The sequence below is a fragment of the Macrotis lagotis genome, chromosome 7 (assembly GCF_037893015.1).
Source record: "Macrotis lagotis isolate mMagLag1 chromosome 7, bilby.v1.9.chrom.fasta, whole genome shotgun sequence".
Classification (NCBI taxonomy): domain Eukaryota; kingdom Metazoa; phylum Chordata; class Mammalia; order Peramelemorphia; family Peramelidae; genus Macrotis; species Macrotis lagotis.
In genome coordinates, this window is record NC_133664.1 from 96,781,477 (window position 1) to 96,853,565 (window position 72,089).

General features: G+C 38.5%; 2 protein-coding genes and 1 pseudogene across 3 annotated transcripts; 2 read left to right on the plus strand and 1 right to left on the minus strand.

Moving 5' to 3' along the window:
• Positions 1 to 5,303: 5,303 nt before the first annotated feature.
• LOC141493743 (phosphoglycerate mutase 1-like) lies at positions 5,304 to 6,716 on the minus strand (annotated as a pseudogene).
• A 3,343-nt stretch (positions 6,717 to 10,059) lies between these two features.
• Positions 10,060 to 40,089, plus strand: LOC141492788 (uncharacterized). Of its 2 annotated transcripts, none has more exons than XM_074193455.1 (4): positions 10,060 to 10,167; positions 18,626 to 18,752; positions 28,458 to 28,712; positions 29,755 to 40,089. In XM_074193455.1, exons 1-4 carry the CDS (start codon positions 10,081 to 10,083, stop codon positions 31,935 to 31,937), a joined length of 2,652 nt encoding a protein of 883 aa, XP_074049556.1. In that variant the 5' UTR covers positions 10,060 to 10,080; the 3' UTR covers positions 31,938 to 40,089. The 2 variants fall into 2 exon arrangements, with proteins under 2 accessions (XP_074049556.1, XP_074049557.1); XM_074193456.1 differs by lacking the exon at positions 10,060 to 10,167 and adding an exon at positions 16,454 to 16,563.
• Positions 40,090 to 43,260: 3,171 nt separating this feature from the next.
• Positions 43,261 to 54,158, plus strand: LOC141492789 (uncharacterized). The gene is made up of 4 exons (XM_074193457.1): positions 43,261 to 43,487; positions 46,883 to 47,009; positions 47,755 to 47,913; positions 49,840 to 54,158. The coding sequence occupies exons 1-4, from the start codon at positions 43,464 to 43,466 to the stop codon at positions 52,101 to 52,103; spliced, it is 2,574 nt and encodes an 857-aa protein (XP_074049558.1). The 5' UTR covers positions 43,261 to 43,463; the 3' UTR covers positions 52,104 to 54,158.
• Positions 54,159 to 72,089: the final 17,931 nt, after the last annotated feature.

A 72,089-nucleotide genomic window follows, 5' to 3' on the forward strand; every position in this document is an offset into this window, starting at 1 on the left:
CCACAGCAGGTCACTGTTCTCTTCAAATCTATCACATCGTTGATGAATGGTTCTTTTTACCCTGTCCAATCCAGGATATGAAGTCTGATTTTGGAGTAGCAAGATCTGCAGAGAGGGTAAAAGAGGCAATTTAGAGTCTTTGAATACTCATTGTGCAAATATATCCACAGTTATTTTATTTTCCTTGAGTAGAACAGATACATACAGAAAAATGGATAGCCCTAGAATAGCTGAACTTGATCACAATCAGGGATATGAAACACTGCCCAAAGAGATGAAAATATAACTAATTCTAGCTAAAATGTATTATGTAATTAATACATCTACATTATCATCTACTTGAAACGGTTGAATCTTTCGGCCAAGACTTAAGGGGCAGCTCTTTGATTGGTGTATGAAGTGGTAAAATGCAAATAGAAGATGGGGGTACTGGCTGTGCCCAATTTTGGACATAAGGAATCTTATGAACATTTTTATGCTCCACATTCTCTCATTTAACTGAGTAACCTCTTCCTGCACATTCAATTCAACTTATTTTCACAAAGGTCATCAATTACCACTTTTAGGTAAAAGCCATTAGCCCTTTCCTCCTCCTCTTTTAGGCTTTCTATGTCTTTGGACACATCAAATCTTTCCTCACTCTATTTTTAGAAAATTTCCATTTTTTCTAGTCTTTTTTTTCCTAACAATTACCCTACAAACTCAATGTGTGTCAATCAACTGATTCTGTTGACTGATTTTGCTAGCTAGATTGTTAGCATCTTGAAAAACAGACTGTCTTATTAATCCTTGCAGCACCCTTACCATCTGATTAAGTTACCACACAGCTGTTTATTGAATACTATATGGAACCAGAGTGTATTTAGGGGTTTTTTTTAAAGATTTTATTTGAGTTTTACAATTTTTCCCCCACCTTACTTCCCTCTCCATCCCCCCCACAGATAGCAATTTGTTGGTCTTTTCTTTGTTTCCATGTTGTACATTGATCCAAACTGAGTGTGATGAGAGAGAAATCATATCTTTAAGGAAGAAACAAAAAGTATAAGAGATAACAAGATAAGACAATAAAATATCTGGTTTTGTTTCTAAATTAAAAGGAATAGGCCTTGAACTTTGTTCAAACTCCACCGTTCTTTATCTGGATACAGATGGTATTGCAGAGAGCCCAAAATTGTGTCTGATTGTTGCATTAATGGAATGAGCAAGTCCATCAAGGTTGATCATCACCCCCATGTTGCTGTTAGGGTATACAGTGTTTTTCTGGTTCTATTCATCTCGCTCAGCATCAGTTCATGCAAATCCCTCCAGGCTTCCCTGAAATCCCATCCCTCCTGGTTTCTAATAGAACAATAGTGTTTCATGACATACATATACCACAGTTTGTTAAGCCATTCCCCAATTGAAGGACATTTACTTGATTTCCAATTATTTGCCACCACAAACAGGGCTACTATGAATATTTTTGTACAAATTATGTTTTTACTCTTTTTCATCATCTCTTCAGGGTATAGACCCAGTAGTGGTATTGTTAGACCAAAGGGTATGCACATTTTTGTTACCCTTTGAGCATAATTCCAAATTGCTCTCCAGAAAGGTTGGATGAGTTCACAGCTCCACCAACAGTGTAATATTGTCCCAGATTTTCCACAACCCTTCCAACAATGATCATTAGCCTTTCTGGTCATATTGGCCAGTCTGAGAGGTGTGAGGTGGTACCTCAGAGAAGCTTTAATTCGCATTTCTCTAATAATTAATGATTTAGAGCAATTTTTCATATGGCTATGGACTGATTTGATCTCCTCATCTGTAAACTGCCTTTGCATATTGACCATTTGTCAACTGGAGAATGACTTTTAAAAAAAAATATGACTCAGTTCTCTGTATATTTTAGAAATGAGTCCTTTGTCAGAATCATTAGTTGTAAAGATTGTTTCCCAATTTACTACATTTCTTTTGATATTGGTTACAGTGGTTTTATCTGTGCAAAAGCTTTTTAATTTAATGTAATTGAAATCATCTAATTTGTTTTTGGTGATGTTCTCCATCTCTTCCTTAGTCATAAACTGTTCCCCCTTCCATAGATCTGACAGGTAAACTAGTCCTTGATCTTCTAATTTGCTTATAGTATTGTTTTTCATGTCTGTAGCCATTCGGATCTTATCTTGGTAAAGGTTGTAAGGTGTTGGTCTAATCTAAGTTTCTTCCATACTAACTTCCCATTTTCACAGCAGTTTTTATCAAAGAGAGAGTTTTTATCCCAATAGCTGGACTCTTTGGGTTTATCAAACAGCAGATTACTATAATCGTTTTCTGCTATTGCACCTAGTCTATTCCACTGGTTCACCACTCTATTTCTTAGTCAATACCAAACAGTTTTGATGACTGATGCTTTATAATATAATTTTAGATCAGGAAAAGCTAAGCCCCCTTCTTTTGCAATTTTTTTCATTAAATCCCTGGAAATTCTTGACTTTTTATTTCTCCATATGAATTTACTTACAACTTTTTCTAACTCATTAAAGTAATTGTTTGGAATTTTGATTACTAGAGCACTAAACAGGTAGTTTAGCTTTGGTAGAATTGTCATTTTTATTACATTAACTCTACCTATCCATGAGCAGTTGATATTTACTCAGTTATTTAAATCTGATATAATTTGTGTGAGAAGTGTTTTATAATTGTTTTCAAAAAGTTTCTGAGTCTGTCTTGGCAAATAGACTCCCAGGTATTTTATATTGTCTGAGGTTACTTTGAATGGGATTTCTCTTTCTACCTCTTCCTGCTGTATCTTGTTAGACATATATAGAAAAGTTGAGGATTTATGAGGGTTTATTTTATATCCTGTAACTGCTAAAATTGCTAATTATTTCCAGTAGCTTTTTGGATGATTTCTTGGGATTCTCTAGGTAGACCATCATATCATCTGCCAAGAGTGAGAGTTTTGTCTCTTCCTTCCCAATTCTAATTCCTTCAATTTCTTTTCCTCTAATTGCTAAAGCTAACATTTCTAATATGATATTGAATAGTAGTGGTGATAATGGGCATCCTTGTTTTACCCTGATCTCATTGGGAATGCCTCTAGCCTCTCCCCATTGAATATAATGCTTGTTGATGGTTTCAGATAGATACTACTAATTATTCTAAGGAACAGTCCATTTATTCCTACACTCTCTAGTGTTTTTAATAGGAATGGGTGCTGTTGTCAAAAGCTTTTTCAGCATCTATTGATATAATCATGATTTCTGATAGGTTTGTTATTGAGATAATTAATTATACTAACAGTTTTTCTAATATTGAAGCAACCCTGCATTCCTGGGATAAATCCTACTTGATCATAATGTATTATCCCAGTGATAACTTGTTGTAATTGTTTTGCTAAGATTTTATTTAATATTTTTGCATCTATATTCATCAGGGAGATAGGTCTATAATTTTCTTTCTCTGTTTTAACTCTTTCTGGTTTAGGTATCAACACCATATTGGTTTCATAGAAAGAGTCAGGCAGAGTTCCATCTTTCCCTATTTTTCCAAAGAGTTTATATAGAATTGGAACCAATTTTCCTTAAAATGTTTGGTAGAATTCACTTGTGAATCCATCAGGCCTGGAGATTTTTTTCTTAGGGAGTTCAATGATGGCTTGTTGAATTTCTTTTTCTGAGATAGGGTTGTTTGGGTATTTAATTTCCTCTTCATTTAACCTGGGCAACTTATATATTTGTAAATATTCATCCATTTCACTTAGATTATCAAATTTATTGGCATAGAGTTGGGCAAAATAATTTCAAATTATTACTTTAATTTCCTCTTCATTGATGGTGAGTTTACCTTTTTCATTTATAATACTAACAATTTGGTTTTCTTGTTTTTTTGTTAATCATATTGACCAAAGGTTTATCACTTTTTTTGTTTTTTTATAAAACCAACTTTTGGCTTTATTTATTAATTCAATATTTTTTGCTTTAGATTTTATTAATTTCAGAGTGTATTTTGTTGAGAAATATCCAACAAGTGAACTCATCTTACCCAAGGATGTTAAGGTCTCATAATTCATCCCCCTCTCATGTTTGTAGATTTCCTTCTGCCACTCTTCCATGTTTCTCCACACCTTCTCAGAGAATATATAGTCACATCATCAAAGGTCAAGAAGGTCTGAAGCTGAAAACATTGAAAACACACTTAATACTTTATTGCTGACCCCAACATCTTCTTATATAATCTAGTTACATTTTTTAAAAACTATCAAAGCCACTTTCAAATGGCTACAAAAGTATTCCTTTATGGCTATATTTTCAGCATTTTGAAGTAGTTTAATAGCAGCATTCCAGCAGAACATCTATAAATATATTTTCCAAAATATCTGGGACTCATTTCCCAACTATAACCAAAATACTCTTGGCAAATTCTTCAAACAAGTCAAATTAACCTCTCAACTGTGCTATGGAATTCTGAAGCTTTGGTTTGCTATTTTTATTCACTGGTCTTGGGAGAATTATCAGATAAAATTATTTCATGAAAGCCATCAAAAGTTCCTCTGCTAGGTGGCTAAATATCACTTTTAACAAAGTTCAAGGTATTTTTATGTATATCTGAAAGTAAACTGGTAATGATATGAAATGGGTTTAAGTTCAGGCTCTACTATTCACTTCATATTCCTCACCTATACAATGGAAATACATCCATATTTGAATGGTACTAGACTCCTGAATGATCATAAGCAATCCTACAGAGAGGATTTACCCAGCATCATGTTAGGGGTCCTTCTCAGATCTTTCAACATTCTCTAAGTACCAAGAAAGATCTTGGGCTATTACTCTATGATTCACTGCTCTTGTTATATGAATGACTCATCTACTTTTCCATTCATATTTGCTGGATTATTTTTATATCATTTTTATATGAAAACAGGTTTTGATCATATTGTTGCAAACTGCTGGAGAGTATCTCTCATTTAATTCACCCACTACCTATTTGCTGTGTCTTCTGTGAATCCTAATGTATCACAAAAATATGAGGTGCTTAATAATATTATCACTATTTATAAGACAAACTGAATGTCCTACCTGCAAAAATACTGATAACTAGTATTAGCTTATCTTAATGACAAAGTCTCCCTGATTCTTTTTTTTTCATTGCACATCACTTATTATAGTGAACAACAAAAAGGGGGAGGGGAGGAGGTTAGTACAGTTAATGTTAAAGCTGATGAAGACCCAGGTGGTTGGACATGAGGTAGAAGGCAGTGGGAAACTGAGACATATTTCAACATAATCTAGGAGCATTTCACTTCCACAGAACAGAGCAGGGGTTATAAAATACACAGTGTAATGTATTTCTTTACCTCTTAGAAATCAAGGAACTCTCCTGTGATGCTTCTTGAGATGTCTGATGACGACCAAGTGGGACAGTTTAATTTCAAAAGCCACTAATAACCAGTCTGAAAAGGGCCTTTTGTGAAAGCAAATGCATCAAGTAAACATTAAGACATGATCTCAACCTCCCAGGTTAATTTTTCTTGAATTAGGGAGGGCAAACAAGACTTTAATGACTTGTTAAATGACCACCTGAGTTATGGGCAGCTTCCTACAACATCCCCTGAGAGGGCTGCTCTACTGGCACAACTGGCTCATAGGAATAACTGGAACAATTGCTTCTTTGACCCACAACAGTCATTTCTTACTAGGTCTCCATCTCTAACCAGGTCCTTAATGGGCCAAACAACCCAGGAGGCATTTTGACTAAAGTGGTTGAAGGGGGATCAACAAGAGAGAAAGGAATTGGTCTGAAATAGGAAAGAAGAAAATGAGAAAAGGAACTATCGGTCCCCCACCTGCAGCTATGTGTTATGATCCCTAAAGCAATGGTCAGTGTGTGGAACAGGCAGGGGAGAGACCGAGTGGTGGAGAAAGTGAGAAGGGAAGGACTTGGCTACTGCTGTACTGACAACCCACTTTCCCTTCTTGGCCTTGCCCTGGGCTGCCACAGCCTCCATGGCTTTGCGAATGATCTCTTCATCTCCAAGGAACTGCATTGGCTTGATAGGTTTCAGATTCTTGTCTAATACATGATGGGAATGGGAATGCCAGTGGGCAGATTCAGCTCCATGACTGCTTCTTCAGACAGACTCTAAAGATGCTTGACAATCCCTCGAAGACTAACGCTATAGGCTGCAACCAGAACTCATTTTTCTTCCTTGATCTGAGGGATGATTTCCTTGTTCCAGAAGGGTAGAGCCGGAGCAGTGGTGTCTTTCAAGCTCTCACAGGAGGGTAGCTGATCCTCAGTAAGATCTGCATAGCAACGGTCCTTGCTGATGTTGCTGTAGAAAGGGTGGTCAGTCTCCATTGGAGGTGGAGGGAAGTAGAAGGACGCCGCCAGATCTTCACCTGGGCCTCACCATGCTTAGCCGCTGTCTGCTTTGCTGCCACTCATTGAGGTGCCAAGTCCTCACAACAGGCAACCACATCTGGTCAATGGCATCTAGTATTGTCCAAAGGGTACGAATTGCTCTCTTCTGGACAGAGGTGAAGCAGATATCAAATTCATAACCAGCATCTCATAGCGCCTGGCCACTGTGCTTGGCCACCTCATGCCTGGCAGGGCTCAGGTCCACATCATACCAGCTGCTGAAGCATTTCTCCAGATTCCAAGGTGTTCTCTTCATGCCTGATCAGCACCAGCTTGTAAGTAGCCATGGCGGGGCAAAGGCTCAGGGCAGATGGCACAGAGGGAACCAGTGGACAAACCAGCGTGCCTTCCTGACTCTAAGACCAATACTCTATCCACTGCCACTTAGCTGTCCCAGGTGGCCTGCTCATCAGATTTGAAGATGCCCTAAAGCTGATATGGTTAACAAACATACTGGGATGAGTGTTAGTATTCAAAAAAGATTCTGACAGGCCAAACTATTAGGTTGAATCTAGAAAGATGAGATTCAAATGTAAAGTCTTTATATGTATGTATCATATTTATAAATTTTAGATGAGGAATGACTAGACAGCAATTTGTCTGAATAAAATCTGGGATGTTTTAGTGTATTACTAGCATTGTGATGTGGCAACCAAAAAGTTAATGCAATATGGTGCTGCAATAAAAGAGGCATTGTTTTCAGGAATAAGGTGATAATATTGTTGAATTTTGTTTTTGTCAGTACTCCACTATTGGAGTACTGTGTTCAGTTCTGGATACCACTTTAAAAAGGACATTAATGAGTTAGAGATGGTCCAGAAGGTCAACCAAGATGATGAAGGCTTGGGGGGGTGGCTAGGTGGCGCAGTGGATAGAGCACCGGCCCTGGAGTCAGGAGTTCCTGAGTTCAAATCGGACCTCAGACACATAATTGCCTAGCCATGTGGCCTTGGGCAAGCCACTTAACCCCATTGCCTTGCAAAAACTAAAAAAAAAAAAAAAATGATGAAGACTTGCCTTAATCTCTCATCGTATTGGGAAAGGTTGAAGGAACTAGAGATACTCTGAATCTAACAATGTGGGGAATGTCCCTGCTATGATATGTTCCTATGGCTGTCATGAAACCTTTTGTTCTATCTAGGTCCATGGTGCAATGTTTCATCCATGTTATTTCAGGGAAAAGGAAGAATCCTCAGTCAAAATTCTTTTTTTTTTAGGTGCCAATTTTAAATACTTTATTTTCCAGGACAAAGAATTGCATTTCCACTTTTTTACAGTACTGATAAAGTGCAATGTTGTTCACTTCTCCCTCTGCACATATTCAAGTATTCAGAATGCCCAGATTTATACAGTAGCTTAAATGTTACTTTTAAACTGGCTACTGCCTTAGCTAAAATTTGAGTCCTTCAATTTTTGGAAAGTTGTGTGGAAAATTCTTAATTGACCCCATTGACAATAGGAGACATCTAGAGAACTGGTTTCCTGTTAGACATCTAGAGAACTGGTTTCCTGATGAAAATTGACCAAAGAATATGTTATCCTCCCTCTTGATTGCAGGCTTAGTTCTGCAGCACCCCCATCTCCTTTCAAAGCATTCTCATAAGAATGAGAAATGTTTTCATATCTCCTGTAGAGGAAAATTTGATTGTCCATGGAAACAGAGCAAAAACACTTGTTACAAGGTATAAGAAGAAATAGAAAGGGAAATCTCAACAGGTTTAATGAAGTGAAATGGGATAGATCACTAAAGGGAAGTCTGAACAGACATTTATCACACAATAGGGAAAGAGACAGGTAAGCCATATAAAGCTGGCAAGAAACTTAAGCAACCTTCAACATAAATTTGAATAACAGAGAGATATAACTGGCTCCATGAAAACAGCTTCCAGGACTTAAACCTTTAAGTCCCTACACTTCCTTTTGTCTTTTAAAACCAGAATTATTGTTAAAATAAATGTCAGGGGGTGGCTAGGTGGTGTAGTGGATAGAGCACCGGCCCTGGATTTCAGGAATACCTGAGTGCAAATCCAACCTCAGACTCAGACACTTAATAATTACCTAGCTGTGTGGCCCTGGGCAAGCCACTTAACCCCAAGAAATCTTAAAAAAAAAACCCAACCCTAAAATAAATGTGAATCCATGCTCTGGGTACCACAGCTTAGGAAAATCACTGACAAACTGGAGAGCAACCAGTAGGATCTATTTCTTATGAGGATAGGTTGCTGGAAATGGCAATGTTACCCTGGGAAAAAACACAGAAGGACCACCAGAGAACAATCGGGTAGATTATACTGATTTGCCTAGAGAGGTTTCTGAGAAAACAGGTTCATTTCCATCCTTTAATGAAAAACATCCGGAGGATTTTAGTGACAGTATCTCCTCTCCTCAGCACAAATGAAAGCTTTTCCCCAAATCTAGAGAGACCGAGTCAGGTCCCCTCAAGACATGAAATGTGGGAAGAGGGATGAAGAAGCTGACAAGGTGGTCTTTTTGTGACTGTTTCCTAGCCCAAATTGGCTAGTTCAGGCTTCCCTTCAGTGATCTATCCCATTTCACTCCATCAAACCTGTTGAGATTTCCCTTTCTATGTTTTCTTATACGTTACAACAAGTGTTTTAGCTTTGTTTCCATGAACAATCAGATTTTCCTCTGCGGGAGACCATCCTAGCGCCAAAAGTCCTGACTTGGAAGTCAAGACCAAGAGGCCATGGCTGGTTTCCGTGTTAAAACCATTTAATGAGCTAAAAGTCACTTTTCTCTCTGGGTTTCAGGTTCATCATCTGTACTGGGGAAGCTCGAAATCCAAATAAGCTTCCGATTTTTCTTTAGACTGGACGAATGCCTGAAGCTTTGGCTGGGAGTAAGGAGGAGGTGAAAAGGCCCCCAAAGCGCCCCTTTCTCCCGGTCCCTCTTCCTCCTGTAAACGAGCCCCCACAGTCCAGTGGGCTCAGGGGCGCCTCCAGCTCCTGCGGCGGGGGGCAACTCCCACATCTCCGACTCTGGAGACTTAAAGAGCCCCCCGCCTCGGGGACGAAGGCCCAGGCCCCCATGGGTGTTGGAGCCCGACCACCGCCCCTCCGTAAGCGCAGGAGCAGGAACCTTGACCGTGACCTCCAGCTCCCGCAGGCACCAGCCCGGCCCCTACCGCTCCGGCTTCCAATCGGTGCAGCCGCAGACCCTCCCTCCGCCCGCCCCGCCCCGGGCCGCGTCGTCTGTTGCCAAGGTTACACGCGGGGAATCCTGGGAACCTTCCTTCCCCACCCCTGCAGCTCTGCCCTTCTCGCCCTGGCACCTCTCGCCCTGGCACCTCCTGCGGGCCTGCGGGGTAAAGGGGCCCCCGAGGTCCGGGGGGACCCCACGGGGGGGGATTAGACGGGTGTGGAGGGGATTTCCATATCCAGGGCCAAGAGACATCGAGGAAGAAAGACCCAGGGGCCAGGATGGGCCTGGCTTGTGAGAAGCTGGGGGATCCCCGCCAGAAATGGAGGGAAAGAGAAATGGCACGTGGGGAGAGGAGGTGGAGGCCCAACCGCGGCCGGTCTCCCCCGGGATGGCTGACAAACACAGTGTGGACTTCCCTGGGGACCGGGGGCAGGCGTGCCAAGCCGGGCGAGGGGGCAGGGGCGGAGAGATGGGAGGCTCGTGGAGAAGACTCGGAAGAAATGGAGTCGTGTGATGGGCCAGGCTGGATGCAGGGGCTGGCAGCCAGGATGGAAAGGGGCAGCTGCCGCCTGGGCCGAGGCGGCACCCAGCTGTTGCTTGGTGAGTGACTGCGGGGCATGGCTGGATATGTGGCTAGACGGCAATTTGTCCGAGTAAAATCTGGGATGTTCCAGTGTATTGTGAGCACTGTGATGTGGCAGTCAAAAAGTTAATGCAGTGTGGTGCTGCAGTAAAAAGAGGCATTGTTTTCAGGAATAAGGTGATAATATTGTTGAATTTTGCCTTTGTCAGACCACTTTTGGAGTACTGTGTTCAGTTCTGGATACTACTTTAAAAAGGACATTAATAAATTGGAGATGGGCCAGAAGGGTAAACGAGATGATGAAGGCTTGCCTTAATCTCTCATTATATTAGGAAAGGTTGAAGGAACTAGAGATGCTCTGAATCTAACCATTTGGGGAGTACCCCCAATTTTTGTGCTTAACCCCATTTGCCTTGCAAAAACCTAAAAGAAAAACAGACGTTGAAAACAAAACTTGCCTGCTAAAACATTTCAACTTTTAAATTAATTGCATTCACAGAAGAAATTATTCCCCAGAACACCCTCTTCCTTTTGCTAAGATCACATGCTCGACCTTGGTTTCTTTTTTGTTAGATTTCACATTTGGTTCAAGATCCTCACTGAAACATTCCTTGACCACAAAGAACTTAGATTCTGTATTCATGGTAGATGGCAATTTTATAATTTAAAATATTTCAAAACTTCTTTGTAGATCACACATTTAAAGGTGACAAGATAAATATCTTTTATGTTGAATATATTAATAAAAGCCTAACTTTGAATATCAACAAAAAAACTAGATGTGTTTCTTGTTTTTTTAGGGTGTTTTTTTTTTGCAAGGCAACAGGGTTAAGTGGCTTGCCCAAGTCCACACAGCTAAGTAATTATTAAGTGTCTGAGGCCGCTTTGAACTCAGGTACTCCTGACTCCAGGGCCAGTGCTCTATCCACTGCACCACCTAGCTGCCCCTAGATGTGTTTCTTAACTATACTTAATTTATACATATATAATAATTTTAAAAATGATTTTCTCTAAGACCTTTCAGGATTCTTCAAGAGAAGTATCCAGAGGCAAACTGCATTTTAGGATGAAGAATTGAATGTTATATCCTCAAATATTCCATTTTTTCCCCAATTGTACGGCTCTCTGTTTTTCACTTCCATTTTCACAGGGTTGTGTTTTCAAACTGACATCCATATTTGGGTTACAGTTTCATGGTTTAACTTCATCAATAATCTCTTGAATTGTTTTTTTTTAAGGGTCTTGAGTTCCTTCCTGATGGAGCTATCAACCTTTTGTTTCAATAAACTGAAAAACCACTCTGATATTTAGGAGGAGAGAGGGAATGAATGAACAGAAGTTCCTCTATCTATAGAGGAACTAGAAGTGACTGATTGGATATTATAAGAAGGGTATGGAGAATAGAACCCAATTAACTGTCACTAGCAGAGATGGATGAGACTAAGAGGTGGAAATTTTTTGGAGAAAAGATGATGAGTTTCAATACCAATGCTTCTTTGTCTATACTTTCTCAAGTTCATGAATCTCTGTTCTTTTCTAATCTGCTTTTCCCATTGGTGGCTTTTGTCTTAGATGTATATTCCATAATCCATTTTTGAAATGTCTTAAATTATACAAATACTAGCCATTAACTACTATTATAGGATATAAGATCCTTGAGAGCAAGAAATACTTCATTTTTCCCTTTTTTTATCCTCAGGGCTTTTTTAAAATGCCTGCTATGTGGCAGGCACTTTATAAATACTTGTTGAAAACATGCCAACTCTTCCATTGGAATGTAAGTCTCCTGACAATACAGTCAAGACAAGAAACATTTATTGAGCATTTACTCTAGGTCAGATACAATATTAAGCTCTGAGAATACAAATACAGGCAAGAGAGGACAGGAAAGTAATTATTTGAAAAGGCGGGAGGAAGGTACCTGCATTGGAACATAGTGGCAAATTTCAGAGAGCTAGAAGAAGAAATAGATGTTCTGAAGGAGGGTTCACAGGGACATGTGAATGTTCCAGGATAAGAATAGCCCAGGAGATGAAAGAAATGCCAGGGTGAGAAGACAGTTGAGGCATGGTGGCAAAAGTCCAGAGTCAGCAGAGCTAGCAGAAGATTGAAGTATGGCAGGCATGGCCCCATCCTCAAAGTTAAGGTTCTGAAGCTGGGTCAGGAAACTACCAATGGGAGAGTATTTTGAATCTGTATCCTTGGTACCTAAATAATGAAAACTCCGTGACTGCTCAATTGATTAACTCTTACCATGTGAATGCCTCACCCGCAGCACAATGTACTTTGAGGATGTCCCTTGCTGTAGTGCTGATTCAAACTCTGATTCTAAGCTTCACTTTCAACTCTTTGTGGTGCTCAGCACTTCCTCTTCATTGCAATGTTGATATCTGCAGGGAAGATGTGGAATTCGATGTGGATTTTGAGGGATGAATGAGATTTCAGCAGGTCTATATTAAGGGATAATGAGTGTGAGTTGAAGGTGAGAGACAGAAGAAAGGAATATGATGACACTTGGAAGATTTGGCTTGTCCTTTATATAGCTCCAGAGAGGATAGGAGACAAAGAACAGGGTGAATGGTAGGCATTATAGAAAGGTAGGTTATAAGTAGGCAGCAGTGAATGAGGCAAGCTGAGCTGCCAGTGTGCTGAGGAGGCTGGATTTTCTTTCTGTTCCCTTTCTCTCTAAAAGGATTTGCTTTCCTTTCGAATTCAGCTGGCCCAGAACAGCTGCATGCAGTTTGAAAATGAAAGCATCCTTTCCCACTCTTTCCTGCCAGTTGAATCATATGCCAGGCTTGTAACAGTTTTATGCTTCTCTTCCACATGGTTCTAGTCACTCCAGTCCTAAGACTACCTACCTCTGTCAAACATTTAGTTTAGATCAAGGAATACTCCCATTCCCTTGTATTTGCTCCGTTTATTTGTGAGCCTCAAGTATAGCTAAGCATTTCTGATGGTCAACAAATTTAAGCTAATGATCTCTTCATTGAATGCAATAAATGAATGCAAACTAGCTAGTTTACCCTGCCAACTGTAAGAGGGAAAAATACCTTTGCTAGGAAGTAAAAGTTGTCCTTGGTTCTTACTACTCTGGAGCAGATCATTGGTTTGGGGACTCCCATTATGGCACATATGAGCATATGCTTAGTCCAGATCTTCTGATAGGCTAGCATGGTTTAATCTATTGACATGCTGTCCCTTTCTCTGGTCTCCTTTTTCTTCTTACCCAGATATCATTAATCTTTTTCTTTTTCTTCCAAAAGGGTAAGTTTTGAAAGCAAGGAATCAAGTTTAGCTCTTCCCACAAATCTCTGTCTTAAAGTCAGTGAACATAGGTGAAAACCACTAAAAACCAGAAGTAATATTGTGAGTTAGTGATCTCCCACTCACTGGAAGCATTTCAACAGATTGTATAACTGCAAATGTTGCTGAAGCATTTCATGGGCAGCATGTTGGGTTGGAACAACCTCTAAGCTTCATTCCACCTCCAGTGTTCCATGATTCTGTGAGTCTCATTACCTTGTTTATTCACAAGAGACAAGAATGATGGGGGAGATACTGTCAGAACAAATCTGAGTGATGTGAAATGAGGAGGAGCAAGCTCTTGGCAAAAGGAATCTTTTTTTTTTAATAAGATGTGAAGCAAAGTCTTAGTTGATAGGGTGGCATTAGAGGAAATACAGGGAGGTACGAGGGGGCATGAAAAGGTTTGGAAAAGCCTCTCTGGTTAGTGGGAGTAAATTAATTAGAGAGATATAAAAGGCCTGGTTGAAGTTAAGTAACATAAATGTATAGTGGATTTGGCACAATTCTGTGGATTTCTCCAGTTTTATTCAGTAGAAAAGTATGAGTAAAGGCAACAGAAAATGGGAGGCTTGGCAGGACAAGATAAGCTTGATGAAAAGGGACTGAGATGAATTGGTTTACCAAGAGGTTTACCAAGAGAGGTGAAAGAAAGAGAGAGTAGAGGTGAAGGGGTGATGGCTTGGGAAAGAACTGTGTTGAGAGATCCCTTTTAATACAGAAGCTTTGTACTTCACATAATTAAATCTGATTTTACATTTTTCTAAGATTTTTTTCTTAGAAATAAAATAACTCAGGAATATGTATTTATTTTTTTATTTAGAAAATATAGTTATTATACCTTTACATTGTAGTAAGTATTCCTAATGACTGTAACTGGGGTGATGAACTAGATTCCCAGCCTTGTAACTAATTAGGAGACTTCTGAGTAGTAGGAAGCAGAGAGAGATTTAAAGGTTCATATCAAAATAAATTTAGAGCTAGAGGGGACCTTAAAAGTCATCTAGTGACTAGATTCTAGTCAATCACCTCATTTTATAGGTTAAAAAACAGACCCAGAGAGTTAAAATGACTTGCCCAAAATCACATAGGTAATAAGAGGCAGAGGTAGGATTCTACAGAAATTCTCTGACTACAAATTTAGTGTTCTTTTTTTGAATTCAAATTTCGGCATTCTTTTCGTTCCAAAGAAGTACATTTTCCACTTAGGTAAAATAGGCCTTATCAATGTAGCAGAAAAATAGAAAAGCCTGATTACAGATATATAAAAAGAAATGGAGCTGCAATTATTTCTATGTCTCAAAAAAAGCATTTTAATACTGTTTTCTTTCATCTTTATATCTATGACTCAGAACTGCAGATAAAAATTCTTAGTATTTTCAAGTACAATTAGTTCATAAAAAGAATATACAGGGGCATAGAATTGCACATGACTGAGATTACTGAACTGAATGTTCTAGGCAGCAGGACTAGAGTTAGGAATGTAAGTATGAATAATGAAGCAGTCCCTACGCTCTAGAAGTTTATGTTCTAATGAGGCAATCAACAAGCACTTATAAAATGCATACAGAATATAATATAAATACAAATTATTATTTTACTATTGCTATTTACTATTATTATTAGTGGGAGATATTATATAATACAAGGCACAAGCCCCTGATAAGGGAGAGATCAGGAACGGTTTTGTGCAGAAAATAATGCTGCAGCTACATCTTAGAGGAACAGAGGAATTCTGTGAGCTAAGCCTGTGGGGCAACCAGGGCAAAAGTTGCAGAGATGGGAGATGGAGTCATATTTAAAGAACCGAGAGAAGGCCAATTTGACCGGATCAAAGAAATGAAGAGAGGAAGTGATGTTCATTGAAGCCGGAAAGCTAAGTTGGGAGCAGGGCTTTAAAAGATAAACAGCAAAGTTTCTATTTTATCCCAGAGGGAATAAATAATGGATTTGGTTAAAGAGGAGAAGGTTAGATCTGTGTTGAAGGAACTTTTACTTTGGCAGCAATGGATAACTTAGGGTGGAATGATAAGACTTTGAGGGAGAGAGAGACCAGTCGGAAGGTGCGAGGTGATGAGTGCTTGGACTAAGGGAGCTAATGTGCGAGAGAAGGGAGAGAAGGGGACAGCTGAGAGAGGGTGAAGGCAAAACCTGACGAGCGATTCACTCTGTGGGGCAAGGGAGAGTGCGGAGTGCGGGCTTATGTTGAGATTACGAACCTGGGACAACGGAAGGGTGATGCTGTCTTTGACAGAAGTTGTTAAGTTGGGAATGAAGGAAGGGTTACGGGGGAAATAGAACGCATTCAGCTTAGTTGTGTGGAACTGAAGACGTGTTAGGGATGCCGCTGAAACCATCCAGTCGGCAGTCGGCTTGCCTGACCGCAGTGCTAAAGGGGAGACTGGCCGGGCCGGGCACAGGGACTCCGGGAAGCCCGCGGAGTAGGGGGCGGCCCAGGGATGGGGGAATGGGGCAGCAGAGGCCCGAGGAGCGGCCGGACAGGCGGCAGAAAGCCGGGGGAGCCGTCCTGAAGCCCGAGAAAAGTGGGATCGGCGGGGGAGGCTGAAGCCCGAGGACAGCGCCTGCCTTCTGGCAGCGGGGGCTGAGCGGGGCTGGAGAGTTGCGCGGGGAGAGGAGCGGGACGGCGCGTCTGTGGGCTGGTCCGGCCCGGCCGGGCCCGGCTGGGGGCGGGGGCGGGGCGGCCCCGAGGCCCAGGCTGACGAGCGATCCCCACAAGTGGCTGCCTCCAGCCGGGGGGTGCGGGGAAGGGGGCAGGAGTCCCAGGATGCACCGCGTGGGCCCGGCAACAGCTGGCGTGGGCAGGAGGAGACGAGCGGGGCCGGGGCCGGGGCCGGGGCCGGGGCCGGGGCCGGGGCCGGGGCCGGGGCCGGGGCCGGGGCGCGGGTGCGGAGGCTCAGGCGGAGCCGGAGCGCGGGACGCCCGACGCCCCCGGGACCTCGGCGCCCCGCGCCCGCCCCGCTGACTCGGGCCCGCTTGTCCGAGATTCGGCGCCTCGGGCCTCGGAGGGAGGAGGCTGGGGAGAGGCTGCGGCTCGGACCGGACTCGGGCCGCGGACACAGACCATGGCCCGGAGGAGGCGCGTTAAGGTGAGCCGCGCCGAACTCTCCCCCAAGCCCGGCCTCGCCAGGACGCGCGCAGGGAGGAGGGGACTGGGGTCTGGGGTGACCCCGCCTGCCCCGGCCCACGGGCAAGACCGGAGGTTCGGTGTGGATGAACGAGGGGAGTCCGCGGCCCTGGAGACTGGGAGGAAAGGGCGACTTGGGGGGACTGCCTCGTCCTAATTCGGGGTACACCTAGAAGATGCGAGCTGCGCAGGGGGAGTCTGCCCTGGTCCGAGCGTCCGTGTCAACAGATTGAAACAGCCCCATTTTAGCTCGGTTTTGGGGGGCAGCGCTCGCCCCAAAACCTCGCCCTCCGTCCAGTGGGTGGCAGGGCCAAGTGCCCCGCGAAAGGAAGAGCTGACGGCCCTTGTGTGCTCTCAAGTTTGCCAGGCTCTTTACATACATGCGGAGAAAATCCCGTCATGGGAGGCTGAGCCTGGAACTTCCCCTGCGAGCAGCGACTACTGGCCAGTTACCATATCACTATAGATCAGGAAAATGCAGCATCTTCACGTTAGGCAGAAAAACTGATTCTGTTTCTTCCAAACTGGTAAATTCTTTTCTTGGTGAAGATTTCTTATTCTTTATTCTTATTCTTTCATATTCATTTCCCTCTTCTTTGGGGACAGAGTAATGATGATAGATCAAATCTTTACAGGTAAGAAGCACTTTAGTGAAGTATAAGAAGATGACTTTAAAAAAAAGATGACTGTTTTGAAACCATATCTTTTTATTACAACATGTGAACATGTGGTGGTCCTGCCGAGATCACTGTACCTCTACTACTCTTATGCCAAGGTCTTATACGCTGAGGAGTCTGTGTTTCTGTCAATCCTCCTGGGACCTATTTTGGGCAGCATGACTCTGCTTTGCTGTCTGTAGCTGCCAACCTTTTCGTTGCACTTGGAAAAAGGGCTTTCTTGTAAGAAGAATCCTCTAGGTGTTCCCCTGGAATACTTATGTCAAATAATGGAAATAAACACTGAGAAGTATATAGAAAATGTACCTTGAAAAATATGATTTTTCTTTTTCTAAAGGAAAAGCCTTCATAGATGATTTTAAAATATGGCAGAAGTGAAGGAAGATGGTGCCGAGGATTATCCTGGGCCTGAGTCAGTCAATAAATAAACATTTTTTAAATGCCCATTAGTGGTGAGAATCTGTTGTAGTTCTTATGAGATAATGTCATTTTTCTATTTCTCTTTTACTAAGGCTCTAATTACTAATAGATCTATTTTTTAGTCACCCAATGGGTCTTTTTGTCTGTGGAGGGGGGGAGAGACACACACACACACGGGGAGGGGGGGAGAGAGAGAGAGAGAGAAGAGAGAGAGAGAGAGAGAGAGAGAGAGAGAGAGAGAGAGAGAGAGAGAGAGAGAATATGAATTATTATGGGGTTCTGGATTTTATTGTAATTAGGAAAAGATCCCCAGATGTCTTAGATGAATCTACTCAAGCAGCATCCTGAAATGTTGAAATAAAGATCACCTTTAAGATGCTTAAAATATACAATGAGAAGAAACTGCTTTGTAATATTTTTTTTTCTGATAGGGCTAATCTTGGTCTTTTAAAAATGTATCATGAGGGGCCGCTAGGTGGCGCAGTGGATAGAGCACCAGTCCTGGAGTCAGGAGTACCTGAATTCAAATCCGACCTCAAACACTTAATAATGACCTAGCTGTGTGGCCTTGGGCAAGCCACCTAACCCCATTGCCTTGCAAAAACCTAAAAACAAACAAAAACCCCAAAAATATATCATGAAAAAAAAAGAGGTAACTAAGTGGGGCAGTGGTTAGAGTGTTGAGCCTAGAGTTAAGAAGACCTGAGTTCCAATGTGACTTAGGTACTTCCTAGTCGAATGACACTAGACAGGTCACTGTTTGTTCACCTCTTTCCTTATCTGTAAAATGAGGATAATGAGAGTACCTACTTTTTTGGAATTAAATGATGAGAATTAAATGATGATAATTAAAGAGCATTTAGCATAATGTCTGACCACAGTTAAGTGCTATCTAAATGTTAGTTATGATTATGTTTCTGATTCCAGGTGTCTGTGACATTCGATGATGTGGCTGTGTATTTTTCAAAGACTGAATGGAAGAAGCTGGAATGGTCCCAGAAAGAACTTTATAAGCATGTGATGAGGACTAATTATGAAACTTTGATCTCTTTGGGTAAGAAAGTTTCTTTATACACTCTGAGGGTAACTCTCATGGAATCAACATAGATAGCTCACCAACTCTCAATAGATAGTGTGATTTTTTGGGGGTTTTTTTTCCGATAAGGCAGTGGGGTTAAGTGACTTGCCCAAGGTCACACAGGTAATTATTAGATATGTGAGGTCACATTTGAACTCAGGTCCTCCTGACTCCAGGGCCGGTGCTCTATCCACTGGGCCACCTAGTTGCCCCCTGATAGTGTGATTTTTTTTTTAAAACATATTTTTTCAATTTATAGATGAGCTTCTGTACCTTTATTTAAACTGTACCTTTACCTTTACTTTAATCTAGGATAAAGCATCTATTTTTAAAACCTTTTTTAAGGTACATTAAAATGTTTATATGTTTAAAGCAACCATTTTATGTCTACTTTGTCTTTGAAATCTAATTAGAGATTGTATTACTCATTTCACATCTTTGCAATTTTATATAAACAATTTTAATCTACACCAGATCTTAGACCTTTTTTAAAGCATTTAAATAAAAAGGTTAGATTTGGGGTTTTTTAAAGGATATATTTCTTTTATCCACTGCCAGTTGTGATGAGGGTAGATACACAGTGTCCTCAGAGAGCTGCAGTGAATGTACTGACAGAAACTCTCAGTCCCTTTCTTGTGTAGATGTTATCAGATGGCTGAAATGCTATTATAAGCATAATCTCTCCCCTTGTTCCTGTTTTTCTAAGTAAAGTCAATACTTATAGCTGGAAATCATGCTGAGGTGGGAGAAGGGCTTGGGGGTCCCTCAAGATATAGAGATAGCATCATGTTGGTGAAAGTAAACCTATGTATCTTAGGGAAGAGGGCAGAGCTTTCCCTGCTCCTGTGGTAAGGGAAGTGAAGGGAGGTTGCCTAGCAATGGGTTGGAGGCAGAGAAATATGGACAAAAAGACATAAGCAACAGTAGAATGGTCAGGAGAGATGATAAAAATAGTTAAAAGGGGGGCAGCTAGGTGGCGCAGTGGATAAAGCACCGGCCCTGGAGTCAGGAGTACCTGGGTTCAAATCTGGTCTCAGACACTTAATAATTACCTAGCTGTGTGGCCATGGGCAAGCCACTCAACCCCATTTGCCTTGCAAAAACCTAAAAAAAAAAATAGTTAAAAGGGGTTTGGGACTAATGATGAGAAAGAGTGGGGTGGAAGTGGGAAATGTGATATTCTTTTTTTTTTTAAATTGACCTGTTTCATTTTGGTACAATGATTCCTTCTTAATAAATAAATCCTATTCTCCCTGTACCTTTTCTTAAACAGAAGAGAACGAAGGAGGAAGGGAGAGAGAAAGGAAGAAAGGAAAGGAAAGAAGAGAAACAAGCTTCCCCCCCCCGTGTGTGTGTGTGTGTGTGTGTGTGTGTGTGTGTGTGTGTGTGCATTCCAGGATGCCACTTGAGTGTGTATGTACACACACACACACACACACACACACACAAATAAACCTTAGCTAATAGCATAATATACCTTTTTGGTGGATGGTGTTGAAAGGGACCTGATTAGAGAGATTGTTCAGTGCTTAGAATAGAAAGGATTCTATCTTGTTGACTTTAAAATTCATGCAAGTTCTGAAGCTATCAAAGAATGAATATGACATTGACCAGAATATGTTGGAGAAATGTGTGTTCTTGAGGACAAATGCTATTTCCTTTGTTTTTGTGACCCAGAAACTAGCCCCAAATCAGAGCTTAATAAATGTTTATTGCATAAAATTAATTTGCTTTTAAAATTAGAGTTGCAGGGCAGTTAGGTGGCGCAGTGGATATAGCACCAGCTCTGGAGTTATGAGGAGCTGAGTTCAAATTCAGCCTCAGACACTTAATAATTACGCAACTATGTGACCTTGGGCAATTCACTTAATCCTCTTGACATAAAAAAACCCCCAAAATACCAAAAACAAAATAGAGTTAGCATGAATATATTGGTACACATGATAACTTTGTTTTTGTCATTGGCCTCCTTGGAGATATATACCTAATAGTGAGATCATTGGATTAACTAGATTTGGGTTCTTGAGAGACTTTTCTCACATACTTCTATTGTTTCCTAGAATCATTGGTCAAATTTCTAGCAAAATTAGTGTTTCCATTTTCCTATAACTCCTCCAACAATGATCATTTCCATCTTTCACTATCCATGCCAATTTGACATATATAAGGTGAAACTCAAATGCTTAGTTTATATTTCAGTCATTCTTAACAATTTGAAGAATATATTGAAATAGTTGTACAGAGCACAAGGGCACTTCCTCCTAATTGAATTTATAAGATGAATCTAACAAATGGTTATCCCAGGTTATGACAGGTATCTACATCCTTAATACTGCAGTTCATAAATCCCCACCAAAGTGTTTACCTTTGATAGTCAGCTGGAAGACGCAATTAGCTCAAGACAAAAGTAAAAAAATTGTAACAAATATCTTCCCCATTTACTTGGACTAGAGAATATAGTAGATACTCATAAAGAACACAAATATAAAGGTATACGTGGAAGGAATTTCTATAATAATGATAGCATCTTTATAACTCTTTAAGGTTTGCAAAATGCTTTACAAATATTATCTGATTTTATTCTTTACAATAACTTGTGGAAGTAAAGTCTGTCTTTGTCCTCATTTGTACAGATGATGTAACTGAGGTAGAAGAGATTAAATGACTTGCTTAGGGACACATAGTGCTTTAAAATGGATTTGAGGGGTGCTAGGTGGCGCAGTGGATAAAGCACCGGCCCTGGAGTCAGGAGTACTTGGGTTCAAATCCGGTCTCAGACACTTAATTACCTAGCTGTGTGGCCTTGGGCAAGCCACTTAACCCCATTAATGGCCTTGCCAAAACCTAAAAAACAAAACAAAACAAAAATGGATTTGAATTCAGATCTTCCTGACTCCAGGGCTAGCATTTTATCTACTGGGCCACCTAGCTGCCTACATTTGATGTCACTTGATCTTCAAGTTAGCTATGTATAATTTATGCAAATTTTATAATGTGCTTCTTTGTTTCCATTTTTTTCTACCACAAAAAGAACTTCTGTGGACACATTGTTTTAGTAATCTACATAAGTAGACTTTTTTCTCTTTTTGAACTAATACCAAATACTTTTAATGTTTCCTGATTTATATTACAGACTGGGATCAGGTAAATTTAGGTATTTTTTTACTTTATTTTTCTTGAGAATCTAGATCTTTTGCTCTTTTACATGCAGTTTTTTATTACTGTGTCAAGTTTTATAAACTAATCCCTGGTAGTTTGTATAGCAAACAGTCTAAAATAATATCATATTACTAAGATAATATGATTTGTATTATATTGATATGGTCTAACTATGGTCCAATCTCTCTCTCATAATGAAGTCTTTGTTTCTGTCAAGTATTGAAATTTATAGGGGACTTTGTCTTATATCTCCTCCTAAATAGATTCATTATTGGGATCTCTGGGTATAGAGATGAAGCATTGCATAATTTTTTAACCTAATTCCAAATTGTTTTTGAGTCAATAATTGGGCCAATGTATTAATGTATCTTTCCTAGCCTCTCCAGAATTGACAGTATCCTTCTTTTAACATCTATATTACTTTGATTGGAATGAAATGTAATCTTGCATTTCTCTAATTATTGAGAATTTTTCCATGTGATTGTTGATAGTTTGCTATCAGTTTCTTCTTTAGAAAACTATTCCATGCAGTTTTACCACTTTTCTATTGGATAATAGTTTCAGGTCTTAAACCTTTCTATTATTTCTCTCTGCATATTAGATATTTATCACAGGTATGTTATAAAGTTTTTTTCCTGACTCAATATCTCTTTATACTTCATTGTGTTCATGTTAAAGCTTTTTAATTTATAAAACTGATGATTTTATTTTTTATGATCACTGTTAATGTTTCAAATTCTTCTATAGCAATCAGTCTGAAAGATACTTCCTTCCATTGTTCTTTGCTTTTTCATGTGACCTTTTACATCTAAGTGGATTACCTATTTGGAGTTTATTGTGATAAATAGTTAGATACTGGTATAAACCCTTTTCCTGCCTAATGATTTCCAATTTCTCCCTAAGTTTTTTCCTTTTTCTTTTTTTTTTTAATAGAGACTCCTACTTAATATCTTTTATTTTGGTGTATTAAATCCTATGCTATTGTGTTTGATACATTTGGATTGCAGTATCATAAAAAGAGAACTAGAATAAAACTTGCATATACTGTAGTCTTGTCTCACTTACAGAAAAGGAAACTAAGACCCAGTTTCCAATGACTTAGTAATAAGTGGCAGAATTATGATTTGTCCTCAGTTGTCTGATTTCAAGACCAACACTCTCCACTTCAACATATTCTTCTACTAATCTACAAGAATAGACTCTTTTCTTTTTTTAAACAATGCTAAATATTTTTAATGTTTGTTGCTTCATATTATAGATTGAAATCAGATAAATTTAGGTTTTCCCCCCTTATTTTTCTTGAGAATATAGACCTTTTGCTCTTTCACATTAATTTTTTTATTATTATGTTAATTTTTATAAATTAACCTCTGATATTTTTGTAGCAAGAAATATATATATTTACTTAGATAATACCAGAATTTGTATTATAATATGATTCAACTATAAGGAGTCTTATAATGATGTCTTTAGTTCTATCAAGTGTTTTATAGTTGCATTTAAGATTTGATGTGTCCTGGTAGATTAACTCCCAGATATTTTATAACTATTTTCAGATTGATTTCTCTATCATTGCTTCTTTTTTGTAAGTAAAAGCAGATGATTTTGTTTTGCTGGTCAGATCTCTCAAAGACAGATTTTCTTTTTTTAGGTTTTTGGCAAAGCAATAGGGTTAAGTGACTTGCCCAAGGCCACACAGCCAGGTAATTATTAAGTGTCTGAGGTTGGATTTGAGCTCAGGTACTCCTGACTCCAGGGCCAGTGCTCTGTCCACTGCGCCACCTAGCCACCACCTAGCTGCCCCCTTTCCAAGATAGATTTTACTAATATATAAACACTTTTTTTGGAGAAAGAGTTTGTGACTGAATTCCGTTAGCTATTTGGGAAAGCCTTCTGACTTCAAGAAATGTCCAACTCACATTCTATGGAAACTATGAAGTAAAAAGAATTAGAAATACAGTAGTTACTTAATAAATATTTATTGATAGCTTGAAATTCCTAAGCAATGAAAAAAATAAAAAGAACCTAGTTTGTTAGGATTTTATAATGATTTATCAGGGTTTTATCAAGGTTAATGTCATACTTTAGGAAAGATTTTTCTTCTCAGAAAAGATGGCTCCTTTCAGTTTAGGCTATATTAAATAAGAGGGACATTACTTATTTTGCTTTGATCCATGATAAATTAATTAAATTTTATTAATAATTAGATTTTAGTTATAAAAAGGACATTCTCTCTATTGATCTTGTATGAACTTCTTTGGAGCATTAAGTACACTTCCTATTTTCATTAAATTCTCAATTCAAGTAAGGAAAAGGAAACAAAGATTCCAGATCAAGGATATTGTCATATTTTTTATAATGCAATTGAAATCTTAGTTGTTTGTATTGGTTTCCATGTTATTAATCATCTCAATTAGTTTCTTCACTGATTCTTTTCTGTTTTCTAATTCAATCATTATATAGTCTGTATATAAACATTTATCTCTTTTTTCCCAGTATTTATTTTCCTTTTTTCTTGTCTTATTGCTGTAATTAATATTTCTAGAACCATGTCAGATAAGAGGGAAAAGAGGAGATCCCCTTCCCTATCCCTATAATTCTTGACAAATACTTCAATTGTTTCTTGTTGCAAGAAACTCTTGGTCTTAGATGCATAGTTTTGATCATTTTAAAGAGAGGCCCTTCCATGAAAATACATTTTAGGATAATTTTACATAGCTGCTTTATTTTATTGTAAGTTTCTTTTTCCTCATACGATACTGATACAGTTCTCTAAGACTATAAGTTTTAGAATTTTAATTGATCTATATTAGTAGAGTACATTTCTACAACAAGATCACTGATCTCGAGTGGGGAAGACTATACTAATTATTTTCTGATAGATTATATTGCTTTCCTGATATTTAAATACTCCAGAGTACAACCCCTTAAAATTTAAATAAGAAATATTTGACAAAATAAATAAAAATACAATAGAACATAGATAACTTTAATATTCAGTTTCCTAAGAAACAGCCAGAGGGATCTTTACAAATTGTTTAATGACCTCTAGTCTCTATTTTGAGTTTGACAGCATTTATATAGTCCATTTTTAACCTCTTTCTCTGCTGGATTGATCCCTGACTTGGGTATTTGCATTTATCTCTTTTTTTTTTAAGATTTTTTTTTCAAGGCAATGGGGTTAAGTGGCTTGCCCAAGGCCACACAGCTAGGTAATTATTAAGTGTCTGAGGTCGGATTTGAACCCAGGTACTCCTAACTCCAAGGCTGGTGCTCTATTCACTGCGCTACCTAGCTGCCCCAATGCATTTATCTCTTTAAAAAGATTTGGTAGATTTATTTCTCAGTTACTGAGAATAGTGTTTTTTTGGTTTGTTTTTAGTAGTATAGTTATTAACTGTTCTTAAACATTTGATAGAATATTTATTGTAAATCTCTGGTTTAGGATTCTTTGTTTTTATAATTGTTCCTGGATGACTTCTCAGATTTCTCTTTCTGAGGTTTGATTATTTAAGTTCTCTTTCTTGTTTTACTAATTTGGTTAAGTTATATTTTTGAGGATACTGGGGAACAAAATATTGGTGGAAGTGGTAGGTATGAAGTTACCCTCCCTCCCCTTCCTCTTCCCTTCTTATTTCCTCCCCCAACCTAGGAGGATCTTGGAGTCAGAAGGATGGGTGTTCGAAACCAGCCTCAGACACTTGATACTTACTAGCTGTGTGACCTTGGGCAAGTCACTTAACCCTGGTTGCCTCACATCTGGCTACTGGACCCAGATGACTCTGGAGGAGAAAATGAGGCTGGTGACACACCACCTAGCCGTGGCCCCCCCCCCCCCCCCCCGTCTAAATTTTTGAAAAGTTTCTTGTAGGGGCGGCTAGGTGGCACAGTGGGGCAGCTAGGTGGCACAGTGGATAGAGCACCGGCCTTGGAGTCAAGAGTACCTGGGTTCAAATTTGACCTCAGACATTTAATAATTACCTAGCCGTGTGGCCTTGGGCAAGCCACTTAACCCCACTGCCTTGAAAAAAAATCTTTAAAAAAAAGTTTCTTACATGTGGCAAATAGTTAGATTTTATTTCCTTTCATTTTCCAAGAAGTTTAACCCCTTTACACCTAATATTGTAATTTTTAAGTTTGTGCTCCTTTTTATTTAATTCTTTTGTATTGATTTTACAGCATCCCACTCCTGCTTTTTGTCTGAGATCAGTACTTGATCTCTGTGCTTGATTTTGTTTATTAATTTGATTCCAGTCTCCTTCCCAACAAGATTCTATTCTCTACCTCTTGTATATTCACTTGTCCCAGGTTCCTTCAGTTGAAAGTAATTGTGATTTTCTTTTTCTTTTTTTTTGGGGGGGGGGAATGAAGGAATCCAGTAGATAGAATGCTAGTCCTGGAGTCAGGAAGACCTGTATTCAAATCCATTTTAAAGCACTAGCTATGTGTCCTTAAGCAAGTCATTTAATTCCTTCTACCTTAGTTACATCATCTGTACAAATGAGGACAAACATAGCATTTCCTTTCACTGGTTGTTGTAAAGAATAAAATCAGATAATATTTGTAAAGCACTTTGCAAACCTTAAAGAGTTATAAAGATATTATCATTATTATAGAAATTCCTTCCATGTATACCTTTATATTTGTGTTCTTTATGAGTGTCTCCTATAATCCCTAGTCCAAGTAAATGGGGAAGATATTTGTTAAAATTTTTTTACTTACTTTCCAAAAGATTTTTTTCTTTCAGTCTAAATAAGATCAGAATCCTCCTGCCAGTTCTTTTACATTTTCTCTCCATTTCTACCCCAGTCACTTAGCATGAGTAGCATTCATTTGTTATGCCTTTTTCTGGCAACTTCTTATTTCACCCTTCATTATTTCTTTTTCCTTATAAGTTCTTGAATCTAGTGTACCATTTATACATTGCAATTAAGATTGAAATTATCTTAATAATCTAGTATTAGCTATACCATTCAACTAAAATCTAAATGACTTATACAAGTGGTTTATTGGAGGTAGGCTCCTGGTAGGGTACCACTGGTGTATGTGGCACACTTCATTAAGGGTGTAACCTCAGAAAATTTTTTTAAAAGGTTTAAAAGACAAACATTTATTGATTTCTCAATCACACAAGTCATTATTTTTATTAAGTAAACTAAAACTTAACTAAACTTAATGTTTTAAAATTGCTTTGATTTCCATTTTTTTGCTATCAGCTTGGATGGATGGGTTGCTTTTTTTCCCAATGTATTTTGTGTTTTTATTATCTTTTTTTTTTAGCAAGGCAATGGGGCTAAGTGACTTGCCCAAGGTCACACGGCTAGGTAATTATTAAATGTCTGAGGCCAGATTTGAACTCAGGTACTCCTGACTCCAGAGCCAGTGATCTCTCCACTGTACCACCTAGATGCCCCTTTGGATGGGTTTCTTTGCTAAAATATTAAATCAAACCCAAAAAACCTTCACTCCTGATTTTGTACATATTTATTCTTATCCATCCCAAATTTGTCCATTTTTTCTACATCTATTCCTATCCTTTGTAAGCAATAAGTATAAGTAAGTATAAATTAGTAAGCAATAGCATTTAGAGAACACTTTTACCATATTTCATTTTATCCTCTCATCAATACTTAGAGGTAGATACTGCTGAACCCAAAGAGCAATACAGAGACCAGAATTTGATAAGTTTGGAGATCTTTAATTTTCCAAGGACTGCCTGGGGATGAAGAGTACCCAAATCAGACAGTACCTGAGTGTTCAAGGGATAGGGTTTTTATAGTGTTTTGAGGGGGGTTACTGAGAGCAAGCAGGACACAGAAGCAAAGACAGCAGTTAGATTTATTTTCTTGTCATACTACTACAAATATATGTAAATATATGGTTAAGTATAGATAAGGGACTAGACAGAATGGGAAAGGGAAAGGGTCATGGTCTTTGTGTTGTCTTAACACATTTCCTGAGATGGAGGCAGTCACATATTCACAGGCTTCCCACAGGTTTGAGGGAGTGAAATTTACTATCTTATGGTTCCAGTTGCATCTGGGGAAGGGGAGGCAATCCTGAGAGGAAGCAGGAATTTGACAGATATAACAAGATAATTAAGCTAACAAGGATGCTTTGTGAATCTTAGACAAATTTATGTTATATCTGTGACCCCCAGAGTCAAGCATTTGGATCCTGTCAGATTATTTTCAGACCCAAAGGCACCTAGCCAAACAGAAAGGTATCAAGGACCCCTTCTATAGAGGGATTACACAAATATTGATATTGTACTTCAATACTAATATTATTCCTATCTTATAGACTTGGACATACAGAAGGTAAATGACTTAAGTTTATGAGACTGAATTTAAACTCAGATCTTCCTGACTTTCAGTCTAACACTCTGTCTTCTACTCCACCTTGACTGCCTTTAAGTTCACTTAAGTGTAATAAACTTAGAGAAATATTGTTTCTGTGAAATTGTCTCCCGTCTGAGTCCTTACAAAATGTGCTAAATGCCTCTTTGTTCTCTCTGTGTAGATTATACTATTCCCAAGCCAGACTTAATATCCTATATTGAACAAGGAAAGGAGCCAATCTTTAAGAATCTGGCAAATTTGGGGACAAGTGTGAGAACGATCCAATCTTGCAGTGATGAGCCTAACTCCAACAGCACTGAAGAAAAGCACTCTGGCAATGATGAGCCATGTAACTCTGACAGCATTGAGGAAGAACAATCTGGTAATGATGAGCTATGTAATTCCAACAATGCTGAGAAACAACAATCTGTCCCTGGTAAGTGGGAAGGAATTATGACCTTGTGGCAAAAGATTTAAAATGAAAAAGAAAGAAAGCAATTCAGCAAAATTAATCAAGATCTGAGAGTATCTTTAATCTATATTTTTTGCAATGAAGAGAAAGAGAAGGATTTTCTCTATATTTCATTGCCAAGCCTGGTCATTATAAATGTAATGTTCAATTTCAGGGTTGTTTGTTTTTGTATTTTTTTCTTTCCATATTCATTGTTGTGGTTTTGTATGTTGTTTTCTGATTCTACTTAAGTCCTCCCATGCTCCTCTATTTTCTTCATATTCTCCATTTCTCACAACAGCTTAATATTCCATAATATTCATATGCCACAATCTGTTTAGCTGCACCTCCAGTTAATAAGCATTATTTTGTTTTTAGTTCTTTATTATTCAGTTCAAGTCAATAAACATTCATTAAGTGCCTAACTATGGGTTGGGCACAGTGCTAAGCACTAAGACCACAAATAGGGAAAAAAAAGTATCTCCCCTTAAGGAGTTTACAATCTAATCAAGGAAGACCACACTCAAAAGGAAGCTTTAAAGTGACAGAGAGGGTAGGGGAAGGGGATGGATGGCCACCAGGAGTTGCCCACGACTGGGGTATCTTGTTCTGTCAAACAGTACACAAAAAATGTAGATCATAACAAGTGCTGCTTTGAATATTCTGGTGTATATGAAAACTTTCTTTTTTTCTCTCTGATCTCCATGGGGGATTTGCCTACCAACCTATTAATGTTTCCTTCCCCTGGCAGACCCTCTAACCATGACTTATTTCTATCTTTTTATTATCTTTGTCGATTTGGTGGTGGTTAAATGAAACTTCAGAGTAGATTTGCTTTTTATTTATTATTATTAGTGATTTGGAATAATCTTTCATTGGCTTTCAATTCTCTTAAGAAACTGTTCATATCCTTTGACAATTTATCCATTGGAGAATAGTTCATGGTTTTATTTCTTATGTATCTCCAGTGTTAGATCCATTATAGATTAGACATGAATAAGAATTGTACCTTTGTTCTTTCTTTCAGGAAAGCAGAGAGCTAGGCAGCTACAAGCAAAGAAATGCCATTTTCATGGTCCTCAAAACCAAAACTTAACTGAATCTTCATCACTTAAAGCAAGTGTTCTCTGTAGACCTGTCCACAGAAACACCTTGAAAGATCTCTTCTCCCCAAACAAAGAACCTTCAATTCCAGCAACTAATAGATCCACTGAGAGGATAGAAGAACACCTAGGGACTGTCAACTGCCGCAAAATCCCCTCTGGGCATAGATTCTATCCCTGCCATGTGTGTGGGAAAAGCTTCCAGTTCAAAGGTCACTTGGTAAAACACCAAAGGAACCACACAAACAACCAATGCCAGTGTCCAAAATGCAAGAAGAAGTTCAGCAGGCAATCTGACCATAGACAGAAAGGAAAGAACAAAAAAAAGAGAAGGAACAGAAAAAGAATCTATGAGTGCAGTGAATGTGGTAAGAGCTATGGCTTGAAGAAGAACCTGAATGCCCATCAGCGTAAGCACAATAAGGAGGATTTCCTTCAGGGATCTGAAAGGAATGAGAACTTCACTCGCAAGGTCAATCCAAGGAGGTCTTCACGCACACTCAGCCGGGCAAGAGTCTTCACTTGTAGGGAGTGTGGGAGCAGCTTCTGCCAGGAGTCCTACCTGCGAACCCATCTAAGCCTGCATAAGGAGGAAAAGCTGTTTATCTGTGGTGAGTGTAACAAGTGCTTTTCTTATCAGTACAAGTTCATTGAACACATCAGGGTCCACACTGGAGAGAAGCCCTTCCAGTGTACCAGCTGTGGAAAGAGCTTCCGCCTGAAGGTCAATTTGAAGATCCACAAGAGCCTGCATAATGGGGTCAATCCTTACCGCTGCAGTGAGTGTAAAAAGACCTTTGCTCACAAATCAAGCCTTGTTAAACATGTCAGAAGACTTCATAGACTAGATAGGCCTTTTAAGTGTCCCGAGTGTGACAAGACCTTCAAAAGGAAGACCACCATGAGACTCCATTATGGCCTCCACAAAGGGGAAAGACCATTCCCTTGCTCACAGTGTGACAAATGCTTCAGCCAACAAATTAAACTCATTGAACACATGAGAGTTCACACTGGGGAGAAACCTTACCCATGTCCTGAATGTGGTAAAAAATTTCGCCTGAGGAGAATTATGGTTGCCCACCAAAGCGAACACAGTGGGATGAAGTCCTTCATCTGTGGGGAATGTGGCAAGAGATTCCTTATGCAGTACATGCTCACAGAACACTTCAGGGTCCACAGTGGGGAGAAGCCTTTCCAGTGTGGTGAATGTGGCAAGAACTTTACCCGGAGAACCAACTTGAATGCCCACATGCGGATCCATACTGGACAAAAGCCATTCTCCTGTAGCCAGTGTGGCAAATGTTTCCCTCATCATTCTAAGCTCGCTCAGCACCTTCACGTGCACAACAAGGAAAAAACCTTCCAGTGTCCTGAATGTGACAAAAGCTTTCGCCAGAATAGAAGTCTGAAGGCCCACATGAGCCACCATAATGGGGAGAAGCCTTTCACTTGCAAAGAGTGTGGCAAAAGCTTTGCCTTGCAGCATGTCTTCAAAGAACACATCCGAGTTCACAGTGGGGAAAAGCCCTTCCAGTGTCCTGAATGTAACAAGTGCTTCTATCGGAAGGCTACCATGAAGGTCCATCAGAGCAGACATAAACAGCAGAAGTCATATCCGTGTCCCAAGTGTGAAAAATGTTTTTCCCAGCGTGGTGAACTCACTGAACATGCTAAATCTCACCAAAAAAAGGAGGCCTTCCAGTGTTCTGAGTGTGATAAGAGCTTCTCCCAGGAGAAATCTCTGAAGGTCCATGAGAACCTGCACAAAGCAGGAAATACACTCTCCTGTGATAAATGTGGTAAGAATTTTACCCGGAAGTGTGAGCTAAGTAGACACATCAACAATCACACTAGGAAGAAGTCCTTCCAGTGTCCTGATTGTAAAAAGAGCTTTGTCCATAAGTCATCCTTGAGGGCACACCACCATGTACATAAGAAGGAAAGACCATTCTTATGTTCTGATTGTGGCAAGAGCTTTGCTTATGTGGGTGCATTCAATACCCATACTGCAGCCCATGCTAAGGAGAGAACCAAGAGTTCTAGGCCTGAAAAGAGTTCCAGGTCAAAGGTAGTACCCAATAGTTCCAGTTCTTTGGACCATCATTAGAGTTAATTCTAGGTATAATTCGATAACTTGATGGGAAGCTATAGCAGGATGCAGTCCAGCCAGATGGGTGGATGGTTCAGAAGAAATAGAGGGTTGAGGGGTTCCAAGAATCTGAGAGACCTTCTAAAGCCTTACATTGAAGCCTTTTTTTTTTTGCCCCTTCCTAAGAATGTCCTTTCATTTGCATTTACAGTGCTCTTATTGACTGCTTTAGTGCCTTCTAAAGGTATAAACAAGTCTATACCTTTTGATCCTTCTTTCTTCCTCTCCTCCAGGGATTTCATATTCTTATACACAGAAAACATTTTTAAAAAGACCATGAATAAAGACATGTGAAGAAGTTTAAATTCTCCTTCTAGCTTAACTTAGTCTCAATTTCTCTTTCCCAGAATTCTTTGATAAAACTTAACAGGATCTTTCCTATAAAGTTAATAATTTCTAATAGAGTGCAGTTTTCTGGCAGATAGCTGTTTGAATAAAACAGTAAATCCAGTTTTTAGGATAATTATCCTCTTAAATCTTGATAATTTCCTATTAAATCTTTTATTTTGCCAGAAAATGACATTGTTGGTGACAACAATAGGCTTTATATTTAACCCCACTTTATTTCCTGAGATATTTATTACTTCTTAACAAGCTGTTAGGATAGCTAAATAAAATCCCAGATGAAAATAATTCAGTAAAACTTTGACTACTTTTTGTTTTTGTCGAAACTCAATACTAGGGTGGCTAGGTGGTGTAGTGGATAAAGCACCGGCCCTGGAGTCAGGAGTACCTGGGTTCAAATCCTGTCTGAGACACTTAATAATTACCTAGCTGTGTGGCCTTGGGCAAGCCACTTAACCCCGTTTGCCTTGCAAAAAAAAAAACCTCAGCACTAGGTTTTTTTGTATACCTTGTGGCGTAAACTACCTTGCAAGAGTTGTTTTTTGCTGTTTTTTATATGGTAAGTGAGCTTAAGTAACACACATAGTTATGTGTCTTATGGGGCTATATTACAGTCTGTAGAGAAATTTACTTAAGAAAGAACAAGTAAGGCTTTAGTTCACTTTTGAACATTCTCAAAAGACTTATAACTTTCTGTCACTTGCTGTGTTATTCTAGACTAGGAGAAATTTAGCATCTTCCTTCTGATTTTTAATCCCTAGATGATTTATCTATATGTTTGTGTGCATGTACAAACATATACCTATAGATATAGATATATTTAGATAGATTTATTTCCATATATATATAGTAAATGATGATTAATTCATCAACCCTTTTTAAACATTTGCTTCTGGGGTTTCTTTGAAACACAAAGTATGAGCTGGAAAAATTTTTCTTAATCTACCACTTTTTAATTATTTGCCTTTTTAAGCTCAAAATTACTAATAAAGCTAACTTCAGATTGATAACTAAAGATTACACATTACTCTTCCTCATAAACTTAAATTTGGCCTCTGCTTTTTTATTATTAAAAGGCTAAACATCTTTTTCGTCCCTATGACTATCTTAAAACAAAATAGCGCAGAACTATTTTAAGAATTTTAGCAGTGGTACAAAAATATAAATAACACATTATGAATTTCATTAGGAAGATCAGAAAAGTTGTATTTGGGCCAAACTAGAAATCACCTGCAAAGTTTTCAACAAATATTTATTGAATGCCTACTATATACAAGGACTACTGTTAGGTAATGTGAAAATTTTAAAAGAGCTTCTGCCATTGACCATTGTAAAATGAGAAGGGTCCCTTTAGATCAGTGATTCCCAAACATTTTAGTTTCAAGACTCTTTTATCCTCTAGGACCTCCCTTCACCCCAATAAGCTTTTGGTTATGTGACTAATATCTGTTGCTACATACTGGAATAGAAATTAAATTGCCATAGTATTATTATGAAAGTAGTTTTGACTTTAAGAATCTCCAAGGAGTAGCTAGGTGGCGCAGTGGATAGAGCACAGGCCCTGCAGTCAGGAGTACCTGGGTTCAAATCCAGCCTCAGACACTTAATAATTACCTAGCTGTGTGACCCTGGGCAAGCACTTAATCCCATTTGCCTTGCAAAAACCTAAAAAAAAAAGAATCTCCAACATCTAGAAGCACTGGAACACAATTTGAACCACTGCTTTATAGCTTTACATGATCTCTAAGTTCCCTTTCCAGCCCTAAATCTGTGATCCTATAATTATGCCTTGGAGAATTTTTTTTTAAAACCAAAGTGACAATTATAATTTCAGAAAATACAATAAAAATAAATTTAGTTAAGAGAAAAGAAACTGCTATATGCTTAAAAAACATTATAGATAATGAATGATATCGCTTCTGAGTATTTAAAGAAAAAGGTAAATGAATTATAAGTCTTCAATAGTAAGATAGTAATTTTTGGAGACCTTTCAGATTTAGGAAACAAATAAGGAATAAATTAAAGACATGAACGAATATTTTCTTTCAAAAACTAGACACAATAGCTATTTGGAGATTGAAAATGATAATCTTAAGGAATATACTTGTTTTTCAGCATTACACATCTCTGGCAAAATTAATTGTGATAGGGCAAAGGAACTCATAAATAAATGTAGGTAAAACCAAGTGGATGAAGAATTCCTATTGTTCAAACTAGTATATACAATTATAAGGAAAACCTATAAACCTTGTCCATCCAGCTGGAACAAATATCACACATGGACCATTGAAAAGGAAGCAAAGAACAAGTTGGATGGTTGTTGGGGAAATCACAAAGTTTTAATGACTCAAAACTTCTCACTGAAACAGATGCATTCCTCAAGTGATGATGTTTGGTTGAGAGTCATGAACATTTACAATCTCTAAAGAATTGAGTTGAGCATGACTTAAAGAGCAGTGAGAGAAACACAGTGGACGTGAGTAAGATGCAACATATTATGAACCAGGTTTTACACAAGGGAAGTGTAAAGTGTAACATGTCATCAAAGAAATATACGATCATATAAAAGATGAGCCAGAGACTATTTTGTATCCATAAAATGGGAAGAGAATACAAAGAAGGCCCCCCCAGCCTTGTGATCTACTATTGTTTAGCCCTCAAGTCAGGAAGACCTGAGTTCAAATTTGACCTCAGACACTTAATACTTACTTAGCTGTGTGACCTTGGGCAAGTCACTTAACCACATTACCTTGCAGAAAAAAAAATTTAAAAAGGGATTTACTACTGTACAATCAGATCAGGGTTTTATGAGTTTTTCATGCTTTGGTAGTGAAGCTATATATCGATGTTTGCCTTATATGTGCATGTTCCCTCTTGTTAATTTTGTTTGGAGGTAATTGTCTCTTTTTCCAATAATTTGGTATGATCTGAAGGACATCAAAGATCAATGGGTATTTGAATTATAGCTCTTTTACTTTCCATTTGTATGCCATATTTATGTTCATTCCTGTGCCTCATTTGTGTGCTATCATTTATAAGAGGGTTGAACCTCTAAGGTCCTTTTAGTCCTAAACTTTATGATTCTATAAGTTTGGAAAGGAAGAATTTCATTGAGGGAATTTTCTGAATATTTTGAATAAATTGGGAATAAAATATTTTTTTCATTTTGTTGTAATTAAACATAAAATCTCATATTAGAAAATTTTATCAGACTTTTCTCCCAATGAGTAGCCAATATTGTATTAGCTGAGAAGAATTATGTAGGCCACTATCAATTTATGTATCATTTTATGAGTTTGTGTGAAGAATTTTTTGCACATAAGAAATCAAAGGACAGCTGAATTTGTCTCAGTATTTTGTGTTTTTATTTTATTTCTTAAATAGGCATGATTTTGATATTAGTTTGATAGTTCAAAAAGTTTAATAGGCTACAAAATGGTCTTTAGTTTACTAATTAGAGCTATTTCATGTTTTCTTATCTGTTTTGCATTTTAATTTTATTTCTTCTATAGTAGATATGATTTTTATTTGATGTTAATTTGATAATCACAAATATTAATTAGATAGAAAATGGTTTTTGATTTACTAATTAGAGCTATTAAACCATTTTTTGTAATTCAAATTTATATCAGTGACATAATGGTAACATTGTCATTGATAAGAGAAGTTCCCCTGTGTAAGGATGGAAATTCAGGGAATGATTTGAGTATTTATATCACTGATGCAAGGAAAGAAATGATAACAGTAGCTCTATTTTGTTCTAAATTTAAAAAGAAATTGAAATGTCAATCCCATAACCCAGAAGAATAGGGTGTGGAAAGGGATTAGAATGCTGGGAGCCAAGAGACAAGAGGTAGTATGTTTGCTTCCCCTGCATTTGCTTGTTTACCAGTAGTTTGTTTTACCAAGTAAAGTTCTATTTAAAAATCAAAGGAGAGCTTCTAATTGTTTTATCCTCCATCACAAGTGATATTTTTAATGTAATTATTTTTGTTCATGAGCCTCAGAAAATCAAAGATCTCTCAACATTGAATTGTGATTTTATTTTTCTTTTTCCAGAAAAGCAATTGCTGCATTTGTCATGTGGCTGTGAAATCAGTTCTTGGTATAAGCTCTGTCTTTGATTTTTTTTCTTATACCTCCACATTCCTGCCTTTTCTCTTTCCTTCTATTTAGAACTGAGTTTTAATCTTTAGTCAAAAGTTTAAATTCAAGTTGATTCTAAAACCTGTGGACTTGTAAGGGGGGAAAGACACATCTTTATTTCAAAATAATTGGTTTCCTTTGAAGTCCTATGTATTTATTTTATGTAATTAAAAATATTATTCCAAGAAGGGATCCATAGGCTTCATCAGATTGCCAAAGGGATTCATGACAGGAAAAAATTTACAAGTCTGTGGTTTAGACCATTAAGTAGGGAGAAAATTGGATTTTTGTTGTTTTGGGGGCGATTTTTTTAATGTGATAGGCAATCATTTTTAGGTGGGAACATTTGACTTTCCTAATCACATGTGCCAGTCTAAGTGCAGTACTTGTTCAGAGTAAATTATTTTTTTAAACCTAGACTAATAATATGCAGATCTAGTTGGAACTATCCAATCTCTTAAAAGTTTTGAAAAATTAAGTAGATAATAGGACGATATACTATATCTTTGCAGGCAGGAAGATCTAAGACTAAATATATTTACTCAAAAGACTGGAAAAATAGGGAAAACTATGCTTGGGAATCTAGTTTCACAGCCGAAGATACAGTGTTTTCAGCCAAATTATACAAAGACGTGCCAAATTATGGAAGAAATGTGAAAAGTTTACAGAAAGTTTGTCATATGGAACTGAACTGAAAAGGAGCTTTGGGTCCCTTTGGCTTCCTTTGGCTTTATGGAGAGTGTGTACACATATGGAATGATTGCTCACCTAATTCAGAGATGTGTACAGATTTGCAAGAAAAACAGAAATGCATTGGGTAAAAGTAAGGAATGAATGGCAGGCCCTAACAACATATCCAGAACTTAGGAAATGTGATTTGAAGATAAAAAACTGTATGCAAAGTATTGATCAATAGTGCCTTACAGAGAAAGTAAGAAATTAAGTTGACTGGGAGAGAAAAATGCACTAACTTGAACTAACAGTGTCACCAGAGTTGCAAGCAATTTGTCATCAACTAGAAATTTAGAAAATTTAGAAAATTGAGCAGATGGAGGCAGTCAGGAAACAAAAAATAGAATCAGGAGAGATTAAATGAGGAATTGAGTCAGCACAGTATAGACTTGAAATGCAGTTGAAGAAGCTAGTAAGGTGGTCCTGAAAATGCCCTGGAACACCAAAAGAAAACCATATGCAATATAAGACTTAAGCAGATAAATATACAAAGCAATTGAACATTTCCAGGGTTCATTTAATTGATCAGGATCTCAATCAGTCAATCACTTAACAAGCATAAATGTCTTCGGGGAAGCTAGGTGGAGCAGTAGATAGAGTACCAGTGCTGGAGTCAGGAGGACCTGAGTTCAAATGTGGCCTCAGACACTTTAATAATTGCCTAACTGTGTGACCTTGGGCAAGACACTTAACCCCCTTGACTTGAAAAAACCAAAAATTTCTTCTATGTACCAGTCATTACTCTAGGTGTTAGGGATACCAAAAAGAAAAGTCTATTAAGGGAGACCTTCCGACACATACACATATGGATAGTTGTATAACCTAAATGTATGTATACACATGTATGTGTGTATATATGCACATATGTATATATACATATATAGAGAGAGATGTACACACAGAATTGATATCTACATGTATTAGGACTATGCCTATCATTTCATTGGCATAGGTAATTTCTAGATGAGGAAATTGCCTTTATTAATGCAGATCAACATCTTATCTACAGAGAATGCTACTGGTATTGTAAAGGTAGAAATGACAAGATTTGTTAACTGACTGGATAAACAATGTGAGAAGTCAGAAGTTGAAAATAACACCAAAGTTACAGATTTGAGAAATTAGAATAATGAGGCTCTAAAATAGAAATGGGGAAAACCAAAAGAAGTAAGTTTGGAAGGAAAAATGAGTTCTGTTTTGCACATCCTGAATTAGATTTGTCTTTTGAAATGTCGAATAGACGGTGAATTGATATTACTCATGATGGTCTCAGTTTTTGATACATCCACAGAAGAAAAGTAACTGAAGGTTTGTTCTCTGCTTGTTTAAAAATTGATACAAAGTTCACCTAGAGTGGGGAGAAAACAATAACCCAAACTAGTAGCTCTTAAGCAGCTTTGCATTTTGATCACTGAACTAAGATGTAATGTACTCAGCCCTATATAGACTGCATATAAAGACAGTGATGTTTGTATTACTATATACATATATATATATATTTCTACGGCAACATTTTGGCTTATTAAATGTTTAATATATATTTGTACTTATAGATACAGGTAGATCTATTTACATTTAAATATATAGAAAGTATAGTATACATATGTACTTTTGTATACCTATTGCCTTCCTGAACTTTTTAAGAAACCAGATAATGCCAGGCCTATCCATAGGTCCCTGTAGTTAGTATATGAGACAATCTATGTTCAATAAATAGCCATCTTCACATGTGTGTGGTGAATGATCTATTTCCTAGGCTAACCACAAGCCAGGCCAACACTCTCCATCAATTCTCACCCCTTCTCACATAGTGATATCCAAAGATCAGAGCCAGGAGAAAAAATTGCACTTACCTTATCACTTAAAATATTGGCAAACCCAGAATGGGAAACAAAAAGTCAAAGCTAGCACCCTAAAGAAGTGACCCCCTAGTACAAAATCATAAAGACAAGAGTTATTATGTATGTTATCTAACATGTTCTGTGCCTTGGGTCATGTTTCAACTTAATTAAGGACCAGTCACTGTGGATGTGTCTTTGATGTGTTGATGAATTAAAATAAAGACATGTAAATATAAGTATTGCTTTCATTTCTAAGTTGATGGGGGTATATGGTTTTTTTTTTATTGAAGTATACAATAGAAATTGGAAAGTCATTCCCAATAATTTTATGTCCACCTACCACAAAACTAAAGCCACTCTTGACAACTATGTTGAAGCAAACTTACCAAGGTTCAAGGATACCAAGATCCAGTGTAAGACATGGAACCTGGGAAGCAGCATAGATCTTTAGACAGCTTGTATGAACTGGCAAGAGTCGATTGTTAAATATTCAAGGTGAATATTTCCATCTTAGAAATTGGCAAATGCTACAAGTTGATTTATTGTTTATTGTCAATTGTCTAAAGTTAAGAAAGTGATGGGAAAACAATAATGCAGATTAAGCTTAAAAAGTATTCTGCTTACATAAATGGTTGTTGAATGTGTGTCAGCATGGAATGAAAAAGATAATAGAGCAAATCAACTTCAATGTGGTCAATATGACTATTGAGTCAGCCCCTTATGTAGACATAGGGGAAGGACCACAAAAGCAGATTCATTAAGGTGATAGAGCTTTTCCTATTTCATTGTTTTCCTTTCTTGAAGGGATCAACTCCATCTGGTTAACCTCAAGTCTGACTATATTAAAACTTTTGAATAATGATAGAAATTTTCTCCACCACTAAAAAAGAATTAAAAGAAACTCAGCACAACTGAACTATTAAGATTAGTTCTGTAATACTCAGACCAAGACCTAACTAGAAACAATCTTCCAAGAGAGCCCACACCACCTTTCCTCCTTGCCCCCCTGCCCCTCAAGTTCTTTTGGCCCTTGGAAAAAACACCTAAGCATTTCTTAATGTTTTCAGCAGCCACATAGCTTTAGATAGATAGAGCTTCCATTGTTGTAATCTTCCTATATATATATATATATATATATAGATATATATATAGATATAGATATAGATATATATGTGCTCATGATCATTCAAATTTTGCTGAAAGCAACTTAGCAAATAATAGCTGCCAGATCTTATAAAACTTAAGGGATGTAGTTCATTTAAGCCAAGATCACTTAGCTACTTAAATATACAGATACTTAAATACTGCCAAAGAACCTTAAAGGTAGCTGCATATCCCTTTTCTGCCTCCTTTCCTTTTTTGGGGGTATTAACTCTTAGTAAATTTTTCTCATTATTTTATTGTAAAATATTCTTGGTAGAGAAAATAAAAACTAAGAATTTTAAAAAGTCAAATAAAAAATTACCTGTTTTGTGACAGACATTTTTCTAAGCTATGGCTGGACTTCTCTTTTATACCTATCCCACCCTTTTGTATCAGAGTTGTTTGTTTCCCTACATGCCTGCCCATATAGCCTCCTTTTTACCCTCCCCATTATAAGATTGTGAACTCCTTGATACTAGAATTTCTCACACAGTCAACCTAAATGTAACATAATGCTTTACTTATGTATTAATGGTACTACATTTAAAAAAACATAAAAAACATTCTTAGATCACAAGCTGAACCCCCCCCCCCAAAAAAAAAAAAAACAAGCAAACAAACCAGTAGCCAGGCTGAATTTAGCCCTCAGGTTATAGTTTGCCAGACTCCTGTGTCATCTCATTAGTGTGGCTTCCTTCTAACAGTGAAGAAGCCACTTCCTCCATCCTGTGAGATTCTCAGCCATGTTATTCAGAAAGTTTTACATCAAAGGTCCACTCAAACTCCCTCTGGTTCTTTCAGTATCTGGGAGGTACCAGTATACTCCTGAGGGCATCTACCTGTCAACTTTTATATCACCTTGTTTTTATTTAACTATCAAAATAGCAAACTCAACTGATGTTTTCCCTTTTTTTCCCTGTTTTTTAAAATAATACTCCCAAATGTTCTGTCCTCATGTTCCACAGGTGAGCTTATATTCTAAATTAGTGAACATATGTTTTTAAAAATAAACTTTTATTGATATATTTTGTTTTTCATCACCTACATTTTCTCTCTGTATCTTTCCCTCTCCTAGAGAGACTCCATATTTTCTGAAAAGTTTTTTTTTAAAAGAAGTAACTGATTTATTTGTTTGTTTGTTTGTTTGTTTGTTTATTTATTTATTAGGTTTTTGCAAAGCAAATGGGATAAGTGGCTTGGCCAGGGCCACACAGCTAGGTAATTATTAACTGATTTTAAAAAAGATTTTTTTTTAGAAGAGAAATCAGGGTGGCTAGGTGGTGCAGTGGATAGAGTACCGGCCCTGCAGTCAGGAGTAACTGAGTTCAAATCTAGCCTCAGACACTTAATAATTACCTATCTGTATGGCCTTGGCCAAGCCACTTAACCCCATTGCCTTGCAAAAAAAAAAAAAGAAATCAACAAAACTGATCCATATATATATATATATATATATATATATATATATATATGTATATATGTATATATGTATATATGAATTTGACAAAATTTTGACAAAATATCATACCCATGAAACTTTATTAGACTTTGTCCCAATACTCTGCAAAGGAGAGCAGGGTAGGTTGGGGGGGAGGAGAGGTGTCCTCTCTTAATCTTTTCCTTGGGACTAATATTCTTATTGGTAATTTTCCAACATTCATTTTTGTTAGTAATCATAATAAATGATTGTATGAAAATCATAAACATTTATTTTACACCTACTATGTGCCAGACACTGTGCTCCTGCTAGGGGATAAAAAAAAAAGAGGCAACAGACAAGGAGCTTACAATCTATTGGGGGGGGAGACAATATGCAAACAAATATAAAAAAGTTATACCTATATTAGATTACTTTCTGCCAGAGGTAGGGGGAGGGAAGGGAGAGAGGGAGAAAAATGAAAGACCTCAAAACCTTGCAAAATAATGATTGTTGAAAACTACCGTTGGATGAAGTTGGAAAAATATATGAAATATTTAAAAATAAAATTAATTGCAAGTTATATACAGAATAAATAGGAAATACTTAACAGAGGGAAGACACTGGAATTAAGAGGGGGTTGGTCATCTCTTCCTAAGAAGAGATGATGGACTCAAGATGCAGAATGTGGCATATTTCCTAACACGGTCATTGATGGGAATTTGTTTTTCAAGATTGAGCATATTTGTTGCAAGAGTTTTGTTTTTCTTTTTCTTTTTCTTTTTTTTTGCAAGGGGGGAAGGGAAGGAGAAAAACACAGTTTTATGCATTGAAAAAATAAAACAGGGGCGTCTAGATGGCGTAGTGGATAAAACACCGGCCTTGGAGTCAGGAGTACCTGGGTTCAAATCCGAACTCAGACACTTAATAATTACCTAGCTGTGGCCTTGGGCAAGCCACTTAACCCCATTTGCCTTGCAAAAATCTAAAACATAACAACATAAAATAATAAAATAAAATAAAATAAATCCGGCCTCAGACACTTAATAATGACCTAGCTGTGTGGCCTTGGGCAAGCCACTTAACCCCATTTGCCTTGCAAAAATCTAAAACATAAAATAACAACATAAAATAATAAAATAAAATAAATCCGGCCTCAGACACTTAATAATGACCTAGCTGTGTGGCCTTGGGCAAGCCACTTAACCCCATTGCCTTGCAAAAATCTAAAAATAAAATAAGATAAAATAAAATAAAATAAAATAAAATAAAATAAAATAAATCCGGCCTCAGACACTTAATAATGACCTAGCTGTGTGGCCTTGGGCAAGCCACTTAACCCCATTGCCTTGCAAAAACCTAAAAAATAAAATAAATACAATACGATTTGCTCCGTTGCCACTTTAGGACTCCGCAGGTTGGAGACGCACAAGCGCGTCCAGCGCCAACCGGATGAGAAGCCTCGGGGGTCCGGGCGCGGGGATGGCCCCCGTCCCCGCCGCCTCGCGCCGTTACTCCTCCACGCCAGAGGCGGCGCTGTGTCGCGGGAGCCCGGCCGGCGGCCGCGCTTCGGGCCGTGCGGAGTCCCAGGATGCACCGTGCGTCCCCGGCAACTGCTGCCGGTAGCAAGGGCGATCGGCCGGGGCCGGGGCTGGGGCCGGGCCGCAGGGGCTCAGGCGCCCGGGGCAGCCCGGCGGGGGGCCGGCCCTCCAGGGGACGCGCTCGGCTCCCCCGCTCCGGCCCCGCGCCCGCCCCGCTCACACCTCCTGCTCCGACCCGCGCCCCGGGCCGGGCCGACGGCGGAGCGAAGCGGGAGGAAGGAGGCGGAGGAGGGCGCGGGCCGGCGCCGGACCCAGGGCCATGGCCGCGGCGGCGCCTGCTCCGGTGAGACTGCCCCCGGGGAGGCCGGGAGGGGGCCACAGCGCCGCGCCCGGAGGCCTCGGAGAGGCGCGGGCCAGGCTCGGGCCGGCCGACGTGGGCCGGATGGGCGGCGCCCTTTGGGGTAGTAGCTAAGTTTTTAAAGCACCTTATTATGAGTGTCACTTGAGCTTTATCGCCCCCGGACCCCAAGAACTGCCACGCGCAGTTGGGGCGCCTCCTCCCCCACATACACTCATGGACGTGGACACCCCCCTGCACCCCACGCCCCAACCCGGCCCCAACTTGTGAGAAGGAAAGAGAAAAAGAGTGTGGCCCCGGAAAGTCACTTAACGTCCCTGGACCTCGGTTTCCCCGTTTGTAAAATGATGTGGTTTGACCCAGCCATTCCCAGACACTTGTGTGACCCTCTGCCCGCGACACCACCCACCCCTCAGGGCTGTTGTAACGAGCCAATGAAGAATGTGTAAAAAGTATTCATATTTATAGTAGGCATTTTTTTTAAATTAAAGATTTTATTTATTTTTATTTTATTACAGTATGTATTTATTTGTTCGTTTATTTATTTATTTATTTTTATAATAACTCTTTTAAGGGCCATTCTAGTGTAGATCTACCGTCCTGTGGAATGCTGCCTTATGCTCTCAGACTGGTTGCAGGTTTTAAGTTAAACAGAGTGACAACTTATGCAACATTCTTTTGTGTGAGCCTGTGTATGTTTTATGTGTGTCTTGCCTGTCTGTGTAAGTGTTTTGGACCAACATGGAGCACTGGACAATCAGCCAGACTTAGAATTGAACAAGAAGAAGAGGGCAAGCTGGATTACTTTTTGGAAATTACAGAGTTCTTTTGATTACCCAAAGCTTCTACCTAAAACAGAAATCCAAGTTTTTAAACACCAGTGGTCTCCTGTGATGCTCTATGACTACAAGTCGTGGAAGTCTATAGTTTCCAAAGAACTGAAGTTGAAGATCGCTCCATAGGCCAGTGGAGAGGCACATGTGGGAGGGAGCAGACTGACACAATCCAAAGAAAGAACTAAACAGAAGAGGTATAAAGGATATCTTCAAAGAAACATAATTGAAGAAGTGTGACCAGTAAAAAAGAAAAAAAAAGTGAGATAGAAGAAAACCAGATAGCTAATCAACATAATGAGCCCCTTATGACAGATTTATGGGAGATCAAGGATCTTGTACCCCCTGGGGAGGCAGGCACAAGGGTAGTGCTTCAACTACATTAAACATTCTGTTCCAGTGCTTAGCACAAGTCCTGGAACATGGTAGGTATTTAATAAATCTTTATTTATTAATTGATTGTTACAAGTACTAGAAAATATTTGGTCTTTCCAAAGAGATCACAAGAAAGAGTAAAAAACCTCCACGAACAAAAATATTTTATAGCAGCTCTGTTTATTGTGGCAAAGAATTGGAAATTGATACATGAATTAATGCTAATCAAAGGGAGCAAACCCAACAGAACATTGTACATATTAACAACAACATTGTGAGTTGGTCAACTATGGTGGAAGAAGCTCCTCTCAAAGCAGTTCAGAGATCAAGGACAACCTTAAGAGACCTGCTATGGACAATGTCATCCATGTTTGGAGGGGGGGAAAACACAGAATCTGAATATATACTATGGTCACTTTTCTAAATCTTTTATATTTTTCCTTCCTATTTCATGGTTTTCTTAATTTTCCCTCTTGCACAATATGACTACTTTGTAAATGTGTTGAACACAGATGTACATATACCACTTTTACCAGACTGTTCACAGCCAGAAGGAGGGGGGAGGGAAGGGAGGATGGTAGATTCATTAACCATTTGAATGCCAAGCTAAAGTCACATGATAATTATTGACCAAATAAGTCTTCTTATTTCTATTATGTGTTTTCAACTACATTTTATTGGAAACTGTAAGTACAATTTTAAGTTCATGAGAAAAGACTTTTTTTTAAATTGCACACCACCAATAATTAACTTAGTTGTTGTCATCCTTGTATACTAAGTGTGTTGTATATTTTTACATAGTCATGAGTGAATGTATAGGAAGTATTTTGGTGTAGTTCATAGAGCTGATCTCAAGTTACAAGCCAGGGTTCAACTCACTCCCTTGGACACATGCTGGCTAAGTAAAATCACTTATCTTCTCAGTGTCCAGTGTAACTCTCCAATCACCATTTATTAAGCACCTGCCTACTCTGTGTCAGACACTGTGCTAAGCACTGGACCATAAGATTGCCAAGAAAATGCCCATTTGCATTTGTAGAGGAAATTTCTCACAAGGAATTCTTTATGTCAAATCAGAGATTTGAGCCTTTCCCACAATCATTATAAAATCTTCTGTATCCTTTCTTGTTTACCCCATTTTTCCTTACTTTTTTTATAAAATCTTTTCCATATTTCTTTTTTCAATGGTTATGTATGTACACTCTTGCCTATGATGTATGATGATGTTTTAAGCATTGCTCAGGCCTTAGACATTTATATAGTTTTCAGTTTTTAATTAGTTGGGATTTTTATTTTTATTTGTTTAGATTTTTTTTTTTTGCAAGGCAGACAGGGTTAAGTGGCTTGCCCAAGGCCACACAGCTAGGTAATTATTAAGTGTCTGAGACCCGATTTGAACCCAGGTACTCCTGACTCCAGGGCTGGTGCTTTATCCACTACGCCACCTAGCTGGCCCATGGGATTTTTATATTTTAAACTTTAATTTGTGACTTTTTTTTTACACCACAGCAAGTATTCCACATCCTTTCTCTGTCCAGCACCACTAGTGAACCCTCATTTTGTAACAAAGAAAGACTGTTAAGGAAAACCACCTGATTGTATCTGATGGCATAGGCCTATGGGTCCTTTACATATCTTTTGAGGTGGTACTTCATCAATTTTTCTCTAGTCAGACTAAGACTAGTCATTTTAATGATTGCTTATAGTGTTTTGGTTATATTAATATGGTTATAGGTAGTGTTATTTTTAGATTAGGGACTTGGTTTTTTTTTTATCACTTTCAGTTCCAAATATGTCCCCTGCCCTCCACATAGAGTCATCTTTTATAACAAAGAAGGAAAAAAAAATGAGCTCAAAACTAACGAATCCTACATTTTATTCAGTGATCCACATTCATAGTCTCCTGTCTCTGCAAAGAAGGAAAAGAAGTATATTTTCTTATTTTTTGGGGGGGGGGGGTTAAGTTTGGATAATACAATTTTGTAGTATATCATTTTGATTTTTTTTTTACAATATTGCCCTTGTGTTTATTGTTTTCCTGGTTCTGCTTAATTCACTTTCCATCAGTTCATATAAATCTTCCCATACTTTTCTGTCTTCAAATGGATTCAAATGAACTGCAAAGTCTCTATAAGAGCAGCAGTGGATTGGTAAAATTATTTATGATTCCAGGTATCAGTGAAGTTTGAAGATGTGGCCATATATTTCTCAGAACAAGAGTGGGATATCTTGGATGATTGGCAGAAAGAGCTTTACAAGCATGTTATGAGGGCCAATTACTCAACTCTGGTTTCCTTGGGTAAGTTGTGTTTTCTCAGACATTTTTAGATAATTCTGTTGAATTGGAAGGCAGCTACATGGCATAATAGAAAGAATGCCAGACCTGGAATTAAGAAACTTTATCTTCCTGACCTTAAATCCAGCCTCAGATATGTATTAGCTGTGTGATTCTGGACAAGCCCCTTAACCTGATTGCTTCAGTCCTTCATCTATAAATGGGCTGTAGAAGGAAATGGCAAGCCACTCTAGCATCTTTGTCAATAAAACCTTAAATGGGGTCATGACACTACTGGAAAAGCTTCTGAATAACAACAATAGATTTGGATGGTGGCTATCCAGGGGAAGACTCAGAACTGCCATGGAAGCATAAAACAGTACTTTATCTTCTAGGAACCTAGGAATGTTGAAAGTTTAAGCTGAAAAAATAAATAAGAAACTCTATTGGTAAATAAAATGCCAAAACTGTATAATAAAGAAACCAGTTTGTAGCAATACTATAGGAATTTTGATGAGAGATTAATGTTTATTGAAATAGAGAAAAGCTAAAGGAAGGGTTAAGATTTTAGTGTCAATGAGATGGAAGAACATTTAAAAAACCAGAGATGGTATTACACACATGCACACATGTGTACGTGTGTGCACACGCACATACATAGAAAGAAATTGATTTGACTAATATGATGAGTTTGTACTGAGGAATAATAATCCAAATAAACTAAACACTCAGGGAAAATAAATTGTTTCTATGTGACTTTTCTTGACAGACTATACCATTCCCAAACCAGATTTGATATTCCGGATTGAACTAGGAGAAGTATTATTTGTCGGGAACTGGAAAGATTTGGAACAAACAAAAATAGGAGTCAGCCTGAGTGCTTATGAGCATTTCAACTGGAAGGTCACTGAGAAGCAACTGTTTAGGGGTAAGTGAGAATAAACCAGCGCCATGAAAATAGTTCTTACCTTTTCTCGGCTAAAGTTTTTACAATTTTGAGACATGGAGGTAAATGGTTGTGTTCCATTGATCTAAAGTTTCCCTTTATTCTGAGAGCTATTATTGCTATAAAACTGAATAAGGTAAATATTCCTCCAATTCTTAACTCTAAAAATTAAAAATATTATGTGTTAGAGGCAAATGTGTAGCATCATAAATGGAGTGATTGATGAATGCTGTTTCACCTTGGCTTTTTCTTACCATTAGATCATAGACCAGGATACTTCTCCTTTGACCAGGTGTCAAACATACAGCCCATTGAGTGCAGTCTGAATCACATTAAAATGTAATTGGGTAGGAGCGGCTAGGTGGCGCAGTGAATAGAGCATTGGCCTTGGAGTCAGGAGTACCTGGGTTCAAATGTGACCTCAGACACTTAATAATTATCTAGCTGAGTGGCCTTGGGCAAGCCACTTAACCCCATTGCCTTGAAAAATCTAAAAAAAAAATGTAATTGGGAAATATTTAATAAAATAAATAAAAATACAATAAAACATAGCTGACAGTTCATTTTAAAACTAAGTCAATATGTGATCTTTATATATTGATTTGTGATCCCCATTTTTATTTGAGTTTGATACCAGTACTCTCAACCACTAATAGTTTGCCCCCATGATAATATAACTAGGTACCTAGTTAGCTCCACTTGAAAGGGAATAAATCAAAGTCATAGCTAAGACTAACAATCAGAAAGAAACAAGTTTGAATTCTATTGTATTCCTTTTCCTAGGAAAGACAAAGTACCAATTATTTCACCTGGATTAAGCAATAAAAAAGGGATGTTTTATCCTGGTTAAAGGGAAAAGAATAATTTAAAAAGATTTGGGCCTACGAAATGATGGAATTATTATATCACTAAAGAATTGTATAAATATGAACTATTATTATTACTGTTTGGCATTATTATGTTGTATTAATAACAGTAATAATCATTATATTTTGTAACTGTGTAGTTACAAAACAGCTTTACATATATCATGTTATTTGATTCAGTTCAGCAAATACAAGGGTTTGTAGTTGTGCATTTACTTATTTTTTATTTTTCAGGAACTTCAAGAAAAATTCCAAGAAATTAAATGAGTCGTCTAAAATCACATAGGTTTAAGTGACTGATTCAGTTTGCAAGCACATAGTCAGTATTCCTTATAGCTATCTATACTACCTTAACTTTGTTTTAAAATATGATGCTTCCATCCTCATTTTAACAGTTGCAACTGTTTCTTCTTAATTCATGATTTTTAGCTGGAGAACACCTTCTAATATCTCTGTGGTTATTTTCCCCAACAAATTCCCCTTCCTTTCCATAAGACCTGGCAAAGTTTGGGGGTCTGTACACCTCTGTTTCTAAGAGCTCATCTCTCATATATAGTATTTTTAGTAGACTGATTGGAAACAATAGTAAAATTCATTTTTAAACTGAAAAAAAAAAGTGCAACTTGCAATTTTTGCCATGGATAGATTCAAGAAAATGTAAAGCAATATATATATTGTAAAAATCCATTTTTGTTATGATCCATAGTCTTATATTCTCTGGTTTAATCTATTTAGCTAATAGAGTTTGACTTATGTTACTGTACATATAGAAACCTTACATTCTTTTTTGTCAGTATTATCCCTGAGTATGCTTTTCACATATAAATTGGGTCCCAACAAATCTGGTTATATTTGGTGAGTGATAAGGAATTTGGGAACAAAATTGTAGATTTTGTGAGAGAGAAACCTAAGAAAAGATAAAAGCTAGATTACTAGTTGGCTAGAAATGAGTTTTTCAAGTTCAGTTGTAAAATGGGGAAATCTTTTTAATTCACTCTACAACAGATGCTATAGTAATGGAATCTTTTATTTTTAATTCCAGGGAACCATGGAGCTGCAAGAACAAAAAAAGAGGAAGGCAATTTATATGGTCTCCAAAGTCAGTGCTCAAAGGAAAGGAAAGAGATTTCCTCCAAATTTGTTCAAAAAGCCACTGTGGAATATTTGTACATCCAAGACCCACAGATTCCAATTCCAAAATTAGAGGACTCCACGCAGAATGGCAGATATGAGAGCTACAAAACCTTCAGCTCACCCAGTCACCAGGAATCTCCCATAGGGCAAAAAATTTGCTCCTACCCTGTCTTTGGGAAAAACTTCCAGACAAAAGGGCATCTAGTGAAACACCATGGCAACTCCACAAAGAACAATCCATGCACATGCTCAAAATGCAAGGAAAAAGTTAGAAAGCAGTCTGGTTTACATGTGCATTATGGGAAGAAGTGCTTCCAGGCTAGTGAATGTGAGAAGAACTTTAGCTATAGTGTGAACCGGCATTATCGACAGTTCATACCTGTAGGGAAAAAACTATTCCAGTGTTCTGAATGTGATAGGAGCTTTCGATGGGAGGCTGGTTTGAAATCCCACCAGAGTCTACACAGTGGAAATGGACAGTTCTCTTGCAATACTTGTGGCAAGGTTTTCATTCGAAAAGCTAGATTTATCACTCATATCAAATTACACACAAGTGAAAATCCTTTCCATTGCCCAGTGTGTGGCAAGAGGTTCTTTAAGAGGAAATACCTTCTCAGACACCAGCAGCTACACTCAGGAAAGAGGCCTTTCCAGTGCCCCGAGTGTGGTAAGACCTTCTGTCGAAAGTCCTACATGAAGGCCCACCAGCGCTTACACAGCACAGAGAGGCCATTTGCCTGCACACAGTGTGAAAAGGACTTCACTCACCAGTATAAACTCACTGAACATATGAGAGTACACAGTGGAGAAAAGCCTTTCCAGTGTCCTGAGTGTGATAAGAGTTTTAGTCGAAAATCCCACATGAAGGCCCATCGACGTTTACACAGTAGGGACTGGCCTTTTTCCTGTAGAGAGTGTGGCAAAGGCTTCACCCAGCGCTATAGGCTCACCAGACATATGAGGGTGCACAGTGGAGAGAAGCCATTTCAGTGCACCGAGTGTGGCAAGAGCTTCCGACAGAAGGCAAGCCTTCTGCATCACCAGCTTATGCACATGGGTGACATTGCCTTTCTCTTCAAGTGTCCAGAATGTAATAAGAGCTTCCACCAGAAGAAAAGTCTGCTCAACCATCAACTCATGCATACAGGTGAGAGACCCTTTCAGTGCCCCAAGTGTGATAAGAGGTTCCGCCTCAAGGGGAACATGAAGGCTCACCAGCGCCTCCACAGTGGGATCCGACCATTCTCCTGTGCAGTGTGTGGCAAGGGCTTCACTCATAAGTCTAAACTGACCAGCCACACCAAGGTACATACCGAGGAGAAGCCCTTTCAGTGTCCTCAGTGTAGCAAGAGCTTCTGCCACAAGAGGAGCCTCATTAATCACCAGCTGGTACACACAGGGGAGAGACCCTACCATTGCCCTGACTGTAACAAAAGCTTCTCTTCGAAGGCCTATGTGAAGGCCCACCAGCGGATACATAAGGGAGAGAAGCCATTTTCCTGTAGTGAGTGTGGCAAAAACTTCACCAATCAGTTTAGGCTTACAGAGCACATCCGAGTGCATACTGGGGAGAAGCCCTTCCAATGCCCCGAGTGTGATAAGAGCTTCCGTCAGAAGAGAAGCCTCATCAACCATCAGCTTGTCCATACAGGTGAGAGACCCTTCCAGTGCCCTGAATGTAACAAAAGCTTCCGATGGAAGGCTGGGATGAAGGCCCACCAGCGCCTCCACAGGGGCGAGAGACCATTTCAGTGCCCTGACTGTGACAAGAGTTTCTCTTTGAAGGCCTATCTGAAGGCCCACCAGCGAATACATAAGAGGGAGAAACCATTTTCCTGTAGTGAATGTGGCAAGAACTTTGCCGATCAGTTTAGGCTCACGGAGCACATCCGAGTGCACACTGGGGAGAAGCCCTTCCAATGTCCCGAGTGTGACAAGAGCTTCCGTCAGAAGAGAAGCCTGACAAATCACCAGCTTGTACACACAAGTGAAAAACCCTTCCAGTGTCCCGAATGTAACAAGAGCTTCCGGTGGAAGGCTGGAATGAAAGCCCATCAACGTCTACACAAAGGGGAAAGGGTATTTTCCTGCAGTGAATGTGACAAGTGTTTTACTAAGCAATCTAAACTTGATGAACATATCCAAGTTCACAGTGGAGATGAACCCTCCTAGTGTTCTAAGGTGATCAGCTTCCATTAAAAAAAAAGAAGCCTCGATAGCCTCCAGGCCCACCAGTGCCTAGCTAGTTATGAAACACTCTTTGCCCGCAAGCAAGGGAGTTAAGTTTCTCCCAGCAGTCTGAGTGCATCCCTTCCATGGGCTGACCCACAAAGGGTCATGCATTAGAGTTTCCTAAGTGAACTCAGCAGCACTTTGGACCAATAACAAGGTCACTGGAGCTGAAACAGCTGACAACATGAAGGATGTCCTGGAGCTTCCAGAGCGCATACTGATCCCTCTCCCTCCTTCAGTTTCCTAAAGCACTTTGTCTAAAGCCTCTCCACTGCCTCTGTTACACTCTCCTTTGTGTATCATACTTATTTGTGTGCATGAGATCCTTTGAGTTGCCCCTCCCCCCCCGAATGTAAGCAGCTTGGGGGCAAGGATTGTTATTTTTTTATCTTTATATCCCCAGCATCTAGCACCTTGCACAAAGTAGGCACTTAATAAGTATTTCTTGAATTTTACTGAATGTGGCAGAACTGCCGACTATCTGAGGAGCCATGGCAGTTGACAGACAAGCCTGGGATGGGAATACCCAGAGCTGAGGGCTTATGTTATCCAAAGATGACAGGCCACCTAGTAAACTGAAACTTCATATTGCAGTCATGCTTCCTGTTCATTGCTGGAAAAATTCTCTTGTTCCCATAATCCAAGTCCTGATTCTTTTAGCACAGCACTGAGAAGCTTCTCCACATACTGACAGCACCCTGAAATTGGAACTCAGTTGGGAAATAGAACACTGGCAAAGCTAGAATCCTAGCCCTGGAGTCTGGAGAAGAGATAACAGCTAGCTAGTCTTTCTCTTAGGTCTGCACTGTGCCTGACTTCTCTCCTCAGGCCTAGAACTCCTATGGGAAGTGATGCACAAGCCACTTGATGGTCATGTTCAAATTAAAGAATTTCAGAAAGGAATGACACTGAGACTTAGGGTTTTAGACTGGAGCAAGATGTATTCTGAGGGTGCCTAGGATCAAGCACTGCTCGGTGGCCTCTTGTCCTAAACTAGAGCAGCCCAGAATTGATGTACAGTTTGATCAGCCATGCCTCATTCTGGACCAAATTCCTAATTACTAGGGACACTTTTATATGTTATTATTCATTTTTTTTAATGCATGGTAGGCAGTCAAAACCATTCCTCCACCTGCCGAGTTGACTCAGTGCCCCTTGGACAAGGGATTATACAAAACTGGCTGGATATAAAACTACTGGAAGTGCCTTTAAGATATCTGGGACAGTCTTGTGCCCAGTCTTTAAAGGGAAGCTGGGGCTAGAAGAAGCTTGTGACAGGTGACACCCCTATCTGGGGCCAAGAGAAGCTAATTTCTGGGAAACTATAACTTAGAACATGAGCATATGTCTATTGTTAGGAGAATTAATGAAGTCAGTCCTCAATACAACTATCTTTCACACTCCCAGTCCTTGATTGCATTGGACTGCAGTCTAGGAAATATAATTAGCCTATTGTGATTACCTATGTCACCATAGACAGCAGATCAGAAGGTCCAAGGAGCAAGTTTTCCCTCTTGTATATGTCTATGAGTTAGAGCTAGTAGGGTTGGTGCCTCAGGCTTGTATACATAGGTTCAGCCACTGGGGGGTCTTTCCAGGTATATTACATAGTGCATTTTTGGGCCTCTTAAAAAATTGATGCTTTTTTAAAAAAATTCCACAACTGTTTACTAATATATCCCTTCTCCATGGAAACCTGCCTTGTCACAAAAATGATGACTGTTTGGCAGTGTATGCAGCATTCTAATCCCATAATTCCCCACCTTTACTGAGAACAAAGTATTTTACTGTCTGTTCTTAGGATCAGAATTTGTCACCGTAATCTTGAGTTCTGCCTTTTAGTGTTATTTTCATTTATCTTATTGTAGTCATTATGTATATTGAGCCAGTGTTGCTTACTTTGTTCTGTCAGTTTGTATAAGTCTGTGTTTCTTGTCTTTTACAGTGCAATATTCCATTACATTCCTCTATAACAATTGATTCAGCTCTCCCCAATCAATGATTACTGTTTACACTTTTTTTGCTACCACAAAAAAACACAATTCCTTAAGTAAACTATAAACCTACAAAAAGTATAAAACCACATGCTAACATAGAAATTCCTAACAATATCACTCATAGAATTGCTAGAAGCACAAGTAAAATTTATTGTCTTGGCATTCTAAGAGGAAAATCTCATCTGGAACAAGAATTCAAAGTAGTTGTTTTAGGAAAGACAGGATTCTGCCATTGCCTGATGAAACTGCTAAACTATCTGCAGATCAAAGGTAATGTCACCCACGAGGGAGAGACTAATTCAAACTGTCTTGTCCATTTACTGTTTGGTTTTTTTTTTAACACTCTAAGTTTTCATACAGAAATGGAGGAAATACAATCCCAAAATAGGGCCAATGGGGTAGGGCACACAGTCTTTCAAGGATTCTGAGACTGAATTCATGACTTTGAATTCATTGACTTTCTGGATAATTGCCTAAGCACAGTTACTGTCCCTATTTGTTCATTCATCTCTCCAGGGTGTCCAAAGGAGGACTCGGACATACTGTTATCCAAGATAACTATCAAACAGCCCTATGCCAAACTCTAGATTCCAGGGAGGGAGGTTACCTGGGACATGTGTCATCTCATAATACATAAACTAATTCTACAAGGGAGATCCAAGTTATTTACCACTATGGATATCTTGTCCTCCAGCAGAAAGCATTTTGGCAACTCAATCCAGTTCATTAGGACCTGGCTGCCAATTTTCAGGGATGTTTGTGCATAGCCCCAGACCTAATCACTTACAGCTTTTGGGGGCTGAGTTGTCAGAAAAATAGGTCGGTCTTAGATGTTTTTAATTCATATTCCAACTGGTCTCAAATGCTCTTGAGTTATGTATGCATAGATTGAGGAAGGAATCTCTTTATAGAGCTTGAGGTACCTAGGAGTAATTTGCCTTGCCTGCAGTAATGAAATATGAATTGACCAAGCAATATAAATGTTTTGCTACCTGGCTACATTTTATATCATACTGAGCTTCCCTTTTGGGCTTAGATATTTTAAATTTTGGGTGTAATCTTCAAGCTACATTCTGAATTTAATTTTGTTCTTGACCCAAAATATAGAAAATTTGGAAATTTCTAGTCAAATTCATCATTTAAGAAGCTAAGTGGACACTTAAGTATTGCATTTCAGAGGTTATTTTCCCACCATAATCCAATTGGATAACCCTGCCTTCTGTAGAATAATTTGAGAACAGTGACTTGCTTCAGATAATCTGCAGGGTTGCTATTACCCTTAAACAATCTTGTATGCACTAGCTGTCTCAAGGCTACTGACTATTTGAGAGCATCCCCAGGTATTACTGATCTCCTATCTAAGAGACTTGGTTCTGTTCCATCACTCTAGAACAGGTGGGATTCTCAAGGGATATCATTAAAATTTCAGTTCTCATGTTCGTAAAGATAGTGACAGAACCTTGTTTCCATTTCTTTAACCTTTTTCTTGTCTCCACATTTCCCTATCTCTCATACTGTGTGGCCAGTGACCACTCTTGTGTCATACAGCTTCCATGATGTGAAGGCCAGTAAAGCAGAGGCTGGCAGCACACAACCTCTGAAAGAATCTTCTCTGCAGTGATTAGACTAAAAAGTGTATGCTGTGAACTGACATCAATCCTCCATGGCACTCTATAAGGAAAAATCTAGTTTCTGTTTCACTCTGAACATGGAATGTTAAGATAACCCCCTAATTGTATAGCAAAGAATTAACTGAAATTAATGCCCATGAGGACACATTTCCAAACTTTGGCTAAAGTGACTCTAATGAGAGAGCCACAAATATCATCTCTGCCCTCAAAACAATCTGGTAAAGTAATTGCTGCAGACAGCATCATTTTACCACTAATAGAAGAAGCTCCAGAGAGGTAACAAGTTAGTCATGAGCATGCTACTAGTAAACAGAAGATATATAAAAAGCCAAGGCCTTTTGACTCAGGATCCAACATCTTAGCTTCCACACCAAAGCTGTGTGATTATAGGACCCCGCCCCATAATACTATGCACATTGATCCAAAATTATGTTTCATGCTTTCTAGCTAAACCCTCACAATACAGTTATCCATTTATCACCTCATGGAATTCCCATTAATGCCTACAATGGAATGTGTGTACAAATTATGTGTATCTTTAAAGTATGTTGGTTTGGTGGGTTTTTTTGTTTTTAGGTTTTTTAGCAAGGCAATGGGGTTAAGTGGCTTGCCCAAGCCCACACAGCTAGGTAATTATTAAGTGTCTGAGGCTGGATTTGAACTCAGGTACTCCTGACTCCAGAGCCGGTGCTCTATCCACTGTGCCACCTAGCTGCCCCAAGTATGTTGGTCCCAAGTATGTTGGTTTGACATTGGTTGTGTTAAAAAAAAAAACTACTGCAGAAAATAGTTACAAGTATTAAAGTAGCAAAGCTGTGGAAACATTGTCCCACAATCACTGTCCATAACAAAAATCAACAATTCTATGGGTAATCTATGTTAATATAGTAAATCTAATTAGATTTACAGTCAGAGGCACTGCCAAGCTGCTGGGATACAAAGACAAACTAAGATAGCCCTTGCCTTCAACAGACTTGCATTCTACTCAGGAGATACAACATTTACACAAGTAAAATTAGGATTGTCTGTCTTGAGAGTGAGCAACAGCATCTAGGGAGGAAGGAAAATGGGTGATCCCTTAGCAGCTGCTGTCTGCTGGGCACTTAGCTAAATCATTACCCTTCAAGGGCTAAAATTATCCCCATTTTACAGCTGAGGAAACTTAGCAGACCAAGGTTAAGTAGCTTACCCAGGGCCTCACCATCAGCAAAAGTGTAAGGTCAATTTTGAATTGGGGTCTTCTGACTGAGCCCAGTACACTACTATCTCTACCACATGACTGCTTCAGGTAGAGCAGGGGGAGCATGGAGAGTACACCTGAGCTGTGAGCCTTGAAGGCTGCTAAGAATTTTAAAAGCAGAACAGGGAGTATATTTCAGGCCAGGGAACAATCTGAGCAGATGCTGAAATGTCTGAGAAAGAGTGTTGAATTGAAAAGCAGCAAGTCTAACAGTTCCACTAAAACAGTGGAAAAAGGGCCTTCTAGGAAATGAGCCTTGAAAGGAGGTCTGGAACCAAAGAAAGAAGTACTTCAAATACCACCAAGAATTTGTTATTTTATCTTTGAGGCCATTAGGAGTTACTGAGAGTTCTTGAGGGAAATGGGCCACTGTTGTTTTGGGAAGATCATTTTTGGCAACTAATAGCAAGACTAGCATTTTGGCAGACTAGTAACAAGACCAGTTTTGAGGAGATTTTAATATTTCTGGTTTGAAGCAATGATTGTCCAAACAATGGATTGTCCAAATCATTCAGAGCTGTGAATGATAGCTGAAAGAAACCAGAAAGATGACTGAACCTAAGTCTTGCTACTAGTTTGTAACTGGTTTGATTTTTGCTTATAAAGTGGAAACCACCTCTAATTTATGCTATTTCTGATTGGTGCACTTAAATGAACAAGCTGCTCACAGTGACCAAACCCTCCTCTTCAGTAGGCACTTAGTGGCTATGATTTCTTTTTATTTTTTTTACCCCAGCTATATGCAAAAGCAAGTTTTAACATTTATTTCCAAAACCTTGAGTTTCAAATTCTTTCCCTTCTTCCTACCCCACTCCCCCCATCGAAAGAGCAAGTTACTTGGTATAGGTTAAAAATGTGTAGCCATGAAACACATTGCTGCAATAGTCATGTTGTAAAAGTAAACATAATCTCCCCCACTAAGAAAGAGAAATCTCAAGAAAAAATAAAATGAGAAAAAAAGAGTGCACTTCAGCCTGAATTCTGACACCATTGGCTCCTTCGGGATGGATAGCATTCTTTATCATAAATTCATCGGGGAAATTGCTTCAATGTTATTTTCCTACAGTTGCTATTGCTGTTGTATTTCCCTCCATCCTATTCCCCCCACCCCCATTTACTTTATTCTTGCTCCTTTCACCCATCCTATTCCCCCCACCCCCATTTACTTTATTCTCTCTCCTTTCACCCTATCTCCACCTCAAAATTATGTTATATCCTACTACCTTCTCCCACAATCTTCTCGCTTTTCTATTACCTTTAGCCCCCTCCCCTCTTCTTGTCCCCTTGCTCCCATCCCTTTCATCTCCTATTTTCCTCTAGGGTAAGATAAATTTATATACCCAATTGAGTGTGTATATTATTTCCTCACTGAGCCCCTTCTGATGAGAGTGAAGACTCACTCCCCTCTCCCCCTTTTCTTCTTCCACTCCATTGCAAAAGCTTTTTCTTGCTTCTTTTATGTGAAATGACTTATCCCAATCTACCTCTCCTTTCCCTATGTCCTTGTACCTTCCTTTCTCATTAACCCCATCTTTTTAATAGCTTATACCTTTAAGTTCAATTTGCTCCCTCCTGTACATTCTCTATATATGTTCCTTATGCCCTAATACATGACAAGGTTCATGTGACTTATCAGTATCATTTTCCCATGCAAGGAATACAAGCAGTTCAGCATCATTAAATCCCTCATAATTTGCCCTTCCCATCTGCCCTCTCTATGCTTCACCTAAGTCCTATACTTGAGGACCAAACTTTCTGTTCAATTCTGGGGGTTTCATCAGGACAATCATTGAATGTCTATCTTTTCCCCTGAAAGAGTATATTTAGTTTTACTGGGTAGTTTATTCTTGATTGTAATCCAAGCTCTTTTGGCTTCCAGAATATCACATTCCAAGTCCTATGAGCCCTTAATATAGAAACTGCTAGATCTCGTGTTATCCTGACTGTATGGCCATGATATTTGAATTGTTTCTTTTTGGCTACTTGGAATATTTTCTTCTTGACTTGGGAGTTTTGAAATTTGGCTATAATTTGCCTGGCAGTTTTCATTCTAGGATCTCTTTCAAGAAGTGATCAGTGGAAAAACTTTATGAACACAATTATAAAACACTTCCTCATCCAAATAAAGTTAGATCTAAATAACTGTGAAAATGTCAAATGCTGATGGTTAGGTTGAGCTGATATAATAAAAAATTACAGTTCTTCCCAAATTAAATTACTTATTCTGCCATACCAATCAAACTACCAAATAACTTTACCAAGCTAGAAAAAAATAGAAACAAGATTCATCTGGAGCAACAAAAGACCATAAATAGCAAGGGAACTGATGAAAAAAATGTAAAGGAAAGGGGCTTAGCTCCACCAGATCTAAGACTATACTATAAAGTGGCAGTCATCAAAACTGCATAGTACATGTTAATAAAATAGAGTAATAGATCAGTGGATTAGGATATGTTAAATAGAAAATTCAGTAAATGAATTTAGCAATCTACTATTTGATAAACCCAAAGACATCAGCTTCTGGGATAAGAATTCACTATTTGACAAAAATTGTTGGGAAAACTGGAAAATAGTATGGCAAAAACTAAGCATAGATCCATATTTCACACTCTATACCAAAATAAGCTCAAAATGAGTGCCAGATTTAGGCATAGTGACACCATAGATAAATTAATAGACCAAGAAATACTCTACTGGGGTGGCTAGGTGGCGCAATGGATAGAGCACCAGCCCTGGAGTCAGGAGTACCTGAGTTCAAATCTGACCTCAGACACTTAATAATTAACTAGCTGTGTGGCCTTGGGCAAGCCACTTAATCCCATTTGCCTTGAAAAAAAAGAAATAAAAAAATACCCTATCTATCATATCTATGGAAAGTTGATAAATTTATGACCAAACAAGAATTAGAGCACATTATAAACTGCAAAATGAATGATTTTGACTATATTAAATTAAAATGTTTTTGCACTAATAAAATCAATGCTGTCAAAATTAGAAGGAAAGCAGAAAGGTGGGAAACAATCTTCACAACTAGGAATTCTGATAAAGGGCTCATTTCTAAAATATATAGAGAATTGCATCAAATTTATAGGGTTATAAGTCATCCCCCAATTGATAAAGGGTCAAAGGATATGAACAGTTTTCAAATGAAGAACTTAAAGCTATATATAATCATATGAAAAAATGCTCCAAATGATTATTGATTAGAAAATGCAAATTGAAACAACAGTGAGGTAGCATCTCATACCTATCAGATTTAGCCAAGATGACAAAAAAAAAGATCATTTGATAAATGGTGGAAAGGTTATGGGAGGACTGGGGCATTAATTCATTGTTGGTGAAGTTGTGAATGGATCCAACCATTCTGGAGAGCACTATGGAACTATACCTAAAGAGCAATAAAACTGTTCATACTCTTTGACCCAGCAATTCCAATTCTAAGTCTATATCCAGAAGAAATTATTTAAAAAAAGGGGAAAGTCCTACATGTTCCAAAATATTCATAATGTTTCTTTGTGTAGTAGTAAAGAATTGGAAATTGAGGGGATGCCCATCAATTGGGGAATGGCTAAACAAGCTGGTACATAAATACTATGGAATATTATTGTTCTATAAGAAACCATAAATGGTTGGACTCTAGAGAAGCATGGAATGACTTAAGGAATCTGATGCTGAGTGAAGGGAGTAGAATCAAGAGAACTTTGTGCACATTAACAACAACACTATGAAGTGAACAATCTTGATGGAAGCAGCTCTCCTTAGCAGTCAAAGAGCTAGGACAACTATATTAGACCAGCTATGGGCTATATTATCCCCATCCTGATGAAGAAAATCAAAACAAAACAAAACAAAGCACACACACACACACACACACACACACACACACACACACACACAAAACCTTTTGGAATCTGATGGACACTTTGTAAAAATTATCTCTTATGTATCTCTTCCTTAATCCTAATTCCTCATACTGAAAATAACTAATCTATAAACATGTTCATCAAAAATGTGTATGTACAATACTAACCTGACTGCTACTGAGGGGAGGAGGGAAGGAAATTTTGTAACTTAAAAATATACATGTGCATATGGATGAAAAGAAGAAAGAAAGAAACAAAGAAACAAAGAAACAAAGAAGTGATCGGTGGATTCTTTAAATTTCTATTTTACCCTCTGCTTCTAGGATATCAGGACAATTATCCTGGGAAATTTCTTGAAAAATGAAGTCTAGGGTCTTTTTTTGGTTATGATGTTCAAGTAGTACCATAATTTTTTTTTTGTTTTTAGATTTTTGCAAGGCAAATGGGGTTAAGTGGCTTTACCAAGGTTACACAACTAGGTAATTATTAAGTGTCTAAGGCCGGATTTGAACCCAGGTACTCCTAACTCCAGGGCCAATGCTCTATCTACTGAACCACCTAGTCGCTCCAAGTCCAGTAATTTTTAAATTATCTCTTCTGGATCTGTTTTCCAGATCAGTTGTTTTTCCAATGAGATATTTTACATTTTCTTCTAGTTTTTCCATTCCTTTGTTTTTTTTTTGTTTCTTGATTTCTCACAAAGTCATCCACTTCCTTTAACTATTCTGCATTTAAAGGAATTATTTTCTTCAGAGAGCTTTTGTATCTCCTTTTCTATCTAGTCAATTCTGCTTTTTAAGGCATTCTTCTACTCATTGACCTTTGGACTGCTTTTTCCATTTGACCAAAATTGGTTTTAAAGATGTTATTTTCTTCAGTTTTTTTGGTAATTCCTTCACCAAGCTGCTGACTTGATTTTTCATGATTTTCCTGCATCATTCTCATTTCTCTTTCCAATTTTTCCTGTATTTCCCTTACTTGATTTTCAAAATCTTTGTGAGCTCTTCCATAACCTGAGACCAAATCCTATTTTTCTTGGAGGCTTTGGATACAGAAGATTTGACCCTGTTATATTCTGAGTGTGTAATTTGATCCGCCATAGGAACAAAGTAATTGTCCATGGTCAGATTTTTTCCTTCTCATTTGCTCATTTCCCCACCCTGTGACTTGATTTTAACTCTTTGTTAAGATGGGGCTCTGCTTCCAAGGTGGAGGACACACTGTCCCAAGATTTTGAGGGCTTTTGTAGGGAATCTCAATTCCTTCAAATTCTTGAGACAGTCTGACTATTATCCTGGCCCAGCTCTGGTCTGTGGATAACCACAAGCACATCCCTCTGTCCTGGAGCTGTGAAGAGGGTCCCTGCCCCACTATGGCAGTATAACTTTTCCTGAGACTGAGACCCCAGAATGTGACCTGGATCTGAGAATAGGCAAAGACACAGAGTCCTGTCTCAGGGATAGATAGCAAAGAGATCTCTGCAATCTCCCCTAACCCTCTCACCATCCCTGGACTGAGCACTCTGGGAAGCAGCTGTTGGATGGCTCCCTGCTGGGTGGCTCCCCAGGCATGCTCCTGGTCCCTGGGGCTGGGGCTTCACAGAGGTCTGTACTAGACTGCACTCCCCTCTCATTCTGGTGTGGCAGAGTTTTACTGCTGAGTTTCCTAATTATCCTTGGCAATTCCTGGGCTGAGAGGTCTGGAAACCATCCCTACTGCCACAGAGCTAGGTGCCCCAGAGATGGGCTGTTCCTGGGTAACTGGAGCTGGTTCGCTCCAGCATGGTCAGGTTATACTGTGGGCCTTTTCCATTCCCATAACAGACCTTTCCCATGAATTTTCCTAGTTGTCTTGGGTGGGAAAATTGTTCCACTCAGTCTTTTCGTGGGTTCTGTCACTCTAGAATTTGGTTAGAGTCATTATTTTAAAGGCATTTGGATCAGTCTGAGGGAGAACTTCTGGGACTTCTGCCTTTATTCCACCATCCTGGCTCCGCCCCATGACTGTGATTTCAAGAAGCTATAGCAACATGTTTAGCTTGGCTTAAAAAGCTCACTTGAAAATGACCACACTCCTCAAAACAATAAAAAGTATATTGTGCTTGTTATGGAAGTCTCTCATGGAGGGGTACCTGTTTGTTCCCCTATATTTTCTATCTCTTTGACTTCTGAAAATGTAATAGAGAGTTTATAGCAAACTGTGAATCATAGCTTTCAGAGATGTATAACATTGTGGATTGAGAAAACTTTTTTTTTAAAGCCTGCATCAATTACCTCTCCAACTTCTTAAATTCAAGTTTGCAAGTAGATGCAAACATTTATTGAGGGCTTACTATCTGTCCTGCACTAGGAGCTAAGGGGACAGAGAAATGCAAAATGTAAGCAAAAAGAAAGATACACCGGCCCTCTAAGGAAGTTAAATTTTAATAAGTGAAGATAATGCATAAGGGAGCTGGAAAAGGGGAAGGAAGGTAGTGGAAAAAGCAGAAGCAGAACCAGGAAAGGAATGAAGGCTGGCTGGCCTGAGTCCTTCTTCAAAACAGAAGTTCTAGGAGGCATTTACTTCTCCAGACTAGAATTTCCTAATGCAAAGCCATGCAACTCTAGAAGATTGGAGGAAGCTGAGTAGGTCATGAAGGAAGTCATCAAGCAGCAGCTTGGTCTAGAAAGTAATGGGAATTGCAATGGGAGCAGTGAGAAGAGATGAGAGGAAATGACAGTTGAATCTGAATCTGAAAGCTCACTGTTAATTGGAACCTGAGCTCACCTGCCCTACATTATCAGGGCTCAAAAGGGCCCAGAGTTGAAGGTAGCTGGTACATTTGAAATTCAACTGCACTTGAGGCAGAAAATGTGGATTGGAATACACCAGCTTTGCCTTCTCTGGGTCTCTTTCCTCATCTGTAAAATAGGGGAATTGGTTCCTTCTACCTCTATATCTGTGTTCCTCTGATCTCATGGCTATATCATCATAGTTTAGTGATTGCAGATTCTGAAATCTAGAAGATTGTGATTGTAACTTGATTTTATCATCAAGGGCCTGAACATAGGCCATGCATAGAATGTATCTCAGGACATATCCTGTCTCTACTTCTACTGTTGGGTCATTTCTTTCTCATTGTTAGCGGGCATCTACAAGGACTTATTTGGACTGCTTTGTCATGCCTCAGGAAACTCATATTAGGAAATCTTATCATCCTGTAAGATCTAGCCTTGGTACTCAGTATCATCCTCTGGCTCTCTTAGAGCCATGAACTTTTTTTTATTTTTTTTAGTTTTTGCAAGGCAATGGGGTTAAGTGACTTGCCCAAGGCCACAGGGCTAGGTAATTATTAAGTGTCTGAGGTCAGATTTGAGCTCAGGTACTCCTGACTCCAGAACCAGTGCTCTATCCACTGGCTGGTGCTCTATCCACTGTGCCACCTAGCCGCCCCACTTTTTTTTTAAGTTTTTTTCCAAGTTATACTTTCTTCCTAACAACTCCCTAGTTTCTTTTTTTCTTTATTTATATTTTTAGGTTTTTGCAAGGCAATGGGGTTAAGTGGCTTGCCCAAGGCCATATAGCTAGGTAATTCTTAAGTGTCAGGTCAAATTTGAACTCAGGTACTCCTGACTCCAGGGCCGGTGCTCTTATCTACTGCCCCACCTAGCCACTCCAGAGCCATGAACTCTTAAACCTCCATTCAAGGAGACCACTGAGATCCATAATCTCTTCATTGGTTGCATTCTTTTGGACTTATTGGTCAAGTCCGCCCCCCCCCCCCAAGTTTGTATCTTCTCTCCTTCCCTCTTTCAGTTTCCTTTTGTGCATTTTTAGCTCATTAAGGGCAGAGACTGTCTTTCATATTTGTATTTGTATCCTTAGTATATAGTGGACACTCAATTTAGTCTGCCTCACCTAAATTTTTATTCACTTTTTAGATTGTCAAAGCTGAAATCATCTAAGTTAGAAATCATCTAACATAAACAAAATGAGAATTTTACAGACTTAAAAAAAAAACCTCAAACCCCCCCCAAAAACCTGAGGTTTAGAAAGTAGTGATATGCCTCAAAATCATATATTAGTAAATAACAAAGTCTCCAAATACCATGCTCATTTTACTATCCCCTCAATTGTTCATATAACTGACTCAACAAAAGTCAGATGAACTTTCTCCTGGGTGAGTAGTTCTGCTGTTAAACACCATGGCCAATGTATGGTTGAAGCAGGATTAGAAAGGAGCCAGGAAAAACCTACCTTTCTTCCCAGAGAGAATACAGTCACAGGTTCTTCAGTGCTGGCTCAGGCTTCAACTACTTCAAACTCCTCAACTATTTTTAAAGCTTAGCTATTTGAAACACCAAGAGACATAGCCATTTTATTTCCTTGTCTAATGGTTTCAATCCTTTTAATTCCATTGATCAATCTTCATAAAAAATATCTGGAAGACCTATCTCAGATTCTTACTAACTGCATAACCTTGGATAAGTAATTTAAGACCTCCTGCCTCAGTTTCCTCATCTGTAAAATGAAGGTGTTAGATTCAATGGATTTTAAGATCTCTCTAGCTCTAAATCTGTGATCCTCTCCACAGACAGGCATCACCTGAGACGAGGAGTGTAATTAATCGCTAGCGGCAGAGGAGAGAACTCAGAAGAGAGTTGAGCTAGGGAGCAAAAAGATGGCAGACTTGATATTTTCTCTGATCCCCATAACTTCTCAAACTTATCCAGAATAGAAAATAACTTCTCAAACTTCTCCAGAATAAAATTAATCATCAAAGATAAAGTAACTTCAACTATCTCCATTGTTTAGGTCACAGAGAATCCAAAAGATTCACCACCCCCAAAAAAGACCAGAAAGTGACCCTGAGCTCACTGAGTATCCCTCTCCTACATTCCACAATATTGAAGAGGCTGCAGCAGACCCAGGATTACATCAAAACACAGCCCTGCACCCTGGTTCTGCCTGCCTGTTTCTAGTGCTGTAAAAACTCCAGCTCCAGGATTCAGAGGTTCATTCAAGCATCCACGACCCATCAGCAAATATCTGTCCCAGGATGCAACCTGCAAGTATTAATGCTGCAAAACACTGACCTGCCCATCCTGGGGAAAAAAAGCTCTGAACTTCTGGGGTCAGGCCAGAGAACTGAGGAACAGAGTGTGTGTGTGTGTGTGTGTGTGTGTGCCCACCTGAGTGTTGGAGCTACATAGCATTTTATCAAACATGAGGGAAAGAGCATAGCATTCAGTTGGAGCCAGTTCTGACCACTCAAAAATTATTTGGGACTGAGACGTAGGGTGGTGAACTATAAATTGTCCAGTGTAGGAGGAAATTGAGACATTTTCAGATCCAACTCCCCAAGGAAACAACAATCAGAAGGGAAAGGAGTCAGGGACTGATAAGAAAAATAAGGGAGAAAATGACTAAAAATGTGAAAGATTTCAAGAAGGATATTCAAAGCTTTGAACACAAACAGATAAATCAGCAGGAAAAAGAGTAACAGAAGGAAATATAGTCTCTAAATCTAGTAAAGAAGTTCAAGCAACTATGAAGAAATTGAAAAATAAAGGAAAATGAGGGGTGGCTAGGTGGTGCCGTGGATAGAGCACAGTCCCTGGAGTCCAAGGACCTGAGTTCAAATACAGCCTTAGACAATAATCACTAACTCTGTGACCTTAGGTAAGTCACACTGCCTTGGAAGGAAGGAAGGAAGGAAGGAAGGAAGGAAGGGAAATGGTCTAATTCTTGAGAAAAGAGGACCTAATGGAATTTGAAAAACAAAACCATAATATGCTCTTCCTGAGTGATTTAAAAGAGAAATGAAAACAATGAGAGGAGAATTTATGTCCTACACAGTTAAAATAATGAACAGAATAGAAAAGCTTGAATCTGCCTTACTGAAAAACAAAAGAGAGAACATTAGATTAGGAATGCAAATATACATAAGTGAAACATGTAATGAATGGAACGTTTGAGAGACAGAGTTTCTGGATAATTATAACCAATTTATTAATTATGCCTAGCATAATTCATGTTAACCAAGAACAATTTGCTTTAAAATTTGCTTCAAAAAGCCTTTGGAAATGTGGCTATACTTGAGTGTGGAAATCAACCCTGAATGGTTCACAATCAATGAGAATAGGCATTTACTAAGCATTTACTTTGTGTCAGAGACTCTGCAAATTACTGGGAATACAAGCTAAAATGAAAAAAAAAAACCATAACAACAAAGCCATTCATTTCTACCCAGTCAAGGAACAACAAAGAATGGTAAGGTAAGACTTTCTCCTAGATAAGATTCTCTTTGTAAGGACTTCTAGTTGGGTGGGGTCCCACTCAGGACTGAAAAGCATGTACCCCAAGAATTTGGGCCATCTCATTCAGCAGCAATTTCCTATGGAGATTGTCTGAATAATCTACAAGGGGCTGATTTCCCAGGATGCAAAAACATCAATCCTAATTTAATAATGGATTATTATATCAGAGAAAAATAATCATTTCTCTCAAGGACAACCTAGAAGAGAAGTTAAAAAAAACATTAAAAGGAAATTTGCTTAGGTTGTGCAATGGATAGAGCACTAGCCCTGGAGTCAGGAGCACCTGAGTTCAAATCCGATCTCAGACACTTGACACTCACTAGCTGTGTGACCCTGGGCAAGTCACTTAACCACAAATGCCTTGCCAATAAAGAAAAAGAAAATATGCTTATTATCAAGCAAAATATACTGAAGACAGATATAATAAAGGAAATGATAAAGAGAATTACTCAGAATTCCTAAACATAAAAAATGAAATTCTAATTGAAATAATTCACAAATTACCTCCAGAAAAAAAAATACCAAGGTTGTAGACTCTAAAACACATAGTGATTAAATTTAACAATTCAATTCACAAACCACAAATTCTGCAAGCCATCAGGAAAAGTACCTTCAAATAGAAAGAAAGGACATTCAAATAATGCAAGATTAAGGGGCAGTTAGGTAGCACAGTGGAGAGAGTTTAGGAAGACTCATCTTCCTGAGTTCAAATCCAACTTCAGACGTTTACTAGCTGTGTGCCCCAGGCTAGTCACTCATTTGAAAAATGAGCTGGAGAAGGAAATAGCAAACTACTCCAGTATCTTTGCGAAGAAAATCCCAAATACAGTCTGCACCCACTACAAAAAGGAGTAAGGAATGGAATAATGTCTTCCAAAGAATAGGGGAACCCAGGGCAGCTAGGTGGCACAGTGGACAGAGTGCTGGCTTTGGAATTAGGAGTACCTGAGTTCAAATCTGACCTCAGACACTTAATTACCTAGCTGTATGACCTTGGGTAAATCACTCAACCCCATGAATTGCGGGGGGGGGGGGGCGGAGAATAAGGGACCTCAGAGATGCAACCCAGGCTTACCTCTTTTGCAAATCTGAGCTTAGCAATACAGGATCAAAGATGAAAGTAATAACAGAAAAGGGTGAAACATTTTTAGATAGAAAAAGCAGAACTGAAGAGAATATTTGCCTCTTGAACACCTCAAATAACAGAGATGCAACAGAAGTGAATAAAGGCAGCAGACAATGAAAGCAACAGACTCCCAAGAGACATCTTTCTAAATGTACACAAGAAGACAGAGGTGAAGGAGGAAATCTGGCGAAATGAAGAAATAGACTATTTATAGAACCTGGCAACACTGCCTACAGGTGAATGTTTCTTTTGTGGGACATTACAACATGGGAGAATACATAAAAGTAGGGGAGGGGAACAGGGATAGAGAGGAGTGGTACACTGGGGTCAAGGACTAGCAATGGGGAGGTGACCCCTGGGACTCGGAAGGAGAGCAGCCTAGAAATAGGTAGATAGGATTAGGTAAAGAGGAAAGGGAGAGGTGGAAAAAAGAAGGAAAGGAAGAAGGCTTTACTTTGGAAGTGACAGGATGTTCCAATGATGAATGCTCCTATTAGTGAAGAGAGTCAGTGTGGAAGATGAGGACCTTACATTAGATGAGGACTGGGAAATATGTGCTTAAAAAGTCTACTTGTCCTGTGTCAAATCTGAAAACAAATAACCAAAAAGTCACAGAGGTTATTCAACTGCTGTTAACTAAAAATATCAAAGAGCTCACACAGGTTATCACAACCTCATTTAACTCTGAAAATTCTCAGAGCTCACACAAGTCACCAAATCACAATTAATTCTAAGAAATAAAATAAATAAAAACAAAATAAACAAGGTTCTCACAGTGGTCATAAACAAAAATCTTTATTCTGTAGGAGGGAAACTAGACAAGGTGTCAGAGCCTCCTCTAGGCAAAGATCCTCTTTAGTAAGGTCAAATCTTAATACACACAGCAATGGTTTCACAAGGAGCTTGGATCCCTGCAAAGAAGGAAACCGTAACAATAAGACAGGTTTGATTCATAGCAGGGCTTCATGACTGGGATATGGTTCCTGCAGGTATTTGTCCAAGCTCAGAAATCACCTGGTACTGGTGCAAAACAATTCTGGAATTTTTCTGTGACAGATTCATTGGAGGGTGAGTACAAAGGATTGTTAAACTCAGGACACAGCTTGCTTACTGATTTTAGTTCTGGAAAATAGGGTGACTTCTAATAAAAAGAGAGGGGAAGACTTGGCATAAGGATCTTGCATGTCTTCTCTGACATCTGCAATAATTGGCATTGTTCTGGAACGTGAAACGAAATGGAAAAAGGGATTGGATCCATGGGGCAAACCCTCTAAGGTAGTGACAGAAAGTGTTCAGATAATTATAGGGAATAATAATCAAAGAATAGAGATCTAGAGAAAATAGGAAGAAAAGATGGAGAATGAAGTGAATAAATTCTTTGTGTAAAAGGGCTCAAAAATGAAATTAAAAATTAAAGAATAAAACTAGCTGAAGGGGAAGAGAAGAAGGAGAAATATCAAGTGAGCAGAAGGGTTCAGGAGAGAGAAGAAGAGAATTAGAACAGGGCCACCTTAAAAAAATACTTAAGCAAAGTAGCTGCAGGAGCATAATACTGTTTATAGCAGAAGAAGGAATTTGAAACTGAAAAGCTCCTACACAGACATCATTAATGTATCTAGGATGAGAGCAGAAGTAGTTGAATAGGGGGAAATATCTTTCAGATTTCCCTAATAAGGATTTGGTAACCAAGATATGGAAATAATTAATAAATATATATGTATATATAAATATTTATATAAAACAAATACATATGCATATATACAAATATATATGCATATATATAAAACAAATAGCCATTTTTCAATAGATGAGTAGTCAATTGATGTGAACAAACAGTTCTCATAAGAACTGCAAAGTATTCATACATAAAAAAATAAGCTGCATATCACTAATAATAAGCAAAATGCATATTAAAAAACACTGAGATTTCACTTCACAAATTAGTAAAAATGATCAAAAAATGACAAGTGAATATGGGAGGGGTTGTAGAAAGACCCATATAATGATACATTGTTGGTGAAACTATGAATGGGTATAAAAAATCTTGTAAAGCAATTGAGAATTATACAAATAATAATACAAATAAAATGCCTAAAATCTTTGAACTAAAGACTCCCATTACTAAATTATACCCTAAAAAAAAGTCATCAATAAGAAAACAGTCTCTATATATTCCAAAATATTTACAACAGCACTTTTTGTGATAGTAAAGTATTGGAAACAAAGTAGATGCCCATTAATTGAGGAATGACTAAGTAAATTGTGATACAGGAATGTAATGAAATATTACTTCTCTGTAAGAAATAGTATGTGCTATAATTACATAGAAGAATGGAAAGATCTATATGAACAGATGCTGACTGAAGTAAGCAGAGTTGAGAAAACAATATACACAATAGCTTCATCAATGTAAGTGGAAAGAAATATAAAAAAATCAAAAGTAAATATAACAAAATTATAAAGATCAAGTGGGACTCAAATTAAGAGAGATGAAAAGATATACTTAAAAGATATACCCCTTCTTGGAGGTAGGAGGATGCTGGGTATTACATGTTTTCTGACTTTTTTTCCCCCTCTACAAAAAAGATACTGTCACGTGGAATGGCTTTCCAGGAGAGGATGGGAAAAAAATATATGGGATACTATCATGAAATGACATAAGAAACAGAAAATATGAAAAACAATTAGTTTAAAAAAAGTAAAGGAAAGGTACAAGGAGAGAAAGAACTTTGAGATCTGGCAATGCTGGAAGAGTGAATAGTCTTGGCCATGTGCTTCCCTAATAAGTCTCATTGGCATTATACAGTTTAATTCCACTCTTTCTGAATGTATTTATGGGAAAGTTCATATCCTAGAATTATGGACGAAATGTTTTTTGTAGATATTGTTTTTAGTCTCCCATTTCAGTTAAAGTCTTTACTAAGTGCTAATTGCATCTACTGGTTGACCATTAAGGGGGAAGAACACTTATGAGTTAAAGTAGGAGCACAGCTCCATAGGGTAGCCATCAATGTGAATGTAAATGAGGGAAAATCTGAAAATGTATTTCTTATTCTTTCTAATCTGCTTTTCCTTACAACAAACTATCTCTTAATCACTATCTAACTACTACCTAGATCCCAATATAAAACTCAGCTAGGGATGAGCAGTGATTTAGAAAATAATCCACAATAACATTTTTTTTTTTTTGGTTTTTGCAAGGCAAATGGGGTTAAGTGGCTTGCCCAAGGCCACACAGCTAGGTAATTATTAGGTGTCTGAGACCAGATTTGAGCCCAGGTACTCCTGACTCTAGGGCCGGTGCTTTATCCACTGTGCCACCTACCTGCCCCCACACAATAACATTTTATGAGAACCTTTGCATAGTCTTTGGGAAAATGGTGATTATGTTTCATTCATTTACTATCCCCTAGATTCTTTGGGAGGTAAGGAAGTAAATCGGGAGTTCCAGAATTCCACTAGGATCACTAAGCAAAGGTATAGCAGAAGTAGGATCATGGTAGCTTTGTAGAAAATAGTGAAATAGAAGCTTACCTCTTTTTCAAATTGAATTTTCTTTTTTTTTTGTCGTGAAATTAGCAAATAAATATGTAAACATATCAATATATGAAGAAAATAGGATTATATAGTATACCATGAACCTTTGCTACATGTAGCTTATTAATTTAAAAGTGTATAGTATATTAATAAGGCAGCTAGGCATTGCAGTGGATAGAGCACAGAGCCTTGAGTCAGAAAAATGAATCTTCTGAGTTCAAATCCAGCCACAG

Excerpts from the sequence above, each read along its gene's own strand:
- LOC141492788 (XM_074193455.1), top strand. The coding sequence starts at position 10,081 with ATGGGCCAGGCTGGATGCAGGGGCTGGCAGCCAGGATGGAAAGGGGCA. Across the intron at positions 18,753-28,457 it reads TGAAACTTTGATCTCTTTGG|ATTATACTATTCCCAAGCCA; the intron begins GTAAGAAAGTTT and ends CTCTCTGTGTAG. Across the intron at positions 28,713-29,754 it reads GAAACAACAATCTGTCCCTG|GAAAGCAGAGAGCTAGGCAG; the intron begins GTAAGTGGGAAG and ends TCTTTCTTTCAG.
- LOC141492789 (XM_074193457.1), top strand. The coding sequence starts at position 43,464 with ATGGCCGCGGCGGCGCCTGCTCCG. Across the intron at positions 47,010-47,754 it reads CTCAACTCTGGTTTCCTTGG|ACTATACCATTCCCAAACCA; the intron begins GTAAGTTGTGTT and ends TTTTCTTGACAG. Across the intron at positions 47,914-49,839 it reads TGAGAAGCAACTGTTTAGGG|GGAACCATGGAGCTGCAAGA; the intron begins GTAAGTGAGAAT and ends TTTTAATTCCAG.